We start from the raw sequence: 72,089 nt of genomic DNA, 5'->3' as shown, positions 1-72,089 counted from the left end.
ATTCAAAACTCTAAAGTAATATATAAATTAATGATAATTTTTATTTAATTTTACACAATTGAATTATTACGAAATTTATCAATTTTAGTCTCAATATCAGATAAATTGACAAACCCACTATTAATAATTTCGAATGACATTTATGTTCATTGAAATATTATTAAATTAAATTATCATTAATTAAAATATTATTAAATTAAATTAGCTAATTTTTTGACAAACAAAATTGAAGGAAACGGAGAAGAATTATTTTATGTTAGAAGAGTATCCTTTATCTACATAAGTATTCATATCTAATGCTGCTATACTGGTTTTTACTAGTGTAATTTTCTTAGAATTTAGTCTCCTTTTTATATTAAAGAACCCGTAAAGATTCTTCAATCAAATTAGCAATTATGTTTGTTATTAATTTAAGAAAACATTAATAGAACTCTTAACACCAAAACTAATTCATTTTGATTCACATATATTAGTATTTTGAATAAAAAAGGTCAGATTTACAGAAAGATGATTGAAGAAAAAAAGTAAATCTATTTCAATTTAAAAATAAAAATATAGAATGGATCAAAACATACTTTTCCGTAAGCAAAATTATCATGACTGTAACAAGTACATGAAGTGTGTTGTGTTAAAACATTGAAGAAAAATTACCAGAGTCTTCATCTCATATTTACAGAATACAAAAAAGAAAAAAAAAACTAACTACTTGTCTAAAAGCACTTATTACAGATTGTATATTTATTAAACTTTATAAGTAAGATCTATTCTTTAGCCTTTTAAATCTATTATATTCATAAAAACTCTCTTAATTGCTATATTTCTTTATATATGATGAATAAATGTTTGGGTTAAATATGTTTTTAGTCCCTAAACTATTGGCCGTTTCTGGTTTTCGTCCCTCTTTCAAAGTAAGGTACAATTTGGTCCTCATTCTTTTCAAAAACGTTCGTTTTAGTCCTCGAAAACTAATACCGTTTAAAAATTTGGTCCTCATTTAGCAATAAAATGAGGACTAAAACCAAAATTCCGAGGACTAAAACGAACGTTTCGAAAAGAATGAGGACCAAATTGTACCTTACTTTGAAAGAGGGACGAAAACCAGAAACGACCAATAGTTTAGGGACTAAAAACATATTTAACCCTAAATGTTTTAACTTTACTGGAAAACAAATTTAGAAAACACATCTTTTTTATTTCATTGAGTGATAAACATTACTTTTTTTATTTATTTTAAATTTAAGTTAATTCGGAAAAACCAATATATTAGGTTTGCATTTATATATATATATATTATCTCTAAAGTTTGTTCATATTGAGACATCTACATCTTAAGCATGAAGATTATATATTAATGAGTGGTCTAATAGCAGTTCAATAATTGATGATATGATAGGTCTAGGGTCTAACAAACAATAAATCTTATTAGGATAAACTTCAAATAACTATGATATCATTTTAAGAAGTGGATTTTGAGTGTAACTTAATCTTATAAAATTAACTTGTAAAATAAGATTTACACCCACTTATAGTATATATTATAATTCTACTTTGTGTCTAGTCAATATAATATCTCCAACATTACTTAAAAACATATTACATGTTATTGCCTTCTAAAGACATTCTTTATTGCATTGATAGAAAATTTTTACTCCAATCTTATCCTTAACCTTGTATTTGGATGAAGGATTTCAACAATTCCAAGAAATTGAAATAGATTATTACTTACGATTAAATGCTCTTCCAATCAGGCCAACTCGATTCAACCATTGACTCAATCTGACTCGGTTCAACCTTCAACTCGAGTTGATTCGGCTAGACCTTTGACATGAGTTGACTTAACTTGACCTTTAATAAGGGTTGACTTGACCTGACCATCAACAAGAATCAAATCAACTGAACCATCAACACGAATCAACTCGACTTGACCATCGGCACGGTTCGACTCGGGTCAACTTGGATTGATAATAGGCTTGGGTCGACTCTGCTTGACCTTGGTCTGAGTCGACTCAACTCGACCTTCAGCCTAACAAACTTGGCTCAATCCTCAGTAGAGGCCAACTTGGCTGGACCATCAGCACAGACAAACTTAGCTCAACCTCTAGACCAAGCAAACTCTACTCGACATTTAGTTTGGGGCGACTTGACACCAGCCAACTCAACTCAACCTTCAGCCTGGATTGACTCAACTAGACCTTTGTGACTCGAGTTAAAAGGAGTAAAATTTCAAATTTCTTATACTTTTGAAAATATTTGAAATTATTCTATTTTATTCATTTAAAATACTTTTTAAAATTTATTAAATTTGAATTTCTTTCTAATTACTTTATCCAAATAAATTATTTTAGTATAAAAAAATTTAAATTATTCAAATAAATAAATTATTCTTCTAAATTATCTAATCAAAACACAACGAAAATATTCGTTTTAAAAAACATTTTTTGTTTCGGTAGGATTGAGATCTTGTGTACGGTATGGATATCCCTCAGGCCAGTAGACCGAGCAGACAAACAGTTAACCGAACGGTAAAAACAACCGTTAAGGTAATCAATAATAATAACTGCCATTGATGGGAGTTAATCAAAATAATTGTCATTTATTGACAATTAATAGGAATAATGTCATTTATTGGTGATTAAAGAGTCAAACCTAATGGTAAGGTCATCATAATTTATTAAAGATTTTCGGTAGGATTGAGATCCTTAACCCAAAGCATTCAAAGTTGTCCGCTTCATCCTCCACCTTAGTTGTTCTTTCTCCTCTCCTTGTCCAAGCCGCGGGAGAGGGTGCTTGGAGAAGACACTTTAACGCTCAAGTCAGTGACTTTGCGTTATTTTTTATAATTAAATAGGATTGTAAATAGTTGGGTCATTGGATGTTATTATTCTAATGAGCGTTGCTCCCTCCACCACCATCTGCTTCCTACACCTCTCCAAATTCTTTTAATTCCAATTCTATCCTTAGGTTAAATTTTTTTTGCTTTTACCATTTAGGATATTTTAATTTATTTGAAATCCTACTTCTCCTTATTTACTCACTGCGCAGTTGCATCCCCCAATCTCATGGATCTCTCTTCCCCATTTCCGTTTCACTTCCTCTCCATTGTTCTTCCTTTCCTTTCTTTTTCCTTCATTTGTTTCTTCCCCATTCTCCTTTTGGGTTTCATTGCTTCCATTGTCGTTGATCCCTGGTGTGGAGGAGCGTCAAGGAGCATGGATCCAGTTTCTTTGCGGCTTGTTTTCGTCTCCAAGTTGGTTTTCTTCACTGGTTTTCTTCACAATTCTTTTGTAGTTTTGTTTGTATTAGGTAGTTTAATATAGGGCATATTATTATTTGTGTGCTTTAAATATGTGTTGTTTTGTCGCTACTTATGCACTATTGTTACTATTGGTTGAATTGTTTGTCGCCTAGACAGAGCTCGCGAAGGCCAAAACGGATGTGGGATATCCGTTTGGCCTTTAACGGATATTCGACTTCCGTCGACGGATGAAGGCCAAATGGATATCACACATTTGTTTTGGCATTTCGGGTCCTGTATTTTTTTTTCTTTAGTATTTTAATTTTTTAGAATTTATAATTCGAATATATATATATATATATATAATATTTTTCTTAAGTTTTTTAAACAGTAATATAATTAGATTATATAGAGTTATTCGATATATTTATTTGATATATTTTTAGATTTTTTTTACGTTTTAGATTATTAATTTAATATTTTATAAAATTTTCTATTTATAGTTTTTAAATGAATTGATTAAGTTTTAATTAGTTACGTAATTTTTTTACATATTTAAATTATTTTTATTTGTTGAAATAAATATTATTAATTTAAGGCTTAAATGCTTACTCCGTCCGAGGTGAATTTTTGTTTAGTATCCGGTTTCAAAAATGCCTCTATTTTATCCCAAAGTAGTATAAATTGTATCAATTAGATCCCTTTCGTTAAATTGGCATAAACAGAGTTAACTCCCAACTGACGTGGCAAAGGAATTTGTATTTTTTCTTCTCTCTCCTCTACTTTTCCTGTAATGTCCTAACTTTTTCTCTCTTTTCTATATCTTTATTAAATATTTTTTTTCTCTCTCTTCCTCCAATGCTTATCTTTTCGAACACAGATTCACTCATTATTCAAAGTAGTAGTCTAGTTCATCCAACCGTTCAGTGTTCTCCTCATGCTCCCACTGCCTGTGACCGTTCGGTCCCTGTCCCACTACATGTGATCGTTCGGTCCCTGTCCCACTGCATGTGACCGTTCGGTCCTTGCTGCTCCCACTACCTATGACTGCTGGGTCCGTTCTACTCCCACTATATGTGACCGCTCGATATTAACAAAAGTGATTTGTTTTGTTTACAAGTTGCAGCACCCACCCGATTGCGTCGTCGCTGACTTCCTATGCCCCTGGGTTCACGACGTGGCGAACAATCTCCGCATCCCCAGACTCGCCTTCAACGGCTTCTCCCTCTTCACTGTGGTCGCGATGGAGTCCGTGAGATCGAATCCCGAACTTGTTTTCGACGCCAGCCCCTTCATGATCCCCCATTTTCCCCACCGCATCACCTTGTGCTCCAGACCACCAAAAGGGGTCACCGCCTTCATGGAGAGGCTTCTAGAAACATAGATGAAGAGCGACAATCTCATTGCGAACAACTTCGTTGAGCTTGACGGAGAAGAGTACATCCAGTACTACGAGAAAGGCAAGACCCACAAAGCCTAGCATCTTGGGCCAACATGTCTGGCCGCGAAAATCGGTGAAGAGAGGGCGAGTGACTCCAGTCCGACAAGATCTAGTTGGAGCAGATCCGCGTCTATCTTGTCGGGACCGTTGCGAGATCCGCCTTGAAGACTCGAACTCCGGTGACCTCTTCACTGCGTCACATTCTCGGAGTTGACCATTGCAAGGACCAACCCCGCCGTTGGAGTCGCAGTCTCGGAGTCTTCAAGTTCAACTATGTTCCTTTCGTTTAGAGTCTACGTGGAAGGTGGTGGATTGTGGGGTCGACGCCGGTGGAATTCGCGGTGAGACTGACGGTGTGGACACCCAATGAAAATGTGTGCACTGGAGAAACTCTGTATTGGGTAACCTCGGCCAGAGCGTACATTGTTGTGGGATATGATGTTGGGAGAAATGGGTGGAGGGAATTGGGTGTGCCCATGGCTGAAAAGGGTTGGTTGGAAGTGGTTGCTTGGTTCTGGCATGGTGGCTTGCAGAAGGGTTGGCTAGGAATGGGTATTGGGGAGAGAAAAAGAGAGAGAGAAAAAGAGAAAGAGAGAGAGAAAAAAAGTGCAGCCAGGTCAGCACAGAGTTAACTCTGTTTATGCTAATTTAATGGAGGGGACTTCATTTATACAATTTTTACAACTTTGGGATTCAATAGATTCATTTTTAAAACCGGGTATTAAACAAAAATTCACATCTTAACATAGGGACGAAGTAAGCATTTAAGCCTTAATTTAATATAGTTAATGTTAGTAAATCTGTATTTGTATTTAATTTATTTATAGTAAATTTTTATTTGTAATTAATAATTAATTTAATAATAATTAAATGGAAATGTATTTAATTTTTTTAAATTAATTAGCGTAATTTTTTTTTAATTTTTTTTTGTAGTTAATAAATTAATTACTATTAGTTTAATTATTTTAAATTGTATTTTTTTATAGTTTATTAATGATATTTAAAACAATAATTTATTTAATTTTTAAAATGAAATAATTAAATTTTTGTCAGAAATGGCAAGAACACGCGGTGCATCTTTTAGTTCTCGAGATAGAGTTCTCGAGAGAGTTCGACGTAGGGCGAAGCTCGGAGAAGATCTACTACTTTCGCTTGTAGAAGACGTGCAACTCCTATTGAGGATGAGACTTATGAGACTCATGGTCAAGAGGAGGCATTTGAGGCCCCTAACGACAATGTTGAGGAGGAAGAGCATGTGGATCTTCCTGACATAGAGGAGGATGTCGGTGGATTTGCTAGAGGTCCTTGTGATGCTTCATTGCTAACGCACTATGTTCAGCATGTCGCTTATAGTATTTCGCAAGGCCAGGTAAGTGCAAAAATTAAATTTTAATTATTGTTATTTTTGAAGTATAATTGTTATTAAATATTGTTATGTACGATCTAGGGGAGATGCTTAAGTTGATCTCCCATGGTAAAAATGTAAATAAGTTAGGACCGTGCCACGAGGGAATTTAACACATTGTGTTGAATTCTATTTGATTGTCTCTCACACATATTTCGTATGATTAGGTGGATAAGGGCTTACTCCTCGGATCCATAACTAATGACTGCTCGCTCATATTTAACCTCCCAAAATAAGAGTGACCAATTAAAGTTTCAGCCAACTCATGGTTGTGATGTCCACACATCACCTTCAACACCCATCCGTCCCCATCTGAACATGGTTTACCCTTTAACCTAAACAGACACTCACATTTACGAGTGTCGTATACACTAGCCACAACATCGACTTTGTATTTACGATATTTGTCACCTCTTTCACATCCAAGTATGACAAATGTTTTTCTTCTACGTACACCGGTAGCTTGTCAGATCTTACTATCACCATAACAAATCCTAGATCATAAGTCTTTCCTCTTACTCATTCAATTAAGTGGTCACGAGATACAAAGATTTCATTTGTAGTAAAATTATTTGTCAAATCTCGCTCTTAACTTCTTTGATAAAAGAAGATAAATCCGATATAAAATCAGAATCAATTTGAGATTTCATATCATGTACATATTCATCCATTTTTATCAATATTCACCTATAAAATAATAATCACTCTCATTAACATAATTCATAATTAATTAAACTAATATACAAAAATTTATTAAATTAAACTCTATAATTCATATAATTAAAATATATAATTAATAAAATACAAATTTATCTATAATTTCAAATATTCAAATAATATACACAAATATAAAATAAAACTATACAAAATCAACAATTATATTTAATAAAATAAAGCATTACAAAATAATTAAAAACACGTTAACAAATGTGGATATTCGCTGGAGTCTGAAACGGATGTCAACATCCGTTTAAGACTCCAACGAATACCCACATCTGTTACGGTGATAGACTTATATATTCAAAAAACCTGTGAAGAACGTGGACCACCTTCAACCACCAGATGAAGCTCTCTCATCAGTGCACCTTTTTCTTCTTCTTGCACAACTCCAAAGCTTTGCTACTTCCTCTTATCACTCAAGAACCTACTTGTACCACAATGAACCAATGCTATCACCAAAGTTTATTTTTTCTTCCTACACCTCTATTTTACTAAGTACACACCCCTTATTGACAGATTATCCACTCCATTATTCCATGTCATTACTGTTGCCATCACCATTGTTACTGTTTCCATCATTCTCTGAAGTTTGCATCATCATTGCTGTATTTCTGTTCTCCACTGCAAAGGAAGAAGAAGAAAATTCGGTTTGAAAAAAAAGAAAATCTTATTCCAAAAAAATTGTTCTGAAAAGCATTTTAAATATTTTGAAAAACTTGTTTCAGAAAATTATTTTGGAAAATGTGCTAAAGGTAACATACATGTTCCAGAAAACCAGTTTCGAAAATTATGTTAAAGAAAGCTTGTTTCAAATGGATTTCACGTATTTCCAAAAGCTTGTTTTGAAATATTTTTCCAGAAAGCTTGTGCTGGAATATTTCTAGAATAGGTAGAAATTATGGGAGTGCAGAAAGTAAAATCTGTCTTTTTTCTTAAATTAATCGCGTGAGTGTTTCACCACACAAGGTGTTTTCTGCACCTCTTCATTTCCTTTTTGTCCTTCTATAATATTTAATTTTTTGTCCTTCTATAATATTTAATTTTTTGTGATTAAAAATTTTAACTTTATAATTGATACAGTGAAATGGATGTCAGTATCCGTTATATTCTTAAACGGATGCGTTATATTCTTAAACGGACGTCAACGAATGGATATCAACATCCGTTGCATATCTACATCCGTTCAAGCATAAAAATTACAGATGTGAGTATCTAGAAAAGTTGTAACCACGAGCCCAGAAAAGTTGTGGATCGCGAAATCACATTTCCAACATAGAAGAAGAAGAAGCTGAGGAGGGAAAAGTAGCAAAGTAGAGATTTTGATAACAAGGGAAAAAGCTGAAACTCAATCGTAACAAAGAAGAAAATAGGCAAGGATGGTGGAGGAGAAAGGTTCTCACAATGAAGGTGTGCACTGTAAATAAGCGTCTGTGGGTATGTTTTCTAGTGAAGATGGCATTGTGGTGAGAGGAAGGGAGCTTATAAGAAGAGAGGATTCTGTTATTGAAAAATAAAAAGAAAATGAAAAGAAAGAGTATTCAATTGGTCTATGGAAGTTGTGGATGTAATGAAAACAAAAGGAAACTTTGCATGATGTGACTTGTTTATGGGAACGTCATGGAAAAAATAAAGAGTAGAATTGAGTTGTAGTGTGGTTTAGGAAAGAAGAGGAGTGAGTGGCGTGAGGAGTGTTGTATTTGAATTAGAAAGAGAGAATTTTAGTGAGGATGGTTACAAACTAGGGTATGGTTTGGAGGGAGGTTGGAGATGAAGAAGTGGTGGTTGGGTTGGAGGTCACAGCTGGAATGGAAAAGAAGAATAAATAATTGGAACTTGGAGAGAGGAATGGTATGTGAGGAAGGAAGGGGTTATGTGAGGGTGTGGGGGTACTGTCGCAGGGAATGGGAATGGGAATGGGAATAGAGTTTTAAATTAAAATAGGTAAAAGTAAAAAATAAATATTTATATAAGGTTAATTTTGGAAATAAGAAAAGTTGGGAGGTGTAGGAAGAATTGTGTGGTGGTGGAAAGAGTAACACTCTAATCACGTAGGACTAAGTCCATTATGTTCTTATTATTTGTAGCACAGGCCCGCACAGAAACAAAAAAAACATTACAATAAAAATTAGGGTGTTCATCCTTCACCTCCAACCCTTCATCATGCATCTCTAAATTTTTTAAAAATTCCACCATTATCCTTGGTTAGATTAGTTTTACCTAGGTAAATTTATTTAAATTTTTTACACTCTCATCCCAAACAAAACCCTAGATTTGCAGTCCTTTGATCACGTTTGGGAGCATCTCTAGGTTAGTGTTTTGGTTTTGGTGTTGATGGATTACATGGACATTGTTGTTTGTGGAAGTGGAAAACGTTGCATGGAGGGAGACCATGAATTTCAAAGCATTTTGGTCTTCAATAGATTTGGAATTGCGTTTGGGTAATTTCAAACTCCGTTGAAGACTTGGGAATACTTTGATTAGGGGTGGGCAAACTGCACTGTTTGTACTATACTATAAACCAATTATAGTTAACTATTAAATAGTTCAAAAAAACTGGACTGAACTAAAAAATAGTTCAAAAAAACTGAACTGAACTATTTTTTAGTTTAGTTAACTGCAATACAATTCAGTAAATTGTTTTATAATTCACAGTTTAGTTAACTATTTATTGTGTTGGGCATAATTAGCCTAATTGTACTAAATTATATCTATACTATAAAAACTAAACTATTTTAATTAAAAACTGAACTATACTCGCCATTCAATTTAAAAAAAAATTGGATTTTTCTATTGGCAGTTAACTATTTCATATGGTAAACCATACAATAGTAATCAAAATAAACTGCAATTCGTATTGGTATCGCAAACATACAGAAACTGCATGTTTTTTTTTATCTTAAAACTATTTCAGAATAAGTTTGAAAAATTTATTTAAATTATTAACTTAAATAAAATTTAATTGCATTGATTACATTAAAAAAATTTATAAGAAAAACCTTGGTCAAAATCTATTCATTTATAAATTTCAAGAGCATAATAATTTTTAGTAAAAATAAAAGTAATAATAAACGAGTATGATATATAATTATGAAAAGTAGGATATACAAATATAAATTAATACAAATAACTAAGTTACATATTTTATGAGAAAAAATAATCCACAACAATTTGTAATATTAAATGTGTTTTTCTTTTTTTTTATCTTAAAACTATTTTAGAATAAGTTTGAAAAGTTTATTTAAATTCTTAACTTAAATAAAATTTAATTGCATAGATTACATTAAAAAAATTGATAAGAAAAATCTTAGTCAAAATCTATCCATTTATAAATTTCAATAGTATAATAATTTTTAGTAAAAATAAAAATAATAATAAACGAATATGATATATAATTATGAAAATTAGGATATAAAAATATAAATTAATATAAATAACTAAGTTACATGATGAGAAAAAAATAATTTATACCAATTTGTAAATAGTATTAAATATATTTTTTTTCTTAAAACTATTTCGAAACAAGTTTGAAAAGTTTATCTAAATTCTTAGAGTATTTTTTTAAAAAACTAACACTTAAGCTTTTTCTTTTAGAAATTTAATTTAGGATATTTGTTTATTTAAAATCACTTTTCAATAAGTTATTTGATAAAAAAAATAAATAGTATGTTTTCATTATGTTTGGGTGAAGCAGCAATTTGTTTTAATCAAATTATATTATTTACTGTTTTAAAACAGTTAACTAAGTTAACTGAACTACTAATAGAAAAGTTCAGGTTTTTTAAATTGAACTACAAAATAGTATAATTCAGTTTTTAATAAAAGCAGTTCAGTTTTTATAGTATAATATAGTATAGATAATCTATAGTTTAGTGCAGTTAGGATAATCATGCCCAGCCCTAACTTTGATGCACCTGATTTTTTATTCGCTCACAAACTTCCCAATCACAACCACCACCTCTTCCGCTCCAACACCATCTTTCCGATCACCTCCTCACCAGTAAATAACCAAACAAACTCTCTACACTACCATAAAGCTTGTAAAAAACACATGAATATGGAGTGTAGAATATTTAACTAACAAAGTAAACAATAATTACTATTCAATAAAAAAAGGGATATTTTAAAAAATTTGAGATGAATGATAAAAGGATTGGAGGTGCAGGGGTGTTTCACCCTAATATTATTTCCATTGCAAAATTAAAAAACTCTCTCTCAAGGCGTAAGTGAAGATATTTCAAAATAAAATTTATAAAAATTTATTAAAGATTTAATCGACATGATAGAATAATATAAATATATTTTAATAATTAAAAATGTAAAATTATTAGTTTGTGTTTATAGTTAATATATATATGAACTTAAAGAAGTAATTCTAGAATCCATTCGCACAGGGCACGACTGCAGTTAATGGAATCTGTTCCATAACCAATTCTCCCACCTCAAACGAGATGCTATGATAACCTAATCCTGCAATCCCAAATCATTGGATACAAACACAGAAATCACCATGTCCATCTTTGCGAATCCCTTCCAATAATAAATCCTTATAAACAAAAACAACGTAAAAGTTCTGCAAACCCTTTTAAGCTTGATTTTAACTTCAAAAACACATTTTCTTTCAATTTCTTTTAAGTTAATTAGTTTGTGTAAAGAATTAAAAAGTCCTAGTGAGTACTTTGTGTGAAGGACAAAAACAAAAATAAAAGAAAGCTAGACTCTAATTCACAATTCTTCAACATCAAAACCTTAAAAAAAAATCTTCATCTTCATTTGGTTCTTTGAGATTATTCTTCAATATCAACAATTGAGAACCAATAAATTATCATATATACTTGCATATTGAAGTACCCTCCTTCAACCTTGGAACCATCGCAAGTATGATATTGGTCTTCTACGGAACATAATTTATGTCGAAAAAAAAACAATGATAAAAAAATGTGTAGTGATATTTTCGTAAACAAGTGAAAGTTATTTATGTAAGAATATGTGGGGTAGGGTGTAAAAACTCCAATCCTTCTTCCTCACGATTTATGCTCCTTTCTTGTTTACTTTCTCTAAATTGGTGGTTTGGTTGTTTCATGATAGTGTATACTTTTCTCTAACTAGATTGGAGATTTTGTGAATCCAAGTAAGTCATTAAGGTAGGTGTTCTATATCTTTATTGTATTATTGAAACTGAAATTGTAATTGGTTTTAGGATTCAATCACAACAATGCGTGAATATTTTCATTGATTTTATTTTCTAATTTTATGTTGTCGTTGTTATTTTATTGTTTATTGTTTTTTGCATTCACTTTCTTATCCTGAATTTGCTGAATTTTTATGTTTATACTATACACCATATATTTGTAAAAATCATTAAAAATTGATTTTTGACCCGTAATTTTCTTTTCAATTTCTTCTAGTTTATATTTGATAATGGTATTCTTACATTTGATAGAATAATAATAGATTTTAAGATACCAAAAATTTGATAGAGACAAATTTCAAACAATCATAAATTTATATGACTTGTTTCTACGAGGATGTGTGGAGAGACACCATGCCACCTATTTTATATCTTTGAACATTTCCCTTTAAGAAGAAAATCCCTTTCACTGACTCCATTCATTCTCTTTGAAAGTAGACCCACCCCTTGAACTCATTTTCATTCCATTTTGACGTTTCCAACTTATCATACTACTTCTTAATTAAAGGACAATCTATAAACTCTCTCACCCTTTCCCCTACTTAATTAATAGAACCTAAAACTATCATTTCATCTTTTTCCTTTCTCTCTACTCCAGCTTTCACACACAAAACATTACTCTCTTATTTAAACCAAGGAATTCTACCATATTTATCGACAATGTTTCATAATATCCAATCATTTAATCCAACTAGAATCGCAATTTCAAACCTTCTTTAATTCTACACTTACTCAAACTAAAGATATGAAATGTAATACCCAAAACTAATTATTGGATTTATATGGCACACTGGGTACAAGTGATTTGATTTTGATTTCAGGTTTGATTCAATATTTAGAATCGCCTTAATTATGTGTTGCCTTTCGATCTAACAAAGTCTAATAAATTCAGATTGTTATGATGTTATCGCTTTATAGTATATTACAACATATCATCAAAATATACATCTTAAAGCATCGAGTGGCTGTAGTTTAGTGGTGAGAATTCCACGTTGTGGCCGTGGAGACCTGGGCTCGAATCCCAGCAGCCACACTTATGCTTTTTTATTTTTTATTTTTTTTTTGTGTTTATTCTTATATTTTATTTATACAATGCATAGTTTAACTAGTTTTGACGGATGAAGTAAATAGATTAAAGAACAACTGCTAGTAGAATTGAAACAGTTGAACTAAAAAAATCATTTTGTTTTTGTGTAAGTTGTTAAATTCAAACTACTGAGGTGGATTTACACTATAATAAAAGACCCATGATCTTTTTTCACATTAGGTCTATATCTTTTAAACTATTGAAATAATTTCTTTTATTTTCTTTTAATTTCTTTTATTTTCTTTTATTTTCTTTTATACAATGCATAGTTAACTAGTTTTAACGGATCAAGTAAATAGATTAAAGAACGACTGCTAGTAAAATTGAAACAGTTGAACTGAAAAAACACCATTAAGTTCTCATTTTGTTTTTGTTTAAGTTCTTAAACTCAAACTACTGAGGTGGATTTACACTATAATATAAAATGGTATCCAAGTTATTTCCTTTTTTGACATTAAAGGTCCATATCACAAGATTATACATAAAACGTTGAAACAAAACTACTTTAGATAATGCAGAAACTTCGAAACAAAATTTCAGTAAAAAACACAGGCGAGCAATGATATATATATTTGTAGTAAAATTAAAGAAACAAGTACACTTTTTTCTTTGTTTTTTTGTTTTTTTCATTCAAACATCAAACATTGTGCACACAAAACATGGAGGAGCTAAATGATGAGATCGACAAGGAATACAAATTAAAGCAGAAAGTAAAGATGGCGAGAGGGCTTGTGAATGGCCATGAACCTTTTTATTTTGCTGCTAAAACAACAATATATGTGAGAAGATACCAAATTGTATGCATGTTCTCAAGGCTTGGAAGAAGCTTTGGCGATGTTTGTGTTGGCTGGTGGAGTGTAAAAGTAGTAACTCGAAGGAATTGCAGGGTAATTAGGTTTCAAAAATGGAGGCAACCTGTATTCCGGCCATGGTGTTCCAGGTGGAAACTGAAAAACGGGAATGTTTCCGAAATCAGGAAGTGATGGAGACAACAGTTTTCTGCTAGCTTCAACCTCACCAATGCTGTTAAGTGACAACACAAGGAAGAAAGCTATGAAGAGAAAACGGAGAGAGGCCATGTTTTATGAAATGATGATGTTGAAGCTGAGAAAAAGTGATAGATAGATAGATAGATAACTGTGGTAGTGTGGTGGTGACACAATGGTCTTCTGCTATGGAGTTTTATAGTCCACCTTGGATGTTGCAAGGTCGTTTGATTTTAAAAAGGAACAGTTGAATATTTTGACACTGATGATGTTTGTGAATGAGATTGACACGTGTCATTTGGTTTGAATTTAATGTTGTCATTTGTTGGTGTGCACTGTGCATTACTCATTTCAATTAAAATGGTAGATGCATAAGTGACCCACTTTATACCTTTTTTGCAGTCATCTATCTTTGCAGATAGCCATCATTTTCTGCCACCAGAGTGCAATTCTACACGACGCTTCATTGTCTTTGCCTTTTGATTCAATGCACTGTCTTCTAAATGCCTTACACAAACATTTCTTTTTTTCTTCACTATACTAAATTATTGTTATCATTTATTTCACTGCCTTGTTATATATGTAAAATAATGTTCACATACTTCAACCAATATCAGTAGGTTCAATTAGGGTTCCTATTTTAACCTACATGTATTTAGCTCTCTAATTTTAATTGCTCATATTTACTCTCATAATAATTATGCAATTCTTTAAATTTACTTTTTCATCACCAAAATTCATTCAATAATTGATACACCAGCGTAATAAAAGTCTCATCATATCATATCATTAGATGAAAGTGTGATAAAAGAGTGTAATATCATTAATTTGTATATATGCACAAAGAAAAATATTTAAACATTAAATAGTGAAATAAAACTAATTTTCCTTATTTTATAAATGTATTTTACTTTAACTTATTTAAAATTTATGTATTTTCTTTATGATTGCTTGGCTAGTTTACTTTTTTGATTCCCCGATAATTATTGATGTGTAAATTTGGCTTCTCTATTTCTTTATTCTGTAAATTTTATAAAATTTATAACTTTGGAGAGTTCTCAATTTTAGTTATACTTCTTTCTTTTTTTATAGTCCATAAATGAAAATATTGACTTAACATTTACTGGACCAAAGTAAATAAATAAACATGAAAAATTGAACACTGAATTAAAATTAAAAATAAAGAAATCAAAAACCATAATTGTAGAATTAAACAAAGGATCCAAATTATAATTTAGTTTAACGTTTTCTGAAATGAATTATATAAAACAATTTGATTACATGTATGTTAATTATTAGATGAAATGTAAAAAGCGTATGAAGTAAATGCAAACAATTAAAATTAAAATTAAGAAGAAAAAGTCATTCATTAAGTCAAACATGAGGAACTTAAGCACAAGTAATTAATAGCAGTAATGTAATGAAATATGAAAAAAAGAAGAAGCAAAAGTATGCTTCCAGAAGACTATAAATGTGAAAAGTCCAATATGCTTGACTAAATTCAAACTGAAATTTCGGCCTATCATAGCCAAGAAAAATGAAGCAGTTAAAAAATTTATTTTTCTTACATTCACAACTTACATTTACAACTACTACGAGTATCATAAATCTCCATCAATCTAACCAATATGTTAAATTAGATATATTGAAATTCAATTAAATTTACTATTTATTAAGTTAACATAAAAAAAAATTTTCTAAATAATAAAAACATTTTAGTGACTAAAAATATATTTAAAGATCAAATTAAAAACCAATATCCTAATTAGAGAACAATTTAAAGATAATTTTTTTTATTAATCAAAACTTTGACAATTAATGTTAGTGAATACTAATTCATAATAAAAACTATTTTAATTACTACTAATTTTTAGTTTATAAATTAGTATCTAAATTGGTCATTATAGTAGCTAATTATTTATAGTCACTAAAATTAATTATTATTTAAGAATTTCTTTTGTAGTGTAAGTTTGGTTTCGAAAATAAAATTCATGAATTAAATCAATCCATTTATTAATATAATTGTTTTTAATTTAGTATTTGCATGTGGTTTATAAAAATAAAGATGGAGATTCACGTGAAAAATTACATATTTATGATAATGATAATTGTTGGAAGATTGCCATTTAAAATAACATGATAGTATTATTTTTAAATAAATACAATTTTCCGATGACAGTTGTTCAATTATTATTGTTATTTTGGACTTTTGTTGGCGGTTTATTTTAAAATTATTATTGTTTTGTACTTTTAACGTAGAATCATAAATGTATGTTATAAAATCATCTAAAAATAACATTTTTTTGCCCCTTTTATATTTTCTCTCTCCCCTTTATTAATTCGTTCATCATTCCTCTTTCGTTAATCGTCACTTAGCCCTTTGTTATAGATGTTGTTCGTTTCATCATTCCTTTTCTTTGCAACACAGTACTCCATTGCTCAACCGTTTGCATTTCGAGTCATGTGAAAGATAAGTTGGTTCAACTAAATGCGTTGGTTTCATTTATTAGTCGTAAGATTGAATATTATAATTAATGTGAATGGTTGTTATTTTATATTATTGTTTATACTAGTGAGTTCTACCATAGTTTGTTGTCATGGTGTTACATGAGATTTAATGGGTTTGTGACACGAGTGGAATGTAATATATACTAATTTGAAGAAAAACATTTTTATAGTTGGTAAAAAGAGGTTTTTTATATCGATTTTAAAACTGGAATAAAATTATGAGGTAGGGAAAATATTAACTTTTTTTTTTATAAAACTTTTATAACGTTAGTATAGAAAGTCTCACCTTTTATATAAGTTAAAACTACAACTAGTATAAAATAATTTGTTCAAATCATTAAAAACTCCAAAAGTTCATCTTCCTTCACTAAATCAATCTCATCATCATCTAAACTTTTATAACAATACCACATTAAAAATTTCAAGTGTTAAAACAAGGAAATGAATAAAATAGTAAAGCAAGAGAAAACGGAATTCCAAAAATGGTAGAAAGTGAAAACGCTTACAGAGCAGCATAGAGAAAAAATAAATCAAGAGGAGAATACTTCTAATATATGAATGTAAGCTCCACCACCCCCTCAATATGAAACCAGTTCGCTTCGCTCATTGTTGCAAAACGTGACCTCACCAGATCTCCAACGTGCCAATGACTCGTCGAAGAAAAGAACACCTTGATGCTAGTGAAAACACCTTCTATTTAGATTAAGTTCATAATATGCCAGATGATGAAGGAGAACGAGGTAAGAGCAATAAAGGAAAAAGAGGAGAACGATGGTTAGGATTCAGAAACCCTTTGTATACAAATAAAAAAAAAAACTACTTTCTATATCAGTTATAATTAAAACATGTGTAAAAATTTTTTTTATTTATTACAAAAAAAACCATTATGTCCACTTTTTATACCGATTATAATTAGAGCTGATATAAAATGTTTTCTTATTTATTATAAAATTGTCACCGTGTCCACTTTTTATACCGCTTATAATTAAAACGATATATAAAAAGTTTTTTTCTTTATTACAGAATTTCACTGTGTCCTCTTTCTATACATGTTATAACTACAACTTGTATAAAAATTTTATCTTACAATTATGTTATTACACCACTTTTTATACATGGTGGATTAAATCGGTGTAAATAATCGCTATAAAAAGTATTTTTGCACAAGTGTATAGAAAAGATGTGATCTGCATAGTGAGAACGGTACATTAGGAAACATTAGGGATGTAATGTATATATATTGCCTTTTATATCATATACAAATGTACAAAATACCACGGTGCATGAATAAAAAGTAATAACAATCTTCATCACTCACTCTATTGAATACTAATCAAAATATTACGGCTTCAAAGTTGTCCGAAAGACTTTAGTTATTAACGTACACTAGTAAAAAATAGGATTTTTAAATCGCCTATTATGTCTCGGTTCTCGAAAACCCGAGACGTATAAAAATGCGGTGGCAGAAATGTAATTATAAAAACACTATACGCCTCAGTTCTTCTAAACCCGGTGTCTAAAAGGGTATATTGTCTCGGTTAATTAAAAGACCGAGGCAGAAAATTGTGCTGACCAGTTAAAAAAATAATATTTGCTTTTTCGAGGAGAGTTACTTAACCGGTTGCAGATTAATCGAAGTCGTATAACATTTATGCCTCAGTTTTATTGTAACCGATGCCTATACAACTTTCACTACTCAGACGTTTCCTTTCACAACGTTCCAAAACTTTTCGTCTTTCTCTCTCAAAACTTTTCGTCTTTCTCTCTCTCAAAGTTGGTCCAATATTTCACCTTTTTCTGCTTCTCCCTGGTGTAGTACTCACCCTTCACCGGCGACATCTTTGAGGTCAATGACGGGGATCTCGAACTGGGTATGGCTCCGATCGCCAGAGACGGCGATGTCTTCCAACGGCATGACAAAAATAAGAGGGATTTTGGTGATGCCGGCGTCGACGAGACCCTTAACACTGCCTTTGGTTTCTTCGAAGGCTTTCAGCTCCAGTGACGGAGGTGGGTGCGGGTGCCTGAGCTGCTACTGTGGGTGCATCTTCAACCGCATCATCAACCTCATCTGTAAATCGCCGCCGTGCTCGCGTTCCTCTTTTGTCTCATGCCTCTCTCACGCGCTTCACGTTCGCCATGCCACTGGTCCTTGCCTCCCTGCCGTCGCCACTACCAAGTACACCATTGTTGTCGTCGTCTTCGTTGCTGGTGTTGCTGATGTTCATTCGCCATTGGTGCTGTTGTTCTTGTTGTTCCGTTATGTTCTTCTCATCAACCACTGCCAACCCCTCCTCCCTCCTCCACTCCTCCTCCATCGTCCCTCTCTTTTGTTTTCTGATTGATGCATGTGGTGAGGTTTGGCTGGACTTGATTTGAATCGATAAAAGTTTGAAGCTTTGGAGAGGGGCAAGTATTTTTGGTGTTAGCTTTTGGTCTTTTTGTTTGATCTTGAAGTTTTGTTTTTTGCTGCAGAATTGAAGTGGGGATTCACCTTTGTAAGGTACCGAGTGGGGTTCTACTGAAGAATTGAAGTGGTTTAAAGCTGGATTGTGAAAAGAAGGTTCTTTTTTTTTCTTGGGGCTGTTTGTTAGTAATGAAGGGATTGAAGGGGGATTTTGTCCTTTGGAAGAGTTGAACCTGGAAGAGCTGATGTATTGAACTGGAAGAGCTGAACCTGTTTGATGGAAGGCTCGTGAAGGGAAGGTTCGTGGTGGTGGAGGGGACTAGGGTAGGTGGAAGAATTGATACTGCCTCGGTTGTAAGAGAACCGAGTCGAATCGTACATACTGCTTCGGTTAAAGAGAACGGAGCCAAATCCTGCTGACGTTCTACATCGCCTGTATATGCATCGGTTTCCAAACTGGTGTCTATGACCGAAATTAACCGGTGTCTATGACTTTACTAGTGGTAGATTGATTGAATTTAGGTTTGTTCCGTACAATCAATAGTTATATATGGTTTAGAAGTCAAAGTCAATAGTAGTTGAAATAGTCTTTCCCTTTTCAACCCTTTGAGATACTTCTGAAGAACAAAACTCTAATGGAACTCTAAGTTTCAAAACGAAAAATATCTCAGTTGTGGTGATTGACCATAACGATGCTATATCAATGGACTTAGGATCAAATCATTTGCGTCGTTTGTAGGGATGAAAAACCTCTATCCCTTGATTGAGGGACTTATGTTCTAGTACACTCAATAGTCCCACATCGCTTAGGAGTCGAGGTCAAGGACAATTTAAAATACATCTTTCTCCTTCATCTTTCCGAGGTGATTGACTTTAACAATGCTATGTCGATGGACTTGGAGTTAGTTGTGTGGCCATTGTCAACACGAATAGTTAAAAATATTATTTATGGATTTTTAAATAAAAGTTTTAAAAAAGATATAAAATATAATGTAAATTAAATTAAAAATAAATTAAATTTTAATTTTAGTTAAATTTAAGATAATAAAATATAAATTATATTTTAAATCTAACCAAATAAAATATAAATTAAATTTAAATTTAAATTTTTCACAAGTAATGGATAGATGTGGGTACCGATAGTATGATACCTGACCAAATATGTTTATAAGCGAAATATTCACTATTGGTTACGCGCATGTGTCCGTTTAAAGTATTAACTTACTATGTGTAACATATTTTTTTCAAAAATATCCGTAAACGTAAATATTTTTGTGGTCCTTACTTTTGATTCAATATCTTCTCTCCTCTTCTTCTCCTCTACTAAGAAAAGGCTCAGGTTATTTGGCTTTGCGCTAAATCCTTCTAAAGAAAGTTTTGTTAAAGTGTAAACTCCTATGACCTAGTATCATTAGGAGGATACAAAACCTTGTAAGAAAAGACCTTTGCCCATCACACAAACAATGTTAACATACATTTAACACTATAGCACAATAAAGACATCAATTTTTAAAGTTCATCATTCTAAAAGACAAAACTTACCTTTATGGTAGGGCCTCTGGATAACCTCCCTTGACAATGGCAGCCTTCGTAGACCACGACAACGACACCAGACACCTTCAAGTTATGGCAACACCTTACTCACAACATCGTCAACATAGCACGAAAAAAATAGAGGTTGGAGGAGTGAAGCGCAATGAAGGTAGGGGAAGAGAAGTGCGTGATTGAGGAGTGAACCGCAATGAAGGTTGGGGAGTGAACCACAATGTAGGTTGAGGAAGGACAGCGTTGAAGGACAATGGAGGTTAGGGAAGACCGAATGGCAATGAAGGTTGAGATAGAGTAGTGAGTGTGTGAACAACGGGAGTGGAAGACAATGTTTTTGTCAAAGTGAAATTAGGAGAGGGAAATGCCAAATTCTAATTTTATTTAATCGAAGTACATACCAACAGTCATAATCCCTCAGTAATGACTCATGTCCTAAGGGTACTACGGACGGATATATCCGTTGGTAAGTTACCAATGCAATTACTGACAGTCATAATCCGTTGGTAATGATTTATATCATCTACCAAGGGAATTATCGGAACATATATCCGTTAGTAAGTAACCATCCATATTCCATTGGTAAATTCACTGGTAAATGTGTATTATCGAAGGACTAACATCCATCGATAATTATCCATTAAAAATATCATTTTATTGTAGTGTTAATGTAATGACAATGATGAATGAGTTTGAATTAAGGTACGATATCTTTTTAAGTTATGGTGTCATGATTTGAGATTACATGATAATGTGTGATATGTATGACATAGTGTGATGAAAGAGTTCTGTGTGTGTTAGATTTATTGATAAAAGAAACCTGGATCACGTGGTTCACACACACTAAAACGTAACTCACAACCTCTAATTGACTAAATACATTGCCTTATTTGATTTGAGACAACAACACAACACAAACATAACCAAGGGATAATATTTTCCTTTCTATGAGACACTCAATATCCAGTCAACACTCTCAAACAATAAAAATAAATGTAACCTAATTGCAACAAAAACTAACCTATATATAGCCTCCCTTCCTCATAACCAACCAACTAGTCATTTGTTTTCTTCCTTCTTACATATACATTTAATTTCCTCCTCGATACCGAAAATTATAATTATTATTTTGGTATATACTTCCACCTCTAGTTTTGGTTCTTTTGAACAAATCTTCCAGATCCCTTGTGATCTCCATAGCCCTCCTCAAATCTTTAGGCTCACGTAGCTGCATCTAACTCCTAATTTCATTTTACAATACCAAAAAAAAAGATACTATTATACACATTACGTTTTACATTGGTTTTTAAAAAATTCATATTAAAAGTTAGACTTAATTAGCTGCTTACTTCTTAGTTTGGTTGGAAAGTTTGAAGTCAATTCCTACTTAGCTTTTTTGTTTCAATTGAGTCCCAACTCGGCCTTTGACCAGTCGATCCATGATGAAATTCAAAAGAATTCGGCTGAGTCAGTCTCATATGAAATTTGATTGAATTCAGTTGAGTTGGTTCGACCGAAATTCGACTGAGTTAGCCCATGCTGAAATTTGGATGAGTCGACCTTGACCATTATTTGGTCCAATTTGACTGAGTCAACCACAACTAAAATTCATACGAGTTGGATCTCGTCAAAATTTGGTTAAGTTATTCTCAATTAATACTTATTCGAATTTGGCAAAGTCAAACCCAACTAAAATTTGGTCGAGATGGTTGACTTGTGCCAAAGGTTAAGATCTGTGCAACCTAGGTCAGTCATAGAGACCATTATGCCCGACTCAATATCGTCTTGAATCAACCTGAACTGAGGTTTGAGGTGAGTCAACATAGGCCGAAGGTTAAGATGAGTTGGTCCAGGTTGAAGGTAAACCTGTGGCCGCTTGGGTGAAAGTTGAGAGAGGCGTTTTGATTGAAAATTGAGATGAGTGGGCATAGACCGAAAGTCGAGACAGGTCGAGTCAAGCCGAAGGTTGAGTCAAGCCGACTTAGGCCTTGAAGACGGGTCGGTCCGAGCCGAAAGTCAAGACATGTCAATCAAGACAAAAGGCAAGACATATGAGGTCAAGATGGAATTGAAGATAATTAGCTCTAGGCCCAACGTGGCTGTCTTAGGTCGAAGGTCGAGTAAGACTAACTCGAACACAATAAATATATGTTGTGCGAGGAAAAAGGTTAGGACGAGTCAAAGCTTAAGTTTGAGATGTGTCAACATAGACCGGAACTCAAGACTAGCCGACATTAACATGTGATCGAGATGAATTGACTTGGATCGAAGATCGAGATGAACTGACTTGAGTTGAAGGATGAGATGATTTGGCCTAGATCGAGAGCCGAAATGGACTTAACGAAGCCGATGATCAAGACGAGTTAGATCGGGTTGACAACACAAATTTTAAATAGTTCAATTTAAATTACTTGTAAAAAAATAGTTTTTAAATTTAAAACTTGATCTAACTATTTTAATATGAATTTAAAAATAATAGCCAAACTAATTCTAAAATAAAAATATATTTGGATTCAAATATATTTATTTCAATCTAGATTGAATCTGGATTAAAATCCAATGCATGCTCAGCCCTATTGCTAGATATAGTAATAGTAATTAGGATAACCCTGACTCATGACATTATTTATACGTATTATAGTCACGAGAATAGTCGTCTATACTCTACTGTATACGGACTTGTAGTCTTTAAGCCATTATTATTCATTTGGGCCCTAATATGTTAGGTAGGTACCGTTGAGTATGTTATAGTGAGGCTAACTAAATATACGGCGTAAATATTGAATGTATGTGCATTATTATTTTGAAAAAAAAAACATGGGAGAAGGTTGAGTTTGAGAAACGTTATCTTCATTTTAAAAGTACAATTTACGGGTAAAAAAAATTACTTGTTAAACTATTTTTGTTTTTAATTTTTTCAAAAGAAAAAAGTTATTCGACATTGCTAAAGATTGCAAGTACGACAAATAAGTATGTACATTATTATTCTCTATAAATACACTGAAATAAGTCAAATCGAATTATTGAAAAAGTATCAGGAAATGCTGGCCAAGCAACAAAGAAGTTGCACGAACTTTACTAGGTAGACAGAAAACCCACTTTTTAGACTTTATCTTTTATAAACTCAATTAAAAAAAAACAAAATTATATATATATATATATATATATATATATATATATATATATATATATATATATATATATATATATATATATATATATATATATATATAACTTGTTCATATTTGATGCAATAGACATATTAAATAGCGCGATGCAATAAGATATTTTACTTTTCTTTACCATGGAACAACTCAAATTTATACCTATTTGTGTCATATTCACATGTTATAACTAAATTTCGATAATTTGGTGTATTGGTTATTATTTATCATTTTGTTTCTCTTTATTATAATGCTATTATACATCACATGTAACTGTTATTCTAATAACAACATAGGTCCATGACTCATGTTAATCTTATAAATTTAACTAGTATTCTCCAAGGAATAAACACTCTTACACTTTCTCATAAACACTGATACAAAGATCCTAACTCTCTTATTTACTTAAGCGTTAGGTAATCTTTTATAATTGAATCTCCTTCCAGATCATGTGAAGCCACTTAGATGTTCTATAACTGAATGCGATGTAATAAAGAAGAACAGTTTAAAAGTGCTCTTCCAACCATAGTGTCTTGTCCTCTTGAAAACCTGACTTAAAACTAGACAGAATTGATTTTGATAAAACAATTTTGAATCTCTCAACTGTTACTATGGTGTATGTGTCCAAATTAATTTCATGGTCGATAACTTCATGATCAATTTTATTGTTGGTTAAACTAACTGAGAGCTAATGCTGCGTTTGAGTTATACCACTGCTAAAAATGTATTTCAATTTCACCATGTGAAATGAATTGAAATTCATTAATGGGACAAGTCACAGATTTAACTACCCATCGGTTTGCGTATGTAGCTTTTCTTTTATCAGAACCTAACTCCATCTATTATTTTGTTTAATTAAATACAATTAGGTTATTTTCCTGAAGGATTTTTTCCTACTTTTTACTTGAGGCACTAAGTCTTTATACAAATGGAAGCGCAACTGCTGCAATGATGAACATGATCATAAAATACCAGATTCCAGGATTAGAAGTTCATAATCACAATTACACGTTTTGACTATTATATATATCCACCTATTTTCTTTACTAATTATTCAAATAATTGGCCTGGCAATTTTTTCTTAGGGAACTAATCTGAGACCTCAATGTCATTAATTAATCAGTAGTTATAATGGAATGACAAAGTTAAGATGAAAGGCTTGAACACATGAATTAAACGTGTTGTTCAACATCCATAGACCATAATATAAAAAGGGTACAGTACAAGAAATAGTTCCAAACTGATGAGTACAAAAGAAGGTAAAAAAATACACTGAATAATAAGATGTAGACATAACCTAATACAATTATCTGAGAAAAGACTAAAGAAATGTTGTCATGTCTATTACATGCAGTATCCTAAACACATAATGCAACTTGTGAAGGTCTTTAAGGGCTAGAGGTGGAAGGGGGTGAGGAGAAGAAGGGAAAGGGGAGGTTTGGAATTGATGGCATGTTTGGCAGTGAAGCTGCAAAAGGAGGGAGATTGAGTGTTGGCATAATGGTAGGAAGTGATGGAAGATTTGGCATGGTAGGGATTGTGGGCAAAGGAGGAACATTTCCCTGAGGCATGGTAGGGTTTGAAGGCAAAGGTGGAAGTGTTGTTGGATTAGGGAGAGTGGTGGGAGTGCCAGGCAAATTAGGTGTTGTGGTTTGCAAAAGGTGGCGAGATGCTAGGCTTAAACTCATGCTTGAGAAGGTCACAATCACAAGAAGAAAGAACGGTATGATGAAGGATTTGCCTAAAGCCATGGTTGATGAGTTGAAAGAGTTTGGGAGTGTGTTTTGAGAGGGATTTGCTTTGAGATTGTATGAGTTTTGAGGGTAGTGTTTGGTCTTATATAGAGCAAGGCAAGCTAAGGTTCTATAATTGATTGGCTTGGAGATCAAACTAGAGGTTTGAAATCTTTAGTTAGTGTGAAAAAGGTGCTATGGTTTGGACAACCACCAGAGCTTTTTGCAATCTTTAGTTAGTTCAACTAGCTGAGTTTGAAGAAAAGTATTTTATGTGATCACCAACTCTTTCTATTTTGTATGTTAGAAAGTAGAAATTGATATAATGATTGTGCTTATTTATTTATTCAAGGATTTGGTAGCTATGGGAAGAATGTTGGAAGTGAGGGAATATATGAGAGTTGGTTATCTAAATTGGGTTAACCTCTTGCCATTATATGTCTTCCTTTAATGCACTATTTATTACAAAGGTTAAATTTGTATACTATTTTATACCTTGGTTGTTTTGCTCAACAATAATGTTTACCAATATATTGAAGCATTAATGTGTAGATACAATAATAGAAAGAACTTTACTTAGTTTGTGAATAATTGGCAGAGTTATTATGTAATTGTGTGCGTTTTTATATGCATTTTCAATAAAAAAAAAAGGCAAATTTTGAGTGTTCGGATTTAAAAATAATATGATAAGTAAAAGAGAGAAAAATTGAGTTTTCACTCAATTCATTTCTTCAGGTAAGAAAAGTAGAAAAAAAAGGTCTTGGAATCACATTTATTATCTGCACATAGATTTTGAGGTAGAGAAAGGAAAAAGTTTTTGTAGATTTAAAATTCGTGTGCCCTTGTTCTTCCTTTTCTCCCCATCAATAAAGAATCACTTTCAACGTACAACCTACGTTTGTTTTTCTCTTCTCCCCTCTTTTACTAAGACAACATAAAACTGAATTTATTTTCTCACTTCTCATTTCTCACTTCTTTCCTCCCAATCTCAATTTCTAAATATAAATGGTTTTAATTAATTTTATATTCTTAGTTTCAACCCTAACTGTTTATTTAAACAGTCGTATTCTTGACACTAAATTGAACGATAAAATATCTATTATGGGATGTCTATAACATGACATTCCAAGAATTATTGTAAATTAAAGAATAATTAAATAACTTTGTTTATCTTTTTCCTTTTGTTCCTAAAATCTAAGGACAAAGTTTGGTGTCTTATTTTAGGAAAATTTTCAAGTTCAAAGCCCCAACTAGTAATAACTTGTAACTTTTTTTAGAGTAACTCTTTTACCTATATATATAATAAACACATTTTCTTGTTTTTTAAGTATTAAATCATATTTGCTGATAAAATAAATAAATAAATCCTATTTGCGAGTTTATTAAATCCTAAAGCCATTTTTTCCAATATATTTTGTCTTTAATCTATATAGATAACCAAGCAATTTTTTTAAAATTAATAACAATTAAATAAGTTATTATAGTAAAGTAAAACCAATTAAAACTCTATTTGGTAGAGTCAATTGACTTGTCTCTTTCATGTTTATCTAGATAAAAATTTGTAGTCATGAATATGTTTGCTTTTTTACAAGTTTTCATATCAAACTTTTTGAAAAGTTCTTGATAGTATTTAGATTGGTTAAGAAAATTTTACTCCTTATTTGCTGGACTCGTAATCCTAGAAAAAATAAATAATTCTTCCATTATTGATTTTTGTAACTTCTTTGGATAATTGCTCATACATTATTTTTCATTAGTTGCATAAAAAACTATATAATCTACATATACTTACACATCATCATTATGTCTCCCATACAACCTGTTTTATTGAGAGAGATTTATCAATTTGTCTTGAGACTGTTTTAGCTCATAAAGGACCTTTTTAAGCTTGAAGACGTGTTTATGAAATTTGTGTGATCAACAAAACCTAGTGGTCGAGGAGCAGATATTTCTTCATTTATATTTATATATCGTCATTAATTTCAACATCCATTTTATACAACTTGAAACCGTCCATGCATGAGAAAGGAAGAAGTAATAAACAATTTATAATCTAGTTACAGGAAAATATGTTTCTTCATAATCTAGTTCTTCTTCTTGAATAAACCCCTTAGTAGCCTTATTTCTATTAATTACATCTTGATTATATATTCCTCTTATTTCTTGAACCCCGTTTGATTTGACTTACATTTATGTATGGTGTGTGTGGAACACGCTCCCAAACTTTGGTTTTTATAAATTGGTTTAGTTATAAATATATATATCGTCCATAAAAATATATTTAATAATAAAATATTTTGTCACCCTTAATTGGATTGAAGTAAAAATCTCCTTTCACTAACTATTACCAGACTACTTAAATAAAAACTTTTTGGTAGTACAAGGGAGAAAATTTTAGGTAGCCAACAGTAATTTTTAGTGCTACTTCAATTATTTTCATTCAACATGTCTAATCAAAGTAAAGTACTATTTGGATTGATGTATTCCATGATTTGGTTTATACATTCTTATTCTTTTTGTCATTGGTGTTTATAGCTTCCATATATTAAGGTCATGGCTTAGCTACTGCTCTGCTTGACCCTTACTCTATCATAGTGGCAGGCTCCACAGTATAATTACATTCTTTGATAGAATTGAATTCTATCTTATTTATAATAATTTATTTCAAACGAATTTGGGGTAATCCTTACTGTTTCGGTTATTTGGGATTAAATCACCAAAGTCCTTCACAATTTGTTTTCTAGTTGTCAGGTCTCGTTTCAAGCTTCGTTATCCACTCTTCCGTTTGGAGGGAACCTGTCAAAGATTCTCCGATACCAAAGTAAGTATGGAAATCGTTTGGCAATTCAATGAAATAGTAATGAATGTGCAGTAAATGCAACTTATCTACCACTCACCTCTGACCTGTATTTATAGTTTTCGCCATAGGCTTGGGATTAGTGAAAAGTTAATCACGGCCCAATTTCAGCCCAATGGCTCTAATCACCATTTACCTTAATCCTATTCTTAATGATCCAGGTTACCGACCGACAGCCTTACACCGCCGTCCGTACGGTATACCGTCATTACTCATTCGAGCAGGAGGATGAATGGTCAGGTCGCACAATGTGTGGTGAGTGCTGATGTAAGTCGTCCGATAATGCTATCAGAGGGTAAAAAGATTGAAGAAACACCGGCCGTTATACTGCTCTCAGACCGCCCGATGCATATGGTACACAAGCCCCCCAAGCCCTAGTTCACATAGTGAATGTTGGGTTTAATACTGGTTGGAATCTTGACTATAGGTGTATGGGTTTTGGCCATTGACCGCCCGTCTTTGTCAAGGGTTGGGCTGGATGGTGCTCCTTTTAGTCATTAGGCCGAATTTGTTGGGGTTTTGCTCACCGATTTTTGAAACTGGACCTACGTGGGAATACACGTGTCATATGCCCAGAGGCGGAAGTTGGAGCGGCCCCGCATCTGGATCGTTAATCGTAATAATTTTTTACGGTGAGGATGCCTTGACGGTTACAAAATTTTTTCCTATAAATAGAGGATGAGGACGTTGTCATTTTCACCTTCTCCTTCTTCTTCAAGTTTAGAGCATTCATTTTTCTTCAGGTAATAAATGGCAGTCGTCCATGTTGAGTCTTCTTTGGAGTCGTCGGGCAGAAGCGGCGGGAGGTCGGTGGGCGGTGATGGCGAGCGTGGTTCTTCTTCAAGCTCAGTGTCGTCTTCCTTCTTGGAAGAGTCCGTCCGGTCTCTAGGGCCGGAGCCTAATCCTCCCACTGGTGCGGATAAAAGGATTATCTATGGGATACCCATCCACCTTCTCAAGGGTAGTATTCCCGTAGATGGCTCGCCATTAGAGCCGGACGGTGATGGGACTGTAATTCCGGGGTATGACTGGGCACCTCACGATGCCAACCTCTTTGCGTCGGAGTATGATACTAAAAAGGCACTGACATGGAGAATCGGCCGGATGTATATCGTTGGAGACGTAGAGGACTCCCGACTAATTCGGGCGGGATCAGCCTGAGGAATGAGCGAGTTTATAATGGGAAGGGATCGAGTCCGGATGGCTTTTTCTTTATGTATGCCAATCTTTTTGATCAACTATGCGTTCGGGTGCCGTTTACTGAGTTTCAAACGGCCGTTCTCCGGGAAATGAACGTCGCCCCTATACAGCTATATCCGAACTCTTGGGCGGCCGTCCAGGCATTTGGCATTATGTTTGGCAGCTGGCGTAAATCCGACAATCCCACTTTTCTTTCACTATTTTGAAGTTCGCCCGCTCCCGAAGGGTGGTTGGGTTTCCTTGATGTCCGTCAGAGATAGGATCCTCTTCCGTCCGTTCTCTGATTCATATAAGAATTTCAAGGACTAGTTTTTTAAAGTCATCATTGACGAGGCTGGCCGTCATGAGTTGCATGATGCGGCGGGAAATCCATTGTTCCCTTTTTATTGGACAAGGAACCTTAGGAGAATAAAAGCGTATCTAGTTGGTATGATGAGCCAGATTGATTTGAAGGTCGTTCGGACCATCAACGCTCACCCCCGCAGTCTCTCTGCCCGCAACTTAGTTGAATGCCTTCGTCATGAGGATTTTGAACGAAAGGCGTTCGGTATGGTATTTTATATTCATTTCGTTTCTTTCAATACATTGGTGTTAACGTGGCTGAATTTTTTTGTTTTTTCCAGATACCATATCTGCTCCTTCCCCCCGTCAATCCAACTCTATGGCTTCGAGGAAAGGAGCCGACGCTAGTTCTTCTTGCGTTCGGGAAAAGGTTGCCTCGACCGCCCTTCGTCCTCCCATCGTCAGACATGCTTCGTCGACTAGCCGAATGCCGAAGGTTACTTCGGCTGACACGCAGCGTGCTCCAGCTATTGACGTTACTGCCAGCGTCGCTGCCGCCGTGGTAAATGAGCCCCCCCAAGGCCTCCTGGCCGTGTTCGTAGATCCCTCCTGCGAAGCGACCACCACTTCTTCCGTACCCCTCGTGAGGAAGAGGAAAGAGCACAAAGAGGGGGAAAAAGGGCATACGGAGAAAGAAGGGTCCTCTTCCCATTCGGCCTCCAAGAAGGCCCGTAAGGGAAAAGAGGGGTACTCCTCTCGACCGCTGCCGGGCGGGGTGTTCAGCCCCATGTTCAACATGAGCGACCGAACGAACTTCCATATGAGTTCTTCGCACTAGGCGTTGATAGAGCCGCTCTCGGAGGCTGAATTGACCAACACAATGTTGGAAATGTCTACCTGGGCGGCTTCCCTGGCCTGGTATCTCAGGGAATTTGCTGACTGTAGGGAGGTCGAGAATGTCAAGGCAGAGCTGCTTGCCGAGAAGGTCTTCGAGGATCTCTAGGCGGCAATGGATCATATGCTGCTGGCCCAAGATGATTCCGATAAGAAGATCAGCGAGCTCCAGGCCGAGCTGGACGAGGTCAAAAAGAAGTTGGCCGAAGCCATGGATCAACTTCGTGACGCTCGAGCTGACCATGACCAGTTGCGGGAGGGTGCGGGCAACTGAAGGTGGTAGTCACCCGCCAGAAGAAAACGGAGGGCGGACTCCTTCAGAAGAACCGGGCGCTAGCGGATGATTTGGCGAAGGCCAAAGAGAAGGTATCCGAGCTGGAGGCGGGCATCGTGTTTGAACACGAGGAGGGTTTTAATAAAGCTCTCCGTCAAGCGCCCGTTTTGGCCGGGATCCGAGAGCCCTATGCCTTGGGATTTGACATTGAAAAAGATGTCTTTGATGGGGTCCTGGTTCACCTTGATGCCCCAACCGCTGAGGATGAGCCGCAGGAGATGGAGGGCCCTTCAAGCGTCGGTGTAGGGGACCAGAGAGTGGAGGTCGAGGACGTTGACGAGGCGGCCGAGGATGCCGAGAATATCAATGCTACTGGGGATAATAATGGCGGCCGTAAGGCCTAGTGATTTTGCAAATTGATAGTTAGGGGTTTTTATTTGTTTCAAATTTTTTGATGTATTTGTTCATGTGGCCTACCGTCCAACATCTTGACTTGTTTAGGTGTTGGCCGGACCGTCCCATAACCGACTTTTTGTATACCCCTTACACATTAATATGATTTGCTTTCTTCAATTTGCCTGAGTTATGATTATTGCCTTACCGGTCGTTTGACTTCGTTCTCTTGTCATCTTTTAATAGCGTTTATCGATAAAAACTTGTCTTGGGATTGACCGAGCCGGGCGGCGGCGATTCTCCGGGAAGAACTATCCATTTACCGCCCGGCCAAGTTGACAGTTATTCCATTTGGGACTCCATTCGCCAACTTGATTTTACAAAGGATCTGGGTGGCAGTGGTTCTTCGGGAAGAACTCTCTGTTCACCGCCCGGTCTAATTGACAATGGTTCTGTTTAGAACTTCCCGTTCATCAACTTGGATTTTCGTAGGTTCCAAGCAACAATGGTTCTTCGGGAAGAACTCTCCGTTCACTGCCCGGCCAAGTTGACAATGGTTCCTTTTAGAACTCTCTGTTCATCAACTTGGATTTTCGTAGGTTCCGGGCAGCAGTGGTTCTTCGGGAAGAACTCTCCGTTCATTGCTCGGCCAAGTTGACAGTGGTTCCTTTTGGAACTCTCCGTTCATCAACTTGGATTTCTTTTTGATTCAACGCTTTACAGGAATATGTCTTTATTGTAGAAATCTCTGCCAAAAGAGGGGGACACCCTGTCATCGTATTAATCATCGAAAATAAAATGTACAATCAAAAGTAGCTATCAACTGAAATAAAATTTTAGGTGAGTAGCGTTCCAAGTGTTTGGGGTTGGGCGTCCGTCTGTATGCAACAACCTATAGGCTCCATTTCCCAGTGCTTCTGTTACTCGAAAAGGTCCCTCCCATTTGGCTGCAAGTTTGCCGTGAGTGGTCGTCCGTCGGGCCTCCCCATCTTTCTCCATACCAGATCGCCCTCCTAGAAGTTCCTAGGTCGGACTTTAGAGTTATACTTTCTTTCTACCATTCGCTTGCACGCTTCGGCTCTCAAAGCCGCTCGGTCCCTTCGCTCGTCCAAGGAGTCAAGTTCCAGCCTCAGTTCTTCATCGTTTAACTAAAGGTCCTCCATCTGTCACCGCAAAGAGGGTTCTCCCAACTCGACCGGTAACATGACCTTAGTGCCATATGTCAAGTTGAAAGGGGTTTCACCGATCGTCCCATGCGGAGTGCACCGGTAAGCCCATAGCACTTCTGGGAGCTCGTCCAGCTACTCTCCTTTCCTGTCACCCAATCGCCTCTTTAGCTCGGCCACTATGGTCTTGTTCATGGCCTCTACCTAGCCATTTGTCTGAGGGTGTTCCACCGAACTGGTGACGTGTTTAATCCCTAGATCCTTGTAAAACTCGGCCAATTTCTTATCGATGAACTGTCGGTCGTTGTATGCGACGATTGTCCGAGGAAGACCGAATCATCACACCAATATCCAGCAAAATTTTTGGACCTGCGCTGTCGTTATGGTTGCCAAGGGTTCAGTGATAATAGTTGAAAAATTGTTATTTTTATACTTAAATTTGACATCAAAAATAACCTTTATGACTTAGAAACTAGCTTGGAATCATGCTTTTGCTTATGTTTTTGAAATTAGAGATTTGGATGCGTTTTATGTTTGGTTTCTCTTGTTTTTGCAGGTTTTAAGATGAATTGAATGGAAGAAGTGAAGTAGCCATAAGTTGGATTCTAGAAAAGGAAGAAAAAGTGCATAAAAGAAGAGCCGGAAGTACCGCTGAACGGAAATTACCGCTGAGCGACACTTTGAAGACCCGCAGTCACCGTTGAGGGACAAAACTGCAACTGAGCGTCAAACTGAAGAATCGTGCTTGCCGCTGAGCGTTAATTACCGTTGAGCGTTAATTACCGTTGAGCGCCATTTTTATTGGCCTTGGGCCACTTTTCTGTAATCTTTAGAAAGCTATATAAGGTTTTAGTCGAATTAGAGTTAATATCGTTTGGCAGAATGAAGCAAACTCACACTTTCTTCACCCCTTGGAGGAGGATTTTGGATGCTCAAGCTCCACTCTTCAAAGTCTAGGGTTCTATCTTTCATTCTTTCATTAGTTTCATCTAGTTTCACCATGATTATGGTGAACTAAACCTTCATTGTTGTTGGGGAATCAATCTAATCCTTTGAAACTCTCATGTATTGAATTGGTTCTTTAATTCATATGCTTTCTTTCATTAATTGTTAGGATTTTTCTTCTATACTCTATGCATGCTTTGTTTAACTCATTCAATTGCATGATCATTGATTTTATTTGTATGGACACATATAGATAAATCTAGACATGATGAAATTCTCCCAATAGTAATATTGCCTAGACATAGGAATAGGAGGATTGGTTGCCTTTAAGCTTTTGTGCGAATGTAATGCATGAATAATTTCTAGGGAGACAAGACATTGTAAACTAGTGATTAGTAGTAGGATTTCTTCTCCAAGACATTGGGTTTAAGGTAAATTAGAAAGTGACATTAACATTAATGAAGAAGATGAATTCTTGAATACATGAGAGGGGATAGGATGAATTGACAAACAACATAATCATTCCATAATTTACATCAATCACCTTTGCTTCTTTTGATCCAATTGATCAATACATGCATTCATATTTAATTTTTCAGTATTTGCATTTAAACCTACAAGAATTCGTTTTATAAGTCTTATTTAATCAACAAATCACATAACTGTTTAGGCCGTGAGTCCTTTGGGAAATGATACTTGGTCTTACCATTTATTATTACTTGATACGATTTGGTTACACTTGCCGAGGGTAAACACAAATATCTTTTTATTTTTCTTTTAAATCAACCCATAAAACGTCGAATTGATATTGGCTTTGACGTTTTCTTATTTAGTCCCTGTTAAAATAGAATGTCTCAATTTCTCACACCAACGAGGAGGGGGGGGGGTGAATTGGTGAAATGTAAAAATAAAATCTTTTAAAATCTTTTTCACAAAAATGATGCCTTGATAGTTTTCTTGAATTGCAAGGTAAAAGATTTTCAATGCAGCGGAAACTTAATCGAATGAATGCAAAACGTAATCGATTGAATAAAGAGAGTAGGGATGAGAAAATTCAAACACTGTGTTTTTATACTGGTTCGGCCAAACCTACATTTAGTGTCCTTCCAACCACAAGAAGCCAATGCACTATAATGATCAAGGTTTTTACAACAAGGCGTTTATAGCGACCACACGTGAAAAATATAAAACATCTCTCTAACCCTCTAATCAAAATATAGGCAGTACACAACAAGACCAGCAACAAGAATCCTCTCTCTTGCTGTCTAAACCCTTTGAGACAATCTCAAAGTCAAGAATGCCACACGCTCTTCTTCCTGTAATCACAACAGGGAACCTCAAACCAATCTTCAAAAGATTGTAGAATCTGATCTCTCAATGACACCCAAATATGCAACTTGATCAGCCTTTGAAAAACACAATAGTCTTGCTCTTCAAGAAATCACAAGTAGTTGATCACCACGGTCACTCTTGTTTCTTCCTCTCATATATGCTTAAACAAATTTAACCACTAGTACAAAAACAGTGTACAACGTCGAATATTTTTGGCCTTTCACGTCGAATTTGTGAACGACGTCATATCAGGAGACGTTAAATTAACGTCGAATTTAAAAAATTTGACGTAAATTTAACGTCGAATTTTGTCAATATACAACGTTAATTTAACGTTGAATTTTGTCAATATACGACGTTAATCAATTTTTTTTGAATTAATTGTAATCCTTTTTTACAACTTTACGAGACCTGAAAAGTAGAACTATGAACGGTAATATAGAATCAACAACAAATATCAATAACAAACAACAAACAAGTTCAATCAAACAACAAACAAGTTCAACAATAAGTTCTTCAAAACGAAAATGAAAACTAACCTTCAAAAGGTGGGTTCATCGGAATAAAGTGTTGCCACCAGTGAGAGAGAAAGCAGAATACACATATGAAGGACAAGAACACGAAAATAATCGGTGAAAACAAAACGAAAATCATACCTAAAGTAGTTAATTAACATGCATTTGTATCAAATGAAAGAAATATTACATGTGATGGTCGTCAAATTTCGTTCGAGAAAAAGTGAATGAATTTTCAATCTCCCGCTCAAATTTTTATTGAATTCACTAACCTTTTGACGTATAACGGTGAGACATTCGACGTTTTTTATCCTTTTACGTTGAATTATAATTCTAAACAACATTTAATAATTACATTTATTTACAAAATTGCCACCAGTCATTTTTAACGTTGGCTATTGAGTGGTTAGACGTTGAACGCGTGATGTTATACGCTGTTTTTGATCTAGTGAACACATTGATCAAAAGCATATAACATGTAAATATAGAATATGTAACACATAATACTCATTTATTATTAATTATGTGTTGTCATCATCAAAAACACAAATATCACTAAGATTGTGGGTTAAGCTGAACCTTTGTTCCCCCTATTAACAATCTCAACAATCCCTTTTTTATTCTTTTTTCCTTTTTTTTAAACCAACCACAAAACGTTAAATTGTTTCATGCATCGACGTTTTATTTGCCAGAAATTATGTTTTTAATCCAAGAGTTTTTAATCTAGTATATTAACGACGCACCTCTCCATAATTCGACGTTTTATTATGCGCATGAAGCCAAAGTCACTCTATTACACGTCGATTTGAATCTAGTATATCAGACGTTTTATTGACTAGTCAGAAGCCAAAGGGTCAATCCCTTTTTTTATTATTTTTCTTTTTTTCTTTTAAACCCTAAAACGTCAAACTCTTTTGGACTCCGACGTGATTGGCATTAGAGTAGTTAGGCACATTAATTCTGGCTCCCAAGAGTTATTATTATTTTTCTATCAATACAGTTTCGGAGCCTTCGATAACCTCTAAACCATTCATAAAATTTCTCCTAACAATCTGTTAACTTCTTTTCTTTATTTTGCTATTATTTTTTCCAAGGTCACAAAAACGAATCATTTCTTTGTGGTTTGATTCTTTGTGCATAGTGAAAAGCTTGAAAGAGTAATAGAAATCCAAAGAAAAAGGTTGAGAAATTTGGATTTCGCACCCTTTCAAAATGCTACAACCTCCATTCACCAAAATCCTTCTACATTTTAAGTATCCCGTGAATCTTTTCGGGGTTAGATTTTCATTTTTTTCCTATGTTTAGTCTTATTATGCTTTTCATTTGTTTTTGTTTTCATTTATTAACATACAACGTTTTATTATGCGCATGAAGCTTGAAGGAGTAATAGAAATCCAAAGAAAAAGGTTGAGAGATTTGGATTTCGCACCCTTTTAAAACGCTACAACCTCCATTCACCAAAATCCTTCTACATTTTAACTATCCCGTGGATCTTTTCGTGGTTAGATTTTCATTTTTTTCCTATGTTTTGTCTTATTATGCTTTTCTTTTGTTTTTGTTTTCATTTATTAATGTACGTTCTGTAAAAATGGATTTCTTTTAGAAATCTTTCTAGGAGTTTGACGTCGAACCCTTATAGAACGCAATGTCCCACTATATATTAACGACGAACCTCTTCCTAATTCGACGTTTTATTACGCGCATGAAGCTTGAAGGAGTGACAGAAATCCAAAGAAAAAGGTTCATAGATTTGAATTTCAGACCCTTTCAAAACGCTACAAGCTTGAAGGAGTGATAGAACTCCAAAGAAAAAGGAGTTTTACGTCGAATACATATAGTATTTGACGTTCCATTGTATATATGATTCGATTATTAAGTTTCTTGAATCATTCAAAAATGATCAAACTCTGCAATGGTATATTTAGATGATTCTTGTTTTAAGTTTGCTCAAGTTGATTTTCATAATGAATCTGTTTGCTTTGATATTTGATTGTAAAAAACAACGAATCATCCAATAATTTTAATGTGTTTATGAGAGAAACAGTCAATTAACATTTTTTGGTACCGCTTCCTAATTTGACGTCAATCTCTTCGTTTCTAACAATAACATTCATGATGAGCATCTACATCTAGTTGTGTCAGACTTCGACTTTAATCTTTTTGTTTGTAACAACAACATTTTTCAAGTGTAACCAAATTCACTTTCCCATGCATAGTTAACGTCGATGACTATCCGAATTTGACGTGAATATCTTCGTTTCTTACGATGTCATTTATGATGACAACAAACTTGCCTCCACCCATATAAAGTAGACGTCGCATAGAACATGAATTCGACGACAACCTTTTACGGAATTATATCATGAAATAGCAGTACATCGTGTAATTATGCTTAGTAACTGCTACAATCCACCATCTTGTATGAACGTTGAAGCCCAGCTGAGTTCGTCGTTCAAACATCATTCAATGGAAAAGTAATAAATCTCTTTTGATTCAGATAAGAACTAATTGATGTCCATCCCCCCAAAAATCGACGTGAAAAACATTGTTGGTAATAGCACACCATTAATGCTCCTAACTATCCAATTTCCGTCACGTCGAAGCCCCATAGACTTGGACATGCTATTGAATGATTAAACAGTAAAAAGAAAAAAAGAATAAAAAGGGCGCGACCTTTGGCTTTTGGCTGAAGATAAAAACGTCGAAGCCCCAGCTACTTCGACGTAATAATATTGCCATTTCCACGATCCAAGTTTTATGTTATTTTATCATTTCTTTTTTCATACCATATCCATAATGTTTAAACTTCCTTTTTTTTCAACCCTTTTATCTCACACAATAAAATAATACCATGTTTTCTTCTTTTATTTACATTTCATTTCATGTCTTATATTAATTAAATAAATTAGTTGATATATTTATTGCATGACAATAATTTTTTTTTTCTTTTATTTTCTTCCACAATCGTGTACAACTTTTTCGAATATGATGTTAAGGGAATCAAATCATTTAGCTGTGTTCACTTGTGGGGAAAGGCACAGAACGAATCAAAGAGAATTGCGGGATTGTGTACTTTTCAATCACCCACGAAGAAGGTGAGATTTGGAGGGATCCCTGTTAAAAAGTTAGATGTGCTCCTCTATATTCATATAATTCCACTTTCAATTTTGAAATTAATATAATCGATTCTAAGTAATAAAGAATCGATTCCAAGAGTTATAAATTAAGAAATGCAAATGAGCTTTACTGATTATTTATGGTGACATTAATGACAACGTGGTTGGATATTGATCACATGTTTGTTAAAATACTAAAAAGCAAAGAAAAAATGCATGCGAGATGGGTCAAATTAGTTTTTATAATAATGTTAATCATAGTATTTTTGTAAGCTTAATCATTTATACTAATTACTTATTATAACTATTAAAATTTTCAAAGTAATTTATTTGAATGTGGCTAAATTTTTGGTTTAAGAGTTCGTTTGAATTTTTATTGTCGTCGACGTTTTAAATTCGACTTTTTTATAACCGCTTATGTGGTAGCTCGTGTTTCGTCCGTTTCAAATATGCAGATCAATAAACTAGTAACACATAGTCTATGGTCAAAAAGTTGTTAACATATCACGGTCCTTAACAATATTTTGGTTCGAATTCTGCCAAATTTCTATCATGGCTTGGCCCATCTGTCTCGACTTTTTGCTTGGACTAGAGGTTGATAAGACAGAGATGGAGATGCCAATATGTAGCAGATTGATAAGTCAAGGAAGATTCTCCACAAAGATGTTAATCTTTGATAAGAATCAAAGTTCTAAACCAAGAACCAAGAGAATCCTCTCTCAAAAATACAAATGCATATATTATGACTTCCAAAGTGTCTACATATGTATTTGGTGCCCCTATATATAAGTATAAATGTTTAAGGCACCTAAGAAACCCTAAAAGAAATCCCAAGGACATTGGGTCCAAAAATAACTTGAAAAATAGAAACAAATTGTTGAGGAGAAAGGAAAAATAAAATTTATTTAATTTCCTTAAATTATTCTTGAGGAGATAATCCTCTATCATACCTTTGGCTCGGGTCAGTCCATCCCGACCCGTTTCGAACTTCAACTTATGTTAGTCTGTCTCGACCTTTAGTCTGAATCAACCCATCCCACCATTCAATTTCGGTCAATCAGTCTCGACCGTTGGTCAAACTTAACCTGCCTTAATCGTCGACCTAACCCATTCAGTCTTAATTTTTGGCCCAAATTGGTCTGTCTTGACCTTTAATTTTTGTCCACAATAATTTATCTTGACCTACAATTTATCACTAAACTTAATTTTTATTCAAATTTAAAGTATTATTTTTTAAAAATGAATTAAAGTCTTTTTGTAGAATCATACCTATCTTTATCCTAAAATTAACACACCAAGAAAGAGACATTGAAGACTTGATTTATCTTTTATCAAACCTATCTTAATCATAAAACTTTTAAAGGAGAATAAAGAAATATAAGGTTTCGGAATGTTGTTGAATCTAATGAAAAACAAATCATTTACGGGTAGGCAATTTTTCATTTTTTATATGAAAAAAAGTTAGTTTAACATGGATGTTAAAAGAACATTCATTTCACATGACTTTTAATAATATTATAATATTTATTATGATTTTAATTATTGTGATCTATAACTAAAACTCAATTCTCACAAATTATTATTATTATTATTTTCCATATGAAATTAAAATAATATTTAAAGAAATAAAGTTTTATTCTTTTTAAATTTCACCCATAAATCTTTCTTATATTTTATAATATGTAAGTATTACAAGATAAATTGACACAAATTTATAATATAAAAATATAAAAAAAATATAAATCTTATCTTAAAATATAATGGTAAGGGGGAGGTTATGGAGGTTATAACTTGAAAAAAGAAAAAATAGGGCGCGAGGTTGAAGAAGAAAACGTCGAATATCTGTAGAGTTAGACATATCCTTTGACTTTTTGAAACTCTTTGTCTTCTGACTGACAATTAGTACGTCGAAGCCTAGTAGAATTTGACATATCGTTTGTCATTTTTAAAAGTGAGAGGTTAAAAACTCTACATTGTGAAAGACGTTCTGAGAATTCTATTCAGACATGGCTTCTTCATCATCATCATCAATAAGAAAAGAGAAGGTTGCCCAGGTTACAAGAAACATAAACCCATCTAGAGGGATAAGTGATGAAGAGATCCGAGGAAAGTTTTTATTTTGGAGAGTTATAAAAATTGTAGTTCCTTACAAGTATTTGGACCTGCAACTGCTCAAGAAAGAAAGGTTCCTTTTTCAAGAATGGATTGCATATCAAGGGCTTACTGATTTTGTCCAAATGAAAGGAGATTGCTATCCAAATTTGGTAGAGGTTTTCTACACAAACCTGAGGGTTCTAAATGGGGTCATTCACTCAAGGGTAAAAGGTGTTAACATTACTATTGACGATAATGTTGGGTCAAATATGGTTGGACTGAAAGCTGAAGGTTTGGATTTTCATATCCGTGATTCTGGCTCAAACATCTGGTTATCAAAGAGAGCTATATATATAAACTGCTTAAGATATCCAAGAAGGTACAATGTGGATAAGTTGTACCTACATGATGGCTTAAACAAGGAGGAGAAAATTATTGCTTATGTCTTGGCTTGGCTACTATTGCCTGGAAGATTTCTCGAGGACAAAATGTCAACATAAGATGTATTTCTGTTGAATGCTATCAAGACTAGAATCCCAACCAACTGGGTTACAGTACTAAACGGCCACATGATCGGTGCAAGAGATAAATATGCACACAAATTTCCATTTGGAGTATTTATCAGCAAGGTGCTGGTACTCCAAGAAGTATATGTATCTGAAGAAGATAGACTTCTGTGCAACAAGTCACAAGAAATTGGTATAACAAGTCTATTTTCTATTGGGCTAAAAAGGACTATGAATGAATGGTTCTTCAGAGATGAGCAAAATGTTGTTACATGCTTTGGAAGTCCATCTACTCCTGATGAAGATCATACTGCCTTCATTCCACAAACTGATTTTGAGAAATTTGTTGTTGATCAATTTAGGAAGACGTCTGAAAAAGTTAAGAGAGAGTTGAAAATACTCTTTTCATACTGGAAAATAAGGGAGATGTGCTAAACAAGAATGACATTGGCTCTGAAACTGAAGATTCTGACGATGAGTAAATTGATGAAGATTCAATGTAATCGTCTTGATAAGAATAGGGACTACTTTTCAAAGTTTTTTTTATTTTGTAATCATGGCTATTAAGCCACCTCTGGTTTTATGTACTGCTTTCGATATAATATAAATGAAATGAAATGAAGAATTATTTTAGTAAACGATCTGTGAATTGTGAATGTTGATTGCATTGTATGTGGACTAACCCTCAATCTAGTTGAGAAGAGAATATTATGCAGTTCTGATATTGATAAAAAATTGATCACTGGTTTAAAACTGCAAATTTCAGTACATTGCTAACTTGAATCGATTATGGAAGAAGTAAAAAGAAAAAATTTCATGTGTGGTGTTAAAGAAAAAATAATCATAAGAGCGCCACCTTTTGCTACTGGTGGAAGAAGAAAACGTTGAAGCCCCATCAAATAGGACATTCTATTAATGCTCCCTACTACTTCAATTCCCTTCACGTCCTAGCCCCGCAGACTTCGACGTTCTAAGGAAGGGGAAAAAGAAAAAAAGATCCAAAAGTGCGCTACTTTTTGATACTTGCGAAAGAAGAAAACTTCGACGTCCCGTTCTATTACCAATAGTACGTCAAAGCCTAGGAGAGTTTGGACGTTCTATGGAAGGTTATAAAAGGAAAAAGAAAAAAGATAAAAGATACAAAAGAGCGCCACCTTTCAGAAGAATTAAATGTCAAAGCCCTACAGAGTTTGACGTTATATTCTGAGCGCACCATAAATGCTCCCAACTACTCTGATTCCCTTGACGTCAAAGCCCCGCTGACTTCAACGTTGTATGGGAAGTTATAAAGGAAAAGAGAAAAGATTCAGAAGTGTGCCACCTTTGGTGACAAATAAAACGTTCAAGCCCCATAGTATTGGATGTAACCTTTGTGGTTTAAAAGAAAAAAGAAAAAAGAATTAAAAAGGGAGAAACTCTATGGTTTATGGCATACAATTATTACGTCGAATCCCAGTAGAATTTGACGTAACCGTGGTGGTTTCAAAGAAAAAAGAATAAAAGAATGGTGCGCTAGTTCAAGTATTTACACCCGTAGAACATCGAATTGTATGGGCCTTCGACGTTTCATTTAAATAGAACGTCAAATTGGTGTTGTGTGCGATGTGGAATTTTTTTTAATGAATGTAAAAAACATAACACAGTCTCATTGTTTCTTCGCGCTTCCATTTCTGCTTGAACTTTCTTCTTCGAGGACGAGTGCGATTAACCAAGAAGGTTAGTTTTAAGTCGTTTATGTCTTGCAAATGTCATTTGATACTCATTTGCTTTGTTTTTGATTTGGTTTGATCGATTGATTTTTGTTTATCTTAATGCTTTATTTCGTACGTGGTCAGCGAACATCATCTTCTTCTCCAGCGACACCATTTCGAGGTTGGTGTTTTTTTGTCCTTCATTGACTCTTATGTATGATATATGTGTTTGTGTTTGATGTTGTATTTATGGACTGTCGACGTATGATATATGTATCACAATAGATATTTGTGTTCGTGTACGTATGATAGTTTTTTTTTCTTCAACTTATGATATGTATTTTTTATTGTTTTGCATGTAAGTTAGTTTTCTTTTTTGACGTGGATTCTTTACTTTTGTTGTTTTAAAAATACTTAGAGTAGTATGGATCGAAGCTGGATTCATCAGTGTCATATTAGTGAAGAGTATGAGCGAGGGATTTTTGAGTTCATAGAATATGTTAAAGAACATGCAAAACCAGTGAACGGGGCATATTTTTGCCCTTGTGTTCGTTGTCTCAATCAAGTATTTGAAGACTTGGACAACATTCGTGATCATCTGTTCATATATGGAATAATGAGAAGTTATACAGTTTGGATGTGGCATAGGCAAGTGTTATATAAGCGAACAACATTAAGAGGTTCAGATTATGTCAACGAATGGATGAATGATCATTTAGATGAAATGGTTCGTGACGTTAGCGAAGAAAATTTTGGAAGAGCTCATTTATACGAAAATCTTAAGAACAATTAAGAGCAAGAGTTGTATCCAGGATGAATCAATTTTACACGGTTGTCGGCTACTTTGAAATTGTTTTGTTTGAAAGTAAGAAACAGATGGACTGATAAAAGTTTCATGGAATTGTTGGAGTTGTTGAAGGAGATGCTTCCAGAAAATAAAACGTTACCTATCGGTACTTACGACTCGAAGAAAATTCTATGTCCAATGGGTTTGGAATACCAAAAGATACATGCATGTCCCAATGATTCTATATTGTATAGAGATCAATATTCTTCAATGAAGGTGTGTCCGACATGTGGTTCGTCACGATTTAAGAAGAAACTTGATGGAAACAACGATGAAGACAATGATGGTCACCGGCTAAGGTCATGTGGTACTTACCTATAGTACTTAGGTTGAATCGATTTTTTTTGTTAAAGAAGATGCGAAGAATCTTATGTGGCACGTTGATGGAAGAAAATGCGATAATCTTCTTCGACACCCAGTTGATTCCCCACAATGGAAGAAGATTGATGAAACATTTCCCGAATTTAGTGCAGAACCAAGAAACTTAAGACTTGTACTTGCTACCGATGGTATGAATCCTTATGGCATTAAGTAGCAAACATAGTTCATCGCCAGTTCTGTTGATGATTTACAATTTATCTCCTATGTTGTGCATGAAGAGAAAATACATGATGTTGTCTATGATGATATCGGGTCCTAGACAACCTGGAAATGACATTGATAGTTATCTTCAACTAAAGCATGGGAAGAAAACTATGTACACAAGACACCGAAGATTCCTTCCTCGAAATAACCCTTACCGTAGATTGAAAAAAACATTTAATGGAAGTTCTGAAGATGATGTAGTGTCATGACCCCGTAATGCAGAAGAAGTATACAACTAAGTGAGATTGATGTTGTCTTCGAAAAACATAAAAAAAAGACCATTGAGAAAAACATTTGGAAAAAGCGATCAATATTCTTTAATCTTCCATATTGGTTTAAACTTAATGTGCGACATTGCATAGACATGATGCATGTTAAAAAAATGTATGTGATAGTGTTGTTGGGACTTTACTAAACGTAAAAGGAAAGACAAAAGATGGAGTGAAAGCACGACAGGACTTGGTTGACATGGGAATCCGTTTTGAGCTATATCCGCAATCCATAGGAAGACGCACCTATCTTCCTCCAGCTTGTCACACTCTTTCAAAAAAAGAAAAGCAATTTTTTTGTCAATGTTTACATAGTGTAAAGGTTCTACAAAGTTATTCATCGAATATTAGTAGCCTTGTTTCTATGCAATATATAAAGTTAGTTCGTTTAAAGTCTTACGATTGTCATGTCTTGTATATTTGTATATTTTCTTAGGTATCTTGATGATCACGCACGATTTTACAGGCAAACAATAATATTAGGATTCTATTGCTCAGTCATTTACAATTATAATCAAGCATTGGACAGGGTTCCTCGTACAAGTTATCAATTTGAAGGTTCCATCTGTAAGGTATTAATTTTTATCCTTCGTGTCTTTATAATTTATTGTCTTTTATTTGTATTATTTTGTAATTGTTCATGTTTTTTCTTCCAAATATGGTTATTAGAATGAAATTATTCTTTCTTTCATGTATGGAGGTAGTATTATTATGGTTTTATTATTACAAAACCATAAGTCTTTTATTTGTTGTCTTTTAGGAATAAGAGTAGTAGGAGGGTCATTGAGAATGAACACAACACAACAAAATAACCTTAGAGGTTTTCATAAACGTTATTAAATAACCTTTATAGTGTTTTTGCGTTGTAGCGGTCTGCAAAGCCTAACGTTAAATAAACGTTAAAGTGTCACCACTTTCTTGGTTTCAGTTCATTGGCACAGAACGTTAGTATGGACCGAAGTTGGATAAATTCTAAACGAACAACCGAAGAATACGAGAGAGGAGTGGAACAATTTATTGAATTTGCTACGAGGAATGTAGCAGATAATAATGGAAGATTTTATTGTCCATGTGTGAATTGCTTGAACGAGCGGAGACTACACATTGCAGTAATACGAGAGCATGTTTTGTGTGATGGGTTCCTAAGGAGCTACACCAAGTGGACATGGCATGGTGAATTAGTAGAAGTGCCAATAGCACATGTGTCTTAAACTGAAGCAGAAGAAGTGGATTTCGTTATGCAAGATGGTTTGGAGTAAATGATTCGTGATGTTGGAGATGATGTCTTTGCACGATCACATATGTATGAAACTTTGTGTAGTAATGCAGAAATGCCTTTGTATTTAGGGTGCATTAAGTACACTAAATTGTCGGCAATATTAAAACTATTTAATGTGAAGGCAAGAAATTGGTGGAGTGATAAGAGTTTCACCAAATTGCTTGAGTTAGTGAGTGACATTCTTCCTGAAGGTAATAGGATGCCAACATCTAATTATGATGCGAAGAAGATATTATGTCCAATGGGTATGGAGTATAAAAAGATTCATGCTTATCCGAACGATTGTGTGTTGTACAGGAAGGAATATGAAAAGTTACATCACTGTCCACATTGTGGGTTATCAAGATACAAGCAAAAAGATGGTGACTTCGAAGATGATGTGAGGAAGGGTGTTCCAGCAAAGGTGTTGTGGTATCTTCCCATAATTCCAAGGTTTAAAAGATTATTTGCTAATGTCAAAGATGCAAAACTCATTAGATGGCATGTAGATGAACGTAAAAGAGATGGTCAAATAAGGCATCCAACTGATTGTAGTCAATGGCAGACAATAGATTCAATGTTTCCATATTTTGGAAATGATCCAAGAAACCTTAGACTTGGACTTGCTACAGATGGAATGAACCCGTACGGTAACTTGAGTAGTAGACATAGCTCATGGCCTGTCATGTTAGTGATCTACAACTTACCTCCTTAGTTGTGCATGAAACGTAAATACGTCATGTTATCTTTAATGGTTTCTGGTCCACGACAACCAGGAAACGACATTGATGTTTATTTAAGCTCGCTAGTTGAAGATTTGAAAATGTTGTGGGATTCGGGGAATATTGCCTATGAAAGATTTAAAATTACTTGGGTTAAAATCTCATGATTGTCATGTTTTAATGCAACAACTCCTACCAGTGGCGATTCGGGGAATATTGCCTAAGAATATTAGATATGCATTAACTAGATTATGCTTCTTTTTAATGCCATTTGTAGTAAAGTTTTTGAGCCTGCATGGTTGGACTATTTGGAGAATGAGGCTAAAGTTATATTATGTGAGTTGGAAATGTATTTCCCTCCATCATTTTTTGATATCATGGTTCACTTGATTGTACATTTAGTAAGGGAAATTAGACTTTGTGGACCTGTGTTCTTGCGATGGATGTACCCAATTGAGCGATACATGAAGATATTGAAAGGGTATGTCAAGAACCAATATCGTCCTGAAGCATCAATTGTTGAAAGATATATTGCAGAGGAAGCTATTGAGTTTTGTACAGAATACATATCAGAAATTGAAGCTATAGGAGTACCTAAAACTCGCCACCATGGAAGAATTGCTGGTAAAGGTACTCGAAGTGAAAAAGTGGTGACATTGTCACGACATGAAGTTATCCAAGCACATTTTTATATCTTGAATAACATTGACATTGTCCAACCCTACCTAAGTGCTCACAAAGACATTATAAAGAGAGATAATCCACGGATGCCTGAGAAGTGGTTGATTAATGAGCATAACAAGACTTTCTTAAGGTGGTTCAAAGAAAAAGTTCAAATTGATAATACAAGTTGTGATACATTGAAATGGTTAGCATGTGAGCCAAACTTTGATGTCATATGTTGGAGTGGATATGATATTAATAATTGTTCATTTTATACAAAATCTGAAGATGATAAAAGTACTATGCAAAATAGTGGAGTTATGGTCGTGGCTGAATCAATGCATTTTTCTAGCTCAAAGGATAAACATCCTATTATGGCTTCAATGTGTTACTTTGGTGTAATTGAAGATATATGGATGATTGATTATACAAGTTTTAGAGTTCCTGTTTTTAAATGTAAATGGGTTGATAGTAATAATGGTGTTAAAACTAATGATTTGGGTTTTACCTTGGTTGATTTACATAAGGCCAAATATACTGATGAGCCATTCATCATGGAATCTCAAGCAAAACAAGTTTTTTATGTCAATGATCCTTCTAACAAAAGATGGTCAATTGTTCTCCAAGGAAGAACTACACATGGTAGTCATCCAAATGACGGTTCAACACTTGATATTTATGAGACACCATCTTTCTCCACAAATATACCAACATTGGATGTTGATACCGAAGTTTATGATGTCCATGCCACATGTGATGACCATCACGAAGGGTTATGGGAGAATATTCCAACATAGTGGAGAAGGTTTCTGCTTTCTTTCCCTTGGTTTGCTGTCTCACCAGCTTTTGTCCATTTTGTTACTTCTTTCTCTGTTGGAAACAAGGAATTATCCAACTTTCTATTTCTTTTTACTGTTTATGTTGTCACCAATTTATAAATGATTCATTGTATATAATTACCCCATAGCTTTATTAATTTTTCATGATTAATTGTATATAATGTGGCTAAAGGCTTTATCAGTTGTCATTTTCTGGATCAAGATTAAGCTATATCTTCCTCAGGAGTTTGCTTAATCTTTATCCCAACATCATTAAAAAATTGCTAAATTTCTTTATTTTGAGTATGATAGGCCTTCCATTTTAACAAGTATTATGTTCAAACCTGAGATATAGATAAAATTAACAACATATGAATACAAACACACTTTTTTTTATGGGCATAATCTCATACAGTCAATTTGTGGAGATAAGCTCATACATTAAGAAGGTTTTTCTAGATAATTATCAGAATTTCTATTTGTGCTTCAATATATTCAACTTTTTATGCATATCTATTTGTGGAGAGAACTTAGTTCAGTAACATAGACAAATTCTCCACCTTGGAATGAATATAAGGATTTGGATTTTATTTTTGCATGATCACGGGAACAGGCATATATCCCAAATTACTAGTTTAAAATATATAAAATAAACTTTTGGTGCATGAATTATATCATTTTTATAATATTGGTAACAGTTTGCGTCAATGGAGTATTCAATGTGCCACTTTTTCTGCTTCAATTGACCACTTTAATTGTTGTTTTGGTGTATTCAATTAAATTTCATTTTCAATTTTTTGTTAAAACAGGTTTATGGTTGATCCATCTACACCTACACCACCACAAAGTGAGGACCAAAGTCAATCGTCTACCCAACCCAAGTGTAGATGTGCGACTAGGCTAAAAGACTTGATTGTTAGTCGTAATGTTGATCAGAAATTGCCCATTCAATTTGATATGAGTACAGGAAAAGTTATTGGAGACAATCGTGCAAGATTCACTAGCTTTGTGGCCTTACTTGGTAGTAATAAGGTTAGTATTCTTATTGACAAATGGGACCATGTTCCTGAAGAAGTGAAGAACCAAATATGGCAAACTATAATGGTATGAAAGTCTTAACTTAACTTCCACAATTATTAGAAAATTTGTAAATATAACATTCATGTACCTATTATTTAGCTAACATATGACGTCCCAAACAACAACTTATTGAGAAGTAAATGGATATCATATGTTGGGCAACGGTGGAGGGGTTTTAAGACTGACCTTACTAGTCGGTATATTTATGGTAAGTTAAGTCACAAGAATCCTTGTGAGATATATCAATTCCTTGATGAGGAAACGTGGCAGGCTTTTCGGGACAAACGATTAGAACATGCCTTTCAGGTAAATTTAATGTTTTATTTATGATTTGATATTCATTTTTTCTGTTTCATAATTTGTTATTAAATCTTTATGTCACATGTTTGAAATAGGAAAAGAAAAAAGTTGCACAAGACCTACAGAAAAATAATCTCCACCCACACAAATTGTCTCGTGGGGGATATGATAGGTTAGAGGAGATTATGATCCATGAGGCCTCTTCCTTAGCTACCGATGATGGGTAAGATTTGAGTAAGATTTCTCCACCTCCATGTCATGAGAAATGGAAGAGAGCTCGCACTAAGCCATCAGGAGAATACACTTCTGAAGAAACTCGACTTGTAGCGGAGAAGATTGTTAGAAACTCATAATAAGCCTAATTTTAATTTTAATGTCTTTAGATATATTTTTTGGCATATATTCTGTAATAGATGAACTAAAACACTATTTTTTCAGGATGACTTAGTGGAGAAAAGCTCTCAAGGGTCATTCACTCAAGAAGGCCGAGATGACATATTAGCGGTTGCCATTAGACGTCCGGAGCATCCAGGATATATCCTTGGTGTTGGACAAGGGGTAGGACTCAAGCAATTCTTTGGTGGTCCTACTCGAAAGGTTACTTTAGCACAACTTAGTGAATCCGATAAAAAGGTGTTAAGAAATGAGTTTAAGAAAGAATTGTTCCCAGAATTGAGAGATGAGTTATTGTTAGAAATCAAATCAGAGATAGCATCCTTAGGATTGACTATTCAAGGTCCACCAAATGGGGCTTCCCATGTTGCTAGCACAAAGGGGAGTTGTCCTCTTCCTGAGGAATCAGGGGATGGTGTTGATGTCCCTGTTGATTGTGAATTGTATGTTGATGATCCCCACTGACATTTGGTGGCTCTAGGTAAACTGTTGAATCATTGAAATCTGTACCCACATTCCTGATATTGAATCATTTTGAAATTTGCATTTAGCCTTTGAACCACAATGTTGTCTATACTTGCAGCCTCTCTATACTTGTTGCCTCTCTATATATGTTCTAAGTAAGTCATTTATACCATTTTACTCAACAATTGTCATCTTTTTTGTATCTTAGGTAAAATATATAATTTGGGAAGCACCATCCACCACGAGGCTATTAAAGATGATATGTTGCGAGTGGTGGTTGTAGATATTAAATATTCTTCTGCTCGTGTTCCTCTACCTAGTGAGGAGGTTTAAACAGTGGGACAAGCTCCAAGAAATTTTATCATTTGGCCAGCCAGATTGGCAAAGCCAATTTTAGTAAGTATTTATATTCATATTTGCCTTAATTACTTATGTATTTGTTGTATTTGGATGCATATAATATTGGACTTATTTTGTGGTCAAATATAGGACGTTTCTAAGAATACAAACATTATTACACCTCCTCAACCACAATTGTCTCCTCTCCAACAACTTGGTGCAGCGGTAGTCACAATGGGGAATAAAACTATTGAGATAGATATGTCTCCTGAACTCACATGCAAGACTGCTACCACCACTTTATAGGTATGTCATAGGGATATTTGTGAAATTGTCATTGGTAATGATCTCCTCTCTACAACAGTTCTACAACTTTGGAATTTGTAAGTAAACCTTCACAAACCATGAAAATACTATCATATTGCATTCGTGTATTTATTTTAACATTATTTGTTGATATTGAAGGTATTTGCATCACCTCTGCATCGAGAGAAGGAATGCTACTATCTATGGATTTCTTCATCCTGTTACAATTCAAACTGTAGGAAATAAATCAGAGGAGGTGCAAAAGTACTTGATAGAAATGTTTGAAAAAGCTGGTAAAGAGGTCTATTTAACACCTTACTTGCATAAGTAAGTACATAATTTTTTAATTTTTCATGACTAGTCATAAGTAAGTACATAATTTTTTAATTTTTCATGACTAGTTTAAAAGTTTCTTATAATTAATATTATTCTAACTTGTAGGGATCATTGGAAATTGCTAGTTATTGTTCCTGATCGTTCTCTTGTAGTGCTCTTATGTTCCTTGCATAAGAAAGCTAACACATTGTCCATCAAAAATATATTAGAGGCGTACGTTTTCCTTTTTATTTTGATTCCTTCCTATATTATTATTATGTAATGGATGTGTAACTTTTGTATAGGTCTTTGGAAGAACATTTAAGGTTGCAGGGTGTTCCATCTATTTCTAGGAAGAAGATGCAAATAATCACACCTTTGTTTTGTGTTTTGTGATTGTTATTTTATGAGGAATTGGCTGTGTTGTTGGTTTTGTGAAATTTGGTTTAGCAAAATATGCAGAGCTACATGGTGCAAAGGCTAGCTAGAGTATAATCTGATATTTTGTGTCTTTGGTTTGAATGAGTCTTCATTATTTGTATTTAATTTTCAGTGTCGACGTCAATTGGACAACTATGAGTGTGGGTATTATGTAATGAAACACATGCATACCATTATTTGTACAAAATCATGAAATAAGGTATTAAAATACTAACTAAATATTTATCCAACTATTCATTACAATATTTGGATTTAATATATATTTTCATGTATAAATGATGTATTAAATATTAGACTATTTAATATTTGAAATGAATTCTATTTTGTTAGTTTGAATAAATTTGTTTATTTAAAGCTATATTGATTATAAATGGATTGGATGAGATGATAATACAGGAATATTATTATAATTTCATTGGATGTCAAATTTAATAATCAATATTTTAAAAAAAAAACATTTATTATTACGTTCCATCTATTATAACAGACAAAGAAAATTTATTATAATAAACTGCGCATATTATAAAAAGTAGATAATTTTTGTATGTTATAAAAAGTCATTTTTCCACTTGTGCGTGAATTCATTAAAATTAAAAGTACGTAACACGCAACGAGGGTTATTAATTCAGGAAGAAAAACCTGTAACCTTAGCCTTTTTTTTTAACCTAATATACAAACCATTTTACAAGTATCACACTTTTTACTTAGATTACTCCTCTGCCCAAACCTGTCTAACAGAACCCACAATTACAAAACCCACAATTCCTTTCTCCTTTCTCTTCTTTTGCTTTTACAAGAACCCACATAAAACATTAATTCCTCTTCTCTTTCACTTTCACTTTCACGGATACACTACCCACTGTTTACTCACTTTTCCATTTAGATTGTTTTCTCTTATTCCTTCATTCTTTATTTTCAACTCTAAACTCTTATCCTCTAACACCCAACTATCACCAAACATTCACCATCATCTTCGTTATAACTATTTGTTTTACTTTCTCCCTCTCTCAATTCACGTGTAACCCTACATTACTTTTTCTTTGCATAATCTCTTTTGCTACACAACCCATGCTCATATTCACAAGAAAATAGTGCGCCCCTTTATCACTTGAAACCCAACTTCCTACTGCCACTATTTTTTAACACCAGAACCATATCTTCTCTCTACCTCTCCAACCAAGAAACCTGTTACTCACGTACACCCTTCTTCTCTTTTTTTTTTTTTTTAAGTTTCTCACCTCTCACCCAAGAGACCTTCTCACCCTCTCACGCTCCTTCCACGTATCAAAGATTTCTATAAACATGCAGAAACCCTTCCTACTCAACTAAGATTAACCCAATCACTTACTCCTCTCATGAACCCCTTGCTTCTATGCTTACAACAACACCACACTCGGCCTCTAATCCTTACTCCTACACACACCTTATACTTCATTCCTTACCTCCCAAAACCACTTCTTTTGATCTTACCTTTCTTTACCATTTTTCTTTCACTTCTCTACCTTCATACACACACCCATCCCTGCACCCACAACTCCACCAAAACTACGTATAGCTACCTCTACTCTTATGCACTACTTCTCTTCTTTCTTCACGTCAACCCTTCTTGTTTCCTTTTCCCAAAACTTACTCATTTCAACGCCACACCCCAACTCTTCACGTTGTTAACAACATGACCTACGATCCTTGACTGCTCCCAACCCACTCGTTAACAGAAAATAAGGTCCAAAACTCCCAAGGAGTACAACAGGAAAGAAAAAGAGACTTCACGGTCTCAACAAAACATTCAACCCTCTAACCGACCCAGCACGTAAATCATTTATCACCACCTCCATGTGAAAAGAATAAAGAAACCGAAAGATTAAAACGGAAACAAAATATATAAACATACTGGAACTCAACCATCCACTCAGTTCAAACATGACCCTGACAACGATTACTTAAGCCTTTGTTCCTCACAACCCCAAACCCTACAAATACTTAACAACCATAAACATATAGATTTTCTAGTCACTCCCCTTACCTGAATTCAAGAGGGTTGCTAGCGTCTTTGCTCCTTCACGATTTGGTGTGTCGAACAGCTCTCCCTCCCTTATTTGATCAACCATTCTCTATCCCCCAAGGAGCTAGGTTTCCGTTTTATATTCTCTTACGGCTGCTTCTTATTTTTCCCTTGTTTTAACCGAATATCCTCCCCAACTCACTCACTGTTACCCCTTCTTATAGTTTCTTTAGATTTAACCTAAAACGGCCCAAAAACCTAGCTGCTTACTCTCTTTACTCTGGCCCAAGAAATCCCCACTAAGGGTGTTACTCCCTCACCACCACATTTTCTCCCTCCACCTCTCCAATTTTATTATATATTTTTTGAATTACAAAACTAACCTTTTATAATTACACAAATAACCTTTTTATTTTTTAATCCTAATTATTTACTTTAATCCTAATTATTTACTTTAATCCTAAAATCTATCTTTCTACCCCTTCTCACCCACCTCCCAACCCTCTCAGATTCTCACCCAAGCTCCATCACATTTGTTTCTCATCTTCCATTTTTCCTCACAAGATTAGTGATGATATTTTTAATTTTTTTTTAAATGCAATGCATATATCTCTGTGATGTGCTCTGTGTTGTGCTGTGCTCTGCGTTTTTTTGCTGTGCGTTTTTTTGCTGTGTGCGTGTGTTGGGAAAAAGGAAGAAGATAACCAGGCCAAAAACGGATGTTGGGTATCCATTTGGATCTGAAACGGATGTCGATATCCGTCGACGGATGTTGACATCCGTTTTTTCTTAAACGGATGTTGACATCCGGTGACGTAAACGGATGTCAACATCCGTTTAATGTTAGGACAGGACGGATGTGAACATCCGTTTAATGTTGGAATCAGAGACATAAAGCTTGCAAAAAGAGAATGGATTCTCCCAGGCCAGTCATGCAGCGTCTTCGACCTCTCTCCTGTGAACTACGAGGTTCAAGCCATGAGCGCAGAGAAGCTCCCTTTCATTCTCCCCGCTGTCTTCACCATCGGTCCCAGAGTCGACAACCACGACACCCTTCTCAAATACGCCAAACTTCTCTCTTCCCACGACAAGCTCTCTCACCACGTTAAGGAGCTAGTCCAGGGCATCATCGAGGGAGAGACACGTGTCTAGGCACCAAGTCGTTTAAACAGGAAGTGTTTGACAGGGTTTGATCCCTATTGGCTTTATGTTATTCTGAGGTACCAAAGATAAGAATGTAGCGTAGTTCTAATTTTGTAGATAAGATCATAGGAAGCAAAACAATGGAATAATATGATGCAGAATATATAATAATAAGTGTATTAGGAAGAGATTTCAAGAGGGAGAGAGAAATAAGACAAGGCTGAAAGGCAATAAATGAATGGGAATAAGCAGTTATACGTTTTGGGAATCTCTGAAGTCAATTATGGCACATAGTTGCAGTTTGTGATTGTAATGTTTATAAAAAAGAGATAATAATTATTAAATTGGGAAGAATGATGAAGCATTAAACAAAGAGTAACTACCACCCATGAGTCTTTTGCACTTCCAAACACATAAAAGTTGATTAGTGTAAGTTGTGCTGGTTTAATTATGGAAGCTTGTTTAATTATGGAAGCTTCAGTTAACCCTTCTTCTTCTTCTCTTGTCACCATTCTCAGATTTGCATCATTTACAAAGTGAAATTTATATATCTATGAACAGTGGTTTCATCAGGGCTACACAGCATGAAAATGACTTGACGGGTTAAGATTGCATTTCATCTGGTTTAACGTGATTTCACATTTGAGAGGTGGGAGTACTGCGACTAAAAATGGTAGAAATTTAGGGTTTTATATTAAAATAATTAAATAGAGTTAAAAGTAAAAAAAAAGGTAAAAAAATTTATTTTTGTAATTAAAAAAAAATTGAAGAAGATTGGGAAGGTGGAAGGAGCAAAGGTGGTGGTGGAGGGAGCAACATCCTAAAGTAAATAATTAGGATTAAAAAGTAAAAAAGGTTATTTTTGTAATTATAAAAGGTTAGTTCTGTAATTCAAAAAATATGTAATAGAATTGGGGAGGTGGAGGGAGAAAATGTGGTGGTGGAGAGAGTAACACCCCCCCACTAATATCCTACAAATCCAACACTTAAGTGTAGGTCCAAACTCCCTTTCTAAAATTATATCAATACCTAACATATCTTTAGTGGTGAAAGGTATAATCTAACGCTGCATGTAAACATATAGAAGACAAAACATAAATGAATTCTCTCTCTTGTTCTCACGGTGCATCCACATTGAAACTCATGCAAAGCAAGGGAACAACAACAAAGCTTCTATACAACAAGAAAACTAACACTTCCCCTTATTGACATTCTTTCACGTGAATCAATTGCCAATACAGGGATTTGAACCAGCGTCGTGGGAGTGTCTCCCACGGTAACACAATGCACAAACTACTTGCTGAAGCTCATTTTGTTGACATTATAACACAAATATCAATATATAATAATCCTTACTTCAACCAAATTTCGAAAATTTAAAATAAATCTCCAACTACTAAATTCTTATTCATTTCTAAACAATAATAGAGAATATTAAAATAAAAATAAAAGGTATTTTTATTTTATCCGGGCCTTACACTGGTTTTCATAAAATATTTGAAAAACTAGTCGATTACTATTTTCATTAAATCGACTGATCCTGTAAAATGGTTTTCAATTCTCAGACCTTTGGTGAAGGTGCTTCGACAAATAGACCACCACTATTTGCTGGAGAAAATTATGCTTTTTGGAAAATAAGGATGTAAATCTTTCTTGAATCGGTGGATGCAACTCTAAATGGTCCATATGAGCCCACTCATGTTTTAAATGGAAAAGTTGTTTTGAAAAATTTTTAAGAGTGGACTCAAGATGAGAACTGAAGAGCTCAATATGATGTTAAGGCTAAATTGCTTCTGCACTAACCATGGATGAATTTTTCAGGATTTTCCAATGTAAAACTGCTAAAGAAATGTGGGAGGTTCTTGAGGTCACACACGAAGGAACGGATGAAGTGAAAAGGGCCAGAAAGAATTCTCTCATACAGAAGTATGAGTTGTTCAGAATGAAAGCGGGAGAGACTATCTATGAAGTACAGAAACAATTCACACACATAGTCAATCACCTCATGGCTCTCGGGAAAGTGTTTGATAAAGAAGAAATCAACATAAAGATCCTGAAAAGCCTCAACAGAAGCTGGCAGCCGCAAGTCACTGCAATATCTGAATCAAGAGACTTGACCAGCATGAACATGGCTACGTTATTTGGAAAACTCAAAGAACATGAATTGGAGCTTGGAAGGCTAAAGGAGGAAGAAGAAATTGAAGAGAAGAAATCAATTGCACTAAAAACCACAAGCAAGAAAGCTACAAAGAATATTGAACCTGCAATTGAATCAGATGTAGATGTACCATAAAAGGAAATGATGAATATGATGGTGAGAAAATTTAACAGATTCATGAAGAATAAAAATTCTGCAACTAACAATGCAGGTTTTTCAAGAGGAGGAAAGAAGAGCTCAAGAAGCAACGTTGTTTAATGCTATGAATGTGGAAAGGATGGTCATATCAAGCCTGACTGTCCAGACTTGAAGAATAAATAGAGAGAATTCACCAAGTATCCTCAGGACAAGAACAGGAAGCAAAGGAAAGCTTATATTGCCTGGGAAATAGTGATGAAGACTCTTCAAGTGATGATGATTATAGTGCTGAAGAGGAGTCAAATTTATGCTTCATGGTAGGCTCTGCACAATCTGATGATGAAAGTGATCGTGAATTTGAAATTGAACCAATAGAGGTCAAGTATACCACATGCTATTGGATGCATTTCAGGAGATACATGCAGAAGCCATGCGACTTCAATATAAGGTGAATCGATTATCCTCTGAGAGAAAGGACTATGAATACAGAATTGATAATCTAGTATAGGATAATGAAAAGGTTGAAAAAGATCTTGAAGAAGCTTTGAAATCTGAGACAGTCAAGACCGAAATACAAGTTGTTGAGAAAAAATGTGATAACTGTCCTATACACATTGAGAAAATCGACTGCTTAACCAGCACATTAGCCAAATTTACTCAAGGTCAAGAAAATCTTGATGTTGTGTTAAGATCATCTGGAAGAGCTATCTAAAGACAAGGTATTGGTTATAAGGCTAAAAGTAATAGGATAAACTCAGAATTTATTGATTTGAGTAAACCTACTACTAATGCATGCTTTTACTGCAACACAATTGGTCATAATGTTAGAAACTGCTATTTTAGAAATGTTGGTGTTCCAAAGGGAAAATACAAATGGGTTCCCAAGGAACAGCCTCCTGCTACTAACAAGAGAGGACCCAAGTTCAAATGGGTACCATTTTAACTATTGTGCAGGAAAGGAGCAGTAGCTGCTGAAGCAGTATTTAACTCAAGGATGAACTACCATGATGAAATTAAAAAAATTCTTGAGTCACTGATTGTGGTAATTGTAACAAAACTCTTTCATGCATTATAACCATTTGTATGATTGATTGTTATATGCATGTTTGCTATATGTTGTTTGATTGATTGTTTTTTGTGAAAACATTGTTATGCGAATTTTAATCGATTATGTTATGAACTGAGTCGACTATAATCTCTGATTGTGTTTCTTTGTTTTTGGTAACACTCTGTTAACACATTAAGTTGACTTTGTTTTTATTGAAATCGATTAATAATCTCCGTTTTGAACTTTCTTATGATTTGAAAATTTAAATTGGGCCTGATTGAATCATTGTTGTTTGCGCCCTCGTGGTTGTCTCATTTATTTCATTGTATTAGCATTTAGAGTGTTCTGTGCTCATAATCCTGTAACCCTAGACTAAGAAAGATTGACCAAGAACTCTACATCACATGGCGTCTTCAAATCATCCACCAAGTGTTATATACGGATTTTGGACCTTATATACGGATTTTGACTGTATGTAATTCAATTTTTTCTTGTAGTCGAAGCAGAGGCAAAGAAGTGGCAACTGCAAGAGGACCTGATCCCTCAAGTTGGATCAATGATGATGAGACCAGAGAAAGATTTCTAGATGGAAGGGTCAAGATTGTTGTTCCACCCAAATACCTGAATCTAAGTTTGTTTGAAAGAGAGGGCATCCAGTTTCTAGGATAACTTGAAACTCAGGAACTCTCTACATATTTTCAGATGAAGGGTGATTGGTACCCTGACCTGGTAAGGGTGTTTTACAACAACTTGAGGATAACAAATGGTGTTATTCAATCAAGAGTGAAAGGTGTTGATATTCACATTAGCAATGATGTTTGGCAACAAATTGCGGGACTGAAAGAAGAAGGCATCTTCTCTCATCTACCAAATTCTGAGACAAACCAGTGGCTGAAAAAGAAAGATATCTACAGAACCTGGCTGAGATTTCCAGGAAGATATACTATTGAAAGACTGTATGTGCATGAAGGATTGAACATGGAAGAAAGGATTATAGCTTACCTTCTTGCATGGGTAATTCTACCTAGAAGATTATTACAAGATAGAATGACCACCGAAGATGTTTATTTGTTATATGCAATCAAAAATGATGTTCCCACCAACTAGGTGGAGGTGTTAAAAGATCATATGACAAATGTTTCACTCAGGAAATCTCATTATTTGCCCTATGCTATTTGTGTAAGTCGAATACTTGTGCTTCAAGGGGTGGATATCAGTGGCAAGCAAAAGTGTTCTAGCAACTGCACAAATATAATAAACAGAAATACTATTGCATCTTTTGGATTGGTAAAGACTGTAAAAGTTTGGTGCTTCAAAGATAAAGAAGACTTGTCAATAGTTCAGGAAGTACAGTTGTGAATGAAGAACACACAAACTTCTTCCCTTAAACCAATTTTGAGAGATTTGCAGCTGATCAATTCAGGATTCTGACTGAAAAAGTTAATCAGATTGAAAGAAAACTTGACAATGCTTTACAACAAAGGGAAAGCAGTTCATCTGATGAGGACTCTAGGGAGACATCTGAATCAGAATAGGGTTACTAGGAGTGCGTGTTTTAGTTTATTTTCTATGTTAACTGTATTGTCTTGTGTTCTTCTGTAATAAATGGCTTTATATGTCATCTTTGTCTTGGCTTTACCTAATTGTATTTCAAGTTTGACATTAATGAAATCAGTGTTAATCAAATCTGTGATTCAAAAAGTGTATCAGTAAATTGAACAAAACTGAATTGATTAAATCGATTACACTATGTTTGTATGCGAATGAATTATTGATTACTGTTATTTTCATACATTTGCATACTCACACATTAATTCCTGTATAACATTGATTCTAAAATGCTTGATCTGGAAAGACTTGGAAAAGTTTTGTAGGAATATCACTTGCTGAACTGGACAATCTAGCATATGCTACAGCAAGAAATCGACTCTGACTGAGATCAAATTGATTAAACATCATCAGGAGTTTAAAGATTCCAAAACTAGAATATCTTATATCTTTAGATCTTGTTTTATTTGATGTTGATTGTTTATTCTTATATATCTATGCTTATCTGCTGCATAAAATATTTGAGATAATAAGAGATTAAAATGTGTTGCTTGATTGAATCAATATCTCTATGTTATTACTGTGATATATCTGATATGATACAATGTTATTGCATGTTGATAAATGCTCTGACATATTATGATTATTGCATTGTGCATCTGTATTTTGAGATTGAAATATGTATAATGACAGGGGGAGCATTGCATATGATTGATATATTTCACATGTCTTCATTTAAAGGGGAAAATATCTTAATTTCATGTGAATATCTTTGACAAGGGGAGCATCATTACTTGTTTTATGATTATCTGATGCATCTCTATATGCTTGATTATTTGTATATCAATACCATTATGCTTACCTTTTTTGCTAATGCCCAAAGGGGGAGAATTATGTTGGTTGGTAATTGATTGATAATCTGTATTGAGTTGTGCAACATGGTTGATTATTAATCATGGTTGTGCATCATCAAAAAAGCGGGAGATTGCTGAGATTGTTTATAGGGGGAGCACTGGTTTAGCTGAACCCACAATCTTAGTAATATCTGAGTTTTTGATGATGACAATACATAATTAATAACACATGTGTTTTATGTGTTACATGTGCTCTGCTTATATGTTATATGCGTATATGAGAACATGATTGTGTTGTTGTTGTGTTGTTCATTGCATTTCACTATGTTATATATGTGATTTTATACATGAATGCATGACATATGTTTTTGGATGAAATAACCACAAGCACCAATGTTGAACTTTAAATGTGTGTCAAAACAACAGGTTGAAATCGATTACATTACAGGGTGAATCGATTAAAACTCGTGTATTTTCAAAAACTTTTCAAGTGTGTTGTGAGAGTTTTTCAAAGAGAAAAGTTTTCAAAACTTTGCATAACACTGTTGCATAATCGATTACATGCGATATGTATTTGATTAAGTTTGTTACTATTTTGAAATCTATTAATGCTTGATATAACTGTTACAACGGCTATATTTTTAAATGTGTTGACCAAGCATTAAATGTTATTCGATTACATTAATTGTGAATTGAATTAAGTGCTTTGACTGCTACTAAATGTTATAACTGAATTGGTGTATTCGACTGCATTAGTAGCAAAGTCGATTATGCTGCGTCTGATACGAGTTCATCTATATATTGACACAAATTTGATTTCTGAAAAAGACTTTTGTGATTCTAACATTTTCATATTCTTTTGCAGAAAAGTGAAAAGTTTACAGAAAGAAAGAAAGCTTCAAGAAACTAGTTTGACCGTGGTGATCAACTAATTTTGATTTCTTGAAGAGCAAGAATTGCTGAGTTTTCAAAGTCTGTTCTATTTGCACATTTGGGTGTCTACTACAAGATCAGGTTCTACAATGTGCTAAAGATTGGGTTGAGTTTCCTGTTGTGATTATAGGAAGAAGGACATGCTACGTTCTTGACTTTGAGGGTGCCTCAAAGGTGTTGGACTGTAGGAGTGAGGATTCTTGCTGCTAGTATGTTTGTATACTGCCCATATTTTGATTAGAGGGTTAGAGAGGAGTTTTATATTTTTGACGTGAGGTCTCTATAAAAACCTTGTTGTAAAAACCTTAATCATTATAGTGCATTGGCTTCCTGTGATTGGAAGGACACTAGATGTAGGCTTGGTCGAACCAATATAAAAACTCAATGTTTGATCTTTCTGATCCCTACTCTGTTACATTCAATCGATTATACTTTACACACATTTGATTAAATTTCCACTCCATTGAAAATCTTTTAACTTGTGTTTCAAGAAAAGTATAAAGGCATATCTTTTGGTGAAAATGATTTTGAAAGTTTTAAATTTTATACTTCACCAATTCAACCCCCTCTTAGTGTGAGAAATTGAGTCATTTTATTTTAACAATAAACTTTCAAATTCATCTAGATCAAGCATTTTAGTATTTATGCAGTACAGTAATCATTATCACATTTTAAATATGATTATGCAACAACAACATGTAACAATGAGATATGTAAAATGTATACATACATACTAGTGATTGAATTTATTATTAATCAACTCAATGGAGTCAATCACAATTTTTCATTCACATAGGTTGAATAATAACCAGAAGTATAATTTTCATTCATAGTCCAAACGATTATAACCAGATAAAGCAAAATATATGACATGTAAGGCCATTCATTACAAAAACAAGACAAAACAAGTAAAAAAGCCTAAAAAAAAAAACTAAGAAAACACAAAAAATCCTATTTTGATTCAAATTCTTCCATTGAATTCTCTTCACTTGATTCATCTGTTGAAGAAGAGTTGTCAACACAATTTTTAATGAGCTCTTCTAACTTCTTTTTCATTATGAATAAAGATTTTTTCGTTTTTCCAGTCCTTCCATATACTTTCTTGAATTTGTTCATAACAAATCTCTCAAATTTACATTTGGGACACTAGTACAAAAACAGCTTATAACATCATGCGTTTAACGTCCAACCACTGAATAACCAACGTTAAAAATGAGCGGTAGAATTTTTGTAAATAAATGCAACTATTAAACGTCGTTTAGAATTGTAATTCGACGTAAAAGGATATAAAATGTCGAATGACTTTTAAATTCGACGTCAAAAGGTAAGTGAATTCAATAAAAATTTGAGCGGGAGATTGAAAATTCATTCACTTTATCTTAGCGCGCGATACCCTGTTCTTTTCTCAAACTTTTCTTGAACGAAGTTTGACAAGCATCACATGTAATCTTTCTTTCATTTGATACAAATGTATGTTAATTAATTACTTTATGTATGACTTTTGTTTGTTTGAACCGATTCTTTTCATGCTCTTGTCCTTCATAGGCGCATTTTGTTTTCTCTCTCACTGTGACAAAACTTTATTCCGATGAACCCACCTTTTGAAGGTTAGTTTTCGTTTTCGTTTTCGTTTTTGTTTTTGTTTTGAAGAACTTGTTTGATGTTTTTTTTTGTTGAACTTGTTTGTTGTTGTTGTTTAGTTGAACGTGTTTGTTCTTGTTGTTTGATTGAACTTGTTTGTTGTTGATTATTATTGTTTGTTGTTGATACTACACGTTCATAGTTCATGCTTTATAAAATACCAAAAATTGAAATTTTTTGTTTTTTCTGCTTATCAGGTCTAGTAGAGTTGTAAAAAAGGATCACAATTAATTAAAAAAATAAAAAAAAAATTGATTAACGTCGAATATTGACAAAATTCAAAGTTAAGTTTAATGTCGAATATTGTCAAAATTCGACGTTAAGTTTAACATCGAATTTTTTAAATTCGACGTAAATTTAACGTCTCCTGATATGATGTCGTTTGTGATTTCGCCGTTAAAAGCCCGAAATATTCGACATTGTACGTGATTTTTATACTAGTGGGAGAAAATGAGATAGAATCATCATCAAAGTCAGACAGTTCCTCTGTATGTCCAGATTGATTTTGAACATCACTTAATACCCAACCATCAGTAGTCTTTTTCATACCAATAAATGTTAGTATTGCTTTCCCAATTTCATTTGTTCTGTTGTAGATGATTTTGGTTTCCCCAAAAAGAACGACTTGATAGAGCTTCAAGATTTTACTAATGAACACCCCATATGGTAAGTTATGTTCATCACTAATTCCGGTATCAATCATATGTTCCTTGAAAACAGCAACCTAGTTAGTTGGTATTCTTGACTTAACGACATTTAGTAAATATAAATATTCTTTTGTCAATCTATCGCGTAGATATCTCCCTAGTAGTAATAATCATGCAAGAATTTATGCACACATCTTTTCTTCTCTATTCAATCCTTTATGCAAATGCATCTTTCCTCCTTTGTACCTACCAGGATATCTAAGGTAGTCTCTGTATATCTGCTTCTTTGTAGTCCTCTTGTTATGTAAAGAATCTTTTATGTGAGACATACAACCCTCAGCTTTGAGTCCCGCGACAGGTAGCCAGACATCATTATTGATTATGATGTTTACTCCTTTTACCCGCAAATGAATATCGCCATTTATGACACGAAGATTATTGTAGAACACTTCAATTAACTCTGGATAGCAGTCGCCTTTCATTTGAACAAATTCTGCCACTCTTTGATGACTAAGCCAATTTGGAAAAAAGAACCCTTCTCCACTGAACAGAGACAAATTGAGTGATTTATGCGGAACAATTCCTTGATTTTTCTCCAGCACAAAAAACTATTTCTAGTAGCATCATCACTTATCCATCAAGTTGGGCTTGCATTCCTCTCAATTTGAGCAACACTCTTGTAGCGTTTGGATGAAGAAGATGGGGCCATTTTTGTGAATGATTCAATGAAGAATCTTACTCGGTCTAGGTTTTACCATTTTTGTTAAAAGATCAGTGCATTATAGATTTCCAAATCTAGTACATATAAAGGTGCGTAGAAGAGCTTCAATCAAACAGGCCCATTTAAATTTTCAAAGTAAGAAAGCCCATATCAGGAAATTTAATCATTTTATTAATTTCATAGTCGATTTCAATTTAACAGATTCAACCAAAATAGGAAAACAAACAAAAACTCTAATCGATTTCGTTTCTAACATAACCGATTAAAAATCGTGAAAACAGTTTTTCATACAAAAACATTAACCAGACAACCAATCACCAATCATACGCACAACTTGCATTCACATATAAAAACTTATAATGCATGACTGCATGAATTTAACAGTTTTCGCTACCACATTTAGTTACTCAAGAATCTGTGATTTATTCCACTGAATTTCATCCTTGAGCACTTCTTTGCCTCTGTAGCAGCTTACTTTCCTGCAAAACAATCAAAAGGTTTCGATGCAGCTACCCAAATAAACTTGGGGCCTTTATTGTTAGTCACAGGAGGTTGTTCCTTTGGAATCCACTTGTACTTTCCTCTTGGAACACCAACCTTTCTGTAGTAATAGTTCCTGACAGAATGCCCAATGGTATTACAATAAAAGCATGCATTTGTAACAGGTTTGCTTAGATCAATGAATTTCTTAGAATTAATTATATTGCTCTTAGCCTTGTAGCCTATTCCTTTTGTTTCTTGCTCTACCTTGTGACTTTAAAACAACATATAAATTATCTCTTCCTAGAGTAAATGAAGATAGTGTGCTTGTCAAGTAATCGATTTTTTCTAAATGAGCAGGACAATTTTCACATTTTTTCTCTACAACCTGAACTTCAGTTTTAACATATTACAAAGTAGCTTTCAATTCCTATTTGAGCTTTTCATTTTCTTCAACAAGGTTGTTAATACAATACTCAATCTTTTCTTTCAGACTGTAATCGATTTACCTTGTATTGCAATCTCATTGCTTCAGCATGTAATTCTTGAAACACATTCAGCAGCAAGTCATATTTTACTTCATTCGACTCACTATCAAAGTCGTAGTCACTGTCTTTAGAATGTACAGATCCTACCATGAAGCACAAGTTTGACTCCTCCTCAACACTATGATCATCATCACTTGATGTGTCATCATCGTTATTCTCCCATGCAATGTAAGCCTTCCTTTGCTTACTTCTTCTCTTATCCTGTGGATACTTTGAGTCAAATTTTTGTCTTTTTATCATCTTTTTGTCTTTTTATCAACTTTGGACACTCCGGCTTGATGTGACAATCTTTGCCACATTCATAACACGTCACCGTGTTGGTTTTGGAGCTCTTTCTCCCTCCTTTTGTGTAACCTGCATGGTCAGTTGCAGCAGTTCTATTTTTCATTAATTTAGTAAACTTTTTTATCATCATATTCATTACCTCTTTCTCAGTTATCTCAACATCAGATTCAGCCTTCTTGGAGGATCTTTTGTTTGTAGCCTTAAGTGCAATCGATTGTTTCTGTTCAATCTCCTATTCTTCCCTCAATCTACCAAGCTCCAATTCATGTTCCCTGAGCTTGCCAAACAAAGTTGCCATATTTATGTTAGTTAAATCTTTTGACTCGGATATGGCAATTACCTTTGGTTGCCAGCTTCTGTTAAGGCTTTTCAGAATTTTGATGTTGATTTCTTCCTTTTCAAAATCCTTGCCGAGAGCCATCAGATGGTTGACTGTATGTGTGAACCTTTTATGCACGTAATAAATGGTCTCGCCAGCTTTCATCCTAAACATTTCATACTCCTGCACTAGGGAATTCTTTCTGACCCGCTTGACTTCATTTGATCCCTCATGTGTGACTTCAAGAACTTCCCACATTTCTTTAGCTGTTTTGCAGTGGGAAACCCTAAAAAACTCATCCATTGTGAGAGAAAAAGCAATAACACTACGTGCTTTTACATCATAATGTGCTCTCCGGTTTTCCTCTTGAGTCCACTCAGAAAAGTTTTTCAAAACAGTTTTTCCATTTATCACATGAGTGGGTTCAAATGGACCATTGAGTGTAGCATTCCATACACCCTTGTCTACTGATTCAAGAAAAACTTGCATTTTTATTTTCCAAAAGGCATAGTTTTCACTAGCAAATAGAGGAGGTCTATTTGTGGATATACCTTCACCAAAGGTTTGAGAAACAAAAGTCATTTTTAGGATCAACAATCGATTATACAAAAAGGTTAATCGATTTGTTTTTCAAATTATTTTTGAAAATCAGCTCTGGTGCCAATTGTTAGAAATGGTGAGCTTTGTTTCTCAACACCAAGAGGGGGTTGAATTGGTGTTTTATAAAAATACTTGCTTTTCAAATCTTTTTCGCAAATAGGTTGAATCTTTAAACCTTTCTTGAACAACAAGCAATGTGTATGCAATATAACAGTATGTGTATTCGAATGATGACAATATGTAATCGATTAATGCAGAGAGATAGGGAAAAGGAAAATCAAACTCTGAGTTTTATACTAGTTCGGCCTCAATGCCTACATCCAGTGTCCTATCAATCAACCTGAGATTGAAAGCCAATTTTCATTATAGAGATCTGAATTTTTACAGTAAGGGCTTTACAACAGCCACACTGTCAAAATATAAATCACCTCTTTGACTTACTAATCTAATATAGCCAAATACAAAAACCCTGCAGCAAGAACAATTCTCTCCTATAGTCACTCGTTTGAGATCCCTCTCAAAGTACAAGAACTCCTTGTTCTTGTTCCTGGCAACACACACAGGGAACAACAGTGCATAGATTGCAAAACTTCTCCTACAAAAGTCGAAACAAGTTCAACAAAAAAAACAAGTTCAACAAATAAGTTCTTCAAAACGAAAACGAAAACTAACCTTCAAAAGGTGGCTTCATCGGAATAAAGTGTCGTCACCGGTGACAGAGAAAGCAGAATGCGCCTATGAAGAACAAAAACACGAAAATAATCGGTCAAAACAAACGAAAATCATAAATAAAATGCATTTCTATCAAATGAAAGAAAAATTACATGTGATGGTCGTCAAACTTCGTTCTAGAAAAATTTGAGAAGAGAATAGGGTCTCGCGCGCTAAGATAAAGTGAATGAATTTTCAATCTCCTGCTCAAATTTTTATTGAATTCATAAACCTTTTAAGGTCTAACCCTGGGACATTCGACCTTTTATATCCTTTTACGTCGAATTACAATTCTAAACGACGTTTAACAATTGCATTTATTTACAAAAATTCCACCGGTCATTTTTAACGTTGGCTATTCAGTAGTTAGGCGTTAAACGCGTGACGTTATACGCTATTTTTGTACTAGTGTGATCACACAACAAGCACTTCAGTTGTGCAGAAAGATCAGATTATTCAAATTACTCAAGCTTCTCTCTCAAGAAATCTTCAAGAATAGTCTACCACTTCAATTTCTTGTTTCTTGGAGCATTTGATCACCCCTCTAAAACTTTTTAGCACAATCTAAATCAGATATGAAAATGTTAATCTCAATTGTCTTACAGAAATCCAATCAATGCGTCTATATATAGTTTTAGTCAATTCAGGCGCAATTTGACTACTCTTTTATTCATATCGGTTACATTAAATACTTATAACAAATTTATAACCAATTAAGCTCCTTAACAGAATACGCAATTAATACAATCGATTTCTATTTAATGCTTAGCCAACACATTTAAAAATATGACCGTTGAAACAGTTATGACAAGCATGAAACAATTTTCAAATCAATAACAGACTTAATTGAATACATAATCCATGTAATCGATTAAGCTTCAACACTTAACACATTTTTGAAAACTTTTTCTTTCTAAATCACAACACAACACATTTGAAAAAGATATGTGCAAACACACGTGTTTTAATTGATTCACCAATTAATGTAATCGATTAAAAACACAAGTTGTCTGATGACCTGAATTGATTATCACACCTCTGTAATCAATTTAGTCACTCATATATGCTTTTGTGCATATGATTTCCTTATCACCAAAACATACAGTATGCATACACAAATATGATCACTTTACTAACACAGTGTGCAACAATCAACATATTATATGTTAAACACATGTGATAATCACAATATGTGCATATTTCACAATAATCATAAACACATACAACATACATATACCACGGTACATATTCATCTATTTTTATTATTAATGTGTTGTCATCATCAAAAACCACTATCACAAGGATTAGGTTCAGCTATCATAGTGTTCCCCTAATCAACAATTATCATCCCAAATAATCGATTATTCTCGAAACCACACTCAAAACTAACATGTAGATAATCAATTATTGTCAAATCGAAACACATCCTAGACATGATTCAAGCATTCAAACATACATACATAAACATAGATCTCGTGGAAACATACTTAACACATCATACATGCATTCAAGCATCTCATACTCATGTAAACATACTCAAACACATATTACAACACTTGAATGATCTAGATCCAATCATTAATATGGTATACCCCCAACAAACTCAATTATACTACATATGATTATTACCACACCCTTAATAATCATAATCCTATAACACATATCAAACAAGTATTTTCATGCAAGTAAATCGATAATGCATAACATACAACAAACGATGGTAAGCTTCCCATACCTTGGCCAAAACTAGATTTTTTTTTATCTAACTTCAAAAAGATAATAAATCCTCCCTTACACTAAGGTTTTCTATACTTCTTCCTCTTATCTCCTAGAAAACGTCTTTTCTCTCCCTTATCTTTCTAATTTTTGTTTTTTGATTTTAGAGTAACAAAATATAGACCCCGTTTTACTCTTCTCCTTTTTATCTTTTTCTATATTATCTCAATCCTTTTATTTTTAATAAAATCTATCAGTTTATCTCTAAAACCACTAAAATTTCTTCTTTTATTCTCTCTTAACTACTTTTTAAAATATCATTAACCATCAAATTTTTTTAAAATCCATGTAATCTTTTAAAATATCTAACAATATCTATAATGATTTTCTCTAATAATAATATCTTTTTTAATCTTTAAATCCACCAACATTATATCTCCTATTTTCATTTAACTAATTTTTAAAATAACAACTAAATCTTCTAAAATATTTACATAATATCATTTTATTAAATATCCAGATTATTTAATTTGCATGTTTTTCTTTTCTACACCCTCTTAATTAATTTCTACACCAATGAAATACAAATAAAAGACCCTTTTGCCCTAGGAAAAAATATAAAAAAAAAGAATTAACATAACAATTATGTTCTAACATAAATATACACTCAATAATTTTTAAACAAAAATCCAAAGTCTCAAAACTATTTTATTTTTAAAACCCAAAATTTCACGGATCTTACAAGAAACTTTGGTTGCATATGCTTACAAAAAGTAAGCATTTATACCAATTTCCTCTACAACTCCAATGAATCATTCATTTGATTAAAAAAATATGACAAACTATAGAAAAATCAATCTTCAATCAAAGCTTATGAAAGTCCAACCTCCAAGCAAACTCTAGACTATAAATTGCGCTCATAAATTCAACATAAATAGAAGTCTACACACTTAAAAAAAAAACTAAAAAATTGTCCACATATTTACCTTTAACTCTTTCAACCTTGAACCCCTAATTACACTATTAATATTCAACCTTGAACTAATCAACGCAAAGAACTCGTCGTATTTTGTCCATAAAAGAAACAACCTTATCTTCCCTAATTTAAATATGAGAAATTTTCAACAACATTAAATCAGAAACAATATTTGTTTCTTTAGAGTATAAATAATATATATATATATATATATATATATATATATATATATATATGATATATGATATATATTATTTTATATAGAATCTTTTGTTATAATATAATTATATTTTTTATTTTTGTATTGTTGACTAACTCTAATATAAATCCTTTTATAGCTTAGTAAGATGATAATATATTAATTATGATTATCGTATCTTATTTTAATTTTTGGCTGATTCAAATTTTTAATTATGTTTTTTAAAATTATTAAATGGGATTTAATTATATTTTCTTTTTAATTTAAAAAATTAATAGGATAATTTAAATTATAAAAAAAATAAATAAATATATCTATAATTTGTAAGTTTCAATGTGAAATTAGAATTTGTCTTTTTCTCCAATTTTTCTCCAATTTGATTCTCAAACTTTAAATATGAATATATGTACTGCTCATAACTCAAATGCGTTATATTTGTTTAATGTATTAAAAGCTCACGCTTCAGCAATTTATACCATTTGACACACCTAATTCAAATGTCATATGATATTATTTAATACCTAAAAGACTTTATATAATAATATATCATTTATTTTTAAATATTTTGGACTATAATATATCAGTTGAGACATGAATAAGTTTTAATTTTATATTCAAATTTAAAGACAAAAAAATAATTATTTTGCAGTAAAATTATTATTTAAATACTTTTAGTGCAAAAATTTCGTGATAAAATATAAAATTTAATATTTAATTATTTATCTCTCTGAAAATATTTATATGTTTGTCTCATAATTGTTTTGTGGAAAATTAACATAGGTATTCAAAATCTGTGAGAAATATCTTTGGGAAAGACTCTACGTTTTACACAACCGTGAAAAATTATCCATTGGAAATGTGGCCTTTCTCACGGAAAGTATATATGAAAAATTATTCATAGATACTAAAATCCGTGAAAAATGTTTCCTACAAATATATTATTCACAATTTTGTTTTTGAAAAGTCGTGAAAAAAAAATATATCCTCCACAAATTTTGAGTGTTCTTATAAATTTTGACTATAAAATATTTTTATTTTTCTTATAATACGTTATATGCATATTATTGGATATTTTTGTACTTAAAATCTTTTTGTTCTAATATAATTTTTTTTATTATTGAAAAACTATAGGATATATATATATATATATATATATATATATATATATATATATAATAGATAAATAAAATGATATGATAGAATAGTAGAAAATAACTTAGTAAATTAAATTATCAAATAAAACAAATTCTAAAAGATTATATCACCATACTTTCCTTCCTCCCCACGGTGAGGTGGACACATTTTGGCTGCAACTAAATACATTAAAGGAATAGCTTAATTAAGTATTAATTACTTCATGACAAATTCAACTCTTTTATTCAACTTGCTGTGGGATCTCAAAGCCTGAATTAGTGTGGACGCATCCTAGGAAATTCAAGTAGGCATGGATAGAGCCAGGACAAATTGAATAAACATTATTAAAATTTTATAATTTTTAAAATAGTTAAACAATATTCCAATGAGAATATACTTTTTATATAAAGGATCTTACATTTTTTAAAATTCAAGATTACAAATAAAAGTGATTAATTTTATATCTCCTTCTTGATTGTTATAACTTTCACAATAAATTTAATGACGATACTTGCTTGGTTTTTTAAAAGAATATTTAATTACATTTTTTAAAGAACAAAAAAAAAATTTCAAGAAAATTTAAATTAAAATATAATAATAATAATAATATCTCAGGTTAATTTTGAAAGTTAAAAATATTTAGATGTGAGTTTTCAGTTTTCATTTTATCCATTAGGGTTTTAATCATCACTAAATATATAAAATATAAAGAGTACACTTGCTATTAATTACATATTTACATTTGTTAAGTATATTACACTTTTATTAATAAGAAAAGGAAATAAATTTTAAGTTTAACTGAA

At 33.6% G+C, this 72,089-nt stretch overlaps 3 protein-coding genes, 1 non-coding gene and 3 pseudogenes across 4 annotated transcripts; 4 read left to right on the top strand and 3 right to left on the bottom strand.

Annotated features, from left to right (window-relative positions):
* Nucleotides 1-12,950: 12,950 nt before the first annotated feature.
* TRNAH-GUG (transfer RNA histidin (anticodon GUG)) lies at nt 12,951-13,022 on the top strand. The gene has a single exon. It is a non-coding gene; the product is annotated as a tRNA-His (tRNA).
* Nucleotides 13,023-13,610: 588 nt separating this feature from the next.
* LOC148205794 (uncharacterized) lies at nt 13,611-14,247 on the bottom strand. Its single transcript, XM_088112117.1, has one exon. It carries the CDS (start codon nt 14,153-14,155, stop codon nt 13,886-13,888), a length of 270 nt encoding a protein of 89 aa, XP_087968243.1. The 5' UTR covers nt 14,156-14,247; the 3' UTR covers nt 13,611-13,885.
* A 10,607-nt stretch (nt 14,248-24,854) lies between these two features.
* On the bottom strand, nt 24,855-25,484 carry LOC148205793 (uncharacterized). The gene has a single exon (XM_088112109.1). It carries the CDS (start codon nt 25,435-25,437, stop codon nt 25,075-25,077), a length of 363 nt encoding a protein of 120 aa, XP_087968235.1. The 5' UTR covers nt 25,438-25,484; the 3' UTR covers nt 24,855-25,074.
* A 19,851-nt stretch (nt 25,485-45,335) lies between these two features.
* Nucleotides 45,336-46,532, top strand: LOC148205792 (uncharacterized; annotated as a pseudogene).
* A 13-nt stretch (nt 46,533-46,545) lies between these two features.
* LOC148205791 (uncharacterized) lies at nt 46,546-47,825 on the top strand (annotated as a pseudogene).
* A 728-nt stretch (nt 47,826-48,553) lies between these two features.
* On the top strand, nt 48,554-54,639 carry LOC148205790 (uncharacterized; annotated as a pseudogene).
* An 11,224-nt stretch (nt 54,640-65,863) lies between these two features.
* On the bottom strand, nt 65,864-66,532 carry LOC148205789 (uncharacterized). The gene has a single exon (XM_088105351.1). The coding sequence runs from the start codon at nt 66,530-66,532 to the stop codon at nt 65,864-65,866; it is 669 nt and encodes a 222-aa protein (XP_087961477.1).
* Between the last annotated feature and the right edge of the window lie 5,557 nt (nt 66,533-72,089).

This window comes from Vigna umbellata, chromosome 1 (genome assembly GCF_029865625.1).
Source record: "Vigna umbellata cultivar VRB3 chromosome 1, Vumbellata_1.0, whole genome shotgun sequence".
In the NCBI taxonomy this organism is placed as follows: Eukaryota; Viridiplantae; Streptophyta; class Magnoliopsida; order Fabales; family Fabaceae; genus Vigna; species Vigna umbellata.
The sequence above is the reverse complement of the archived record's forward strand: the minus strand, read 5'-3'. Positions and strand labels throughout refer to the sequence as shown.

Bases quoted from the DNA above. Each gene is read 5' to 3' on its own strand.
- LOC148205794 (XM_088112117.1), bottom strand. From the start codon at position 14,155: ATGGCCTCTCTCCGTTTTCTCTTCATAGCTTTCTTCCTTGTGTTGTCA.
- LOC148205793 (XM_088112109.1), bottom strand. From the start codon at position 25,437: ATGGCTTTAGGCAAATCCTTCATCATACCGTTCTTTCTTCTTGTGATT.
- LOC148205789 (XM_088105351.1), bottom strand. From the start codon at position 66,532: ATGACTTTTGTTTCTCAAACCTTTGGTGAAGGTATATCCACAAATAGA.